Here is a 72089-nt window from a genome sequence, read left to right as displayed (position 1 = left end):
TGAAAAACTTGGATATGAAACCAACACCAACAACACGCTAGATCTAGGAACCCATATTTGAAACCAGGAACAACAACAACCCAAATTTGAAACCCATATCAGCAAAACTTAGCTTTAAAACCTAGATCACTTAAATCCACATCGTAGTCTCCATTGCGGTCTTTCTGTGTCGAAGTTATTGACAAGATGGAGGTCACTGGAGAAAATGAACTGGAGGGACTGTCGGAGTCCACACGGGGTCATTGTCCACAAACCAGATGAATATCAGGTAGAATGTTTTGTTGGGAGAAGGTGATAACTTCGGCAACATTTTCTACTATTCCTCTTGGTTCGAGTGTGATTTCGCAGGCGATCATTGTCGACAGCCAAAGCAACAACAAGTCCAACGTGCTCGAAGCCTTCATCGATTACGACTTCTCCCACATGGCAACGACATCTACATGTGTTAGCCCTTCATTCTGGAGACCATGGTGGTCAATGCGAGTTTGGTTAGAAATGAGTACGAGTTAAGGACATGCTGGAGGTTAATGGTGGTGGCTATGGATATGCAGAAGAAGAAGAGGAAGAACAAGAGAGACAAGGATAAATCTGAAAAGAAAGGTGAAAAAAGAAAAAAAAAATTAACCATTGATATAACACTAAGAAAATCTAACAATTCATAAAAATTAGTCTGCTTTTTTTTTTGTCTTGCTTTAATTGATTTTGGTGGTTAAAAATTTCTAGAAAACACAATTTAAATTTTGAAATAAATAGTTGTTGTTTTTGAATAGCCAAAAATTACATTTTAAAATTTTTAACTGTCACATCATCACGTAACTGATGATACGAACCCAAAAGAAAACTTTGAAAATATCTAGGACTCAATTAAATGGAAAAATTCATTAGAGACCCAAAACAAAATTTGGTAATATATATCAGGGACATAAACATATTTAAGCCTAAAATAAATCTCTAGAATTATGGGTTATGAATTTGAAATATCTATAATACACTAGAAGGGAGGTTGAATAGTTTGTATATATAAAACTTAAAACCTTTTTTCAAAGATGGTTGCTTTTATAAAACAATTTTCACATAGGGTTTAAGAAAACAAGATCTATAGTTGATCGTCCAACAAGTAAAGCAATTTTCACAAAACAAATTTTAAAAAAGACCTTGAGTGTCCAAGGTGTTTTAGAGTAAGTTGTCAAAAAAACTAGTTACAACTTCAAATAAGAATATAAACATTTGTTTTACACTATTTCAGTCAACCTGTTGAACTATGTCCAGTTCTTCAAAAAATTTGAAGGGTTCCACTGATCAAACTGATTACAACAAATATTTTACATTGTCACTTCTGGCTACAACTAGCATTTTCTAGGCCACTACAGGGACACACCCTTAATCTCTCCCTAAGATTAATAAACACCAAGTATTCTTTGATCACTAAGTCACTCTTGGCTTTCCAAAAAATTATTTGAATGAACACTATTGATTCAACTTTCATAGAGAGGATAAACAATAAATTCAGTTACAACGAACAACTTTACACAACAAAGAATAGCTCTCTCAGAGTATTTGTTTAGATCATCTAGTAATTTCAGTAGAGTTTCAACACTTAGAAGATTATTATAGCTTTTTTGTTAATTATAGTGCCTTGATCTTATATTTATAGGGTTCAAGGAGTTTATCTGTTGTGGGATCATTTCCTTCTAAAAAATATTCGTTGGCATACAACTATTAGTTTTTTCCGTGTGTCAGTGCTTGGTGGAGAGAGACTGGGAGGGGGGGGGGCAACAATCCTCTCCTTTTTGTGCTACACGGTTTTCTACTTCACTACTTGCACTATCAATGGTTTTGCAGAGAATATTCATTTTTGATGAGTTGTTCTTATATACACTTGAGTTCAAATGATTAGGAATTCAAATCATATGAGGGAAACAAAATATTTCACAATTTCTAAAACATGTATCAACCTTGTAAATTGTACAAGTGTACAAACTCATCATTGGATGTTAACTAACTTAGAGCTCTTATTGAATGTTTAAGGAGACACAACACTTTAGGTGCTAGTTTTCATAAAGGTTTGGATGCTTGTTTTAGTTACAACTCTTTGGATGTTGGATGGTCTATTTGTAAAACAAGTTCCATGTGTTTGGATGCTTAGAGAGACATATGTATATAAATATTAAGAAAAGATTTCATTACCAAATCCATATTGGATGATGTGCTTCTTGTAAAGCTCAATGAAATCCATTAGTCCATACAAAGTTTAATACATTTGTTATCATCAAACTCATAGATTTTTTAGGGGTCAAAGCCCATCACAAAATCTACTTTGATCGTTTACTATGCCTAATGTTAGGAAGAACATGTATTCATTACCTAATCTTGACATCCCTACCTTTACTCACTAAAATGACCATATCTCTAGCTACGTTCTTTATTTTAGGTGAAACTAAAACCAAATATCATACATGGCTACATTTATTATGAAGAGACATAAGTCTAATTCAGTCATTAAATTTTTAGCTTAGCATATTTGTGATAGAGTTCACCCTTGGTCTTTGTTGCAAATCCAACCAGTGAATAAAAAATTTTGCCCAAGGAATTTGTGACAAAGAGCTTCTCTTTTGCAAGTCCACCCAGTAAATACAAAATTTTACCTAATGAATATTTGACAAAGAGCACCCATGCTCTCTACTGAAAACTTGTCCAACAAATTTTGCAAAACTAGAATGCAAAAAACCTACTTTCTTCCCTAAGTTTGTGAAATCATTTCCCCAAGTTTATGGAATATTTTTAGGCAATTTCCCAACATCAATAACACACTAATAACATAAAAAATACCATCCAATTTCACACATTTTCATCAACACTCGTTAATTAATAGAAAACACTATTTTTAACTCAAGACCCCAATATGATCAAACTTTCACTCTCATACATCACAGTTCCTTCTTAAGCAATTTTAGACCAATCCGTAACAACAAAATGAAGAAAAGCTAAAGCTTCCCTTACCTATAAGGTTCTCAAGCTTAGGTTCTTAAGGAATGAAAGAAAGGAGAGCACTTGATCTAAAAAAAGAACTTTTTCTTCAACAACAACACCTTACCAAAACTCATGAAAAATAATAATGCAAAACTAACACTAATAAGATGTTGCACAAATACCCATTATGGGTAAACTCAAAGAAAGAAGAAAAAGGCTTACCATCCAATAGTGGGGTCACAAGCTCAAGGAAATAGATGAGTGCAACTTGTCCTAAAGGGAAATAAGCCCTATTCTTGAGAGTGAATGAAAAACCTCCTTATGGTTGGAGGAGAAAATGGGAAAGCTTTGAGAAATGAGTAAAGGTGCATAGTTTCAAAGTATGGAGAATGGTAGGAAAAGAAAATGGTTTTATCTTAACAAACCTCGAGGCCCATACTCCTCTAAAACTTTTACTCATCACTAAACTTAACCTTTTTCTTAAGGGACAAAGACTAGGGTACACAACTAAACTTGTTGTGCATCGAGGGAAACAAAAAATATGTAGGGAGTACTGAAGAAGTTTCCACACTAGATCAAATTAAAAAATATATATTATTATTATTTTTCTTTTTGTCCTCCTCACCACTCCTTTTGCTCACTGCCACCAACACCACAACCTTTTCCTTTTCTCCTTCTCCAATCCAAATGTCCATCCCTCTCTGCCAGCTCCCTCCCTAACCATACCTTCATCGTCGCTATCGCTAGTGCTCAAGGAAAAAAAATAATATCTTGAAGGTGCTCGAGGATGTTAAGAGAAGATTATGTGAACCTGACTAGGAGCGGAACGTTTGATACAGGCTACAGAGTTTTGGATGACACCACTTCCAGTGAAGGAAGATAAGTCAGGATAGACACCACAAGGATTACCTTGATAAGTCTAAGATTGGTTCAACAAGGAACCCAGAGAGAAGCTCTCACCAAATTTTATCAAATGCCAAAAGTTCTTTTATTGAAAACAAAAACCAATACTTATAGTGTATCTGAACAAAAAGATAAAAATAGACATAGGTCTTCTAAACAGTTTGGGCCAAAATTACAATAAATAAAAACTATAACTAAAAAACATATTTAACTTGGGCCTTCAAATTAGTTTGGGCCTTCAATAACAATTAATAGTCTTGATAGTGTATCTGCCTCTGGGCCTTCATCCTTCTCCACTTGGGCCTTCATCCTTCTCCACTCGGGGGCTTTTTCCTTCTCCACTTGGGCCTTCGTCCTTCTTCACTTGGGCCTTTAGCCTGTATTTGGCCAGTTTCATGATTCTCATCAGAAGAACCAAACAATTAAATCTGAGATCCAAAACCATGTCTAAGATAAAAAAATGAAATAAATTAACCATATATGGATCTCACATTGGTCGTCACATAGTGGTTTTTGACGATAAGGGGGCAAAATGAGAATGTTTTAGGTCGCACTCACAGTGGTGATGAAACCCTGACTCGGTGCTTTGGCATTTTGATAGGTGACTAAATCATGTTTGGCTCTGGTGGTTGGCAATGTGAACATGTGATCATGTAGGGTGCCTTGAATCTATTAAAGTTTAATGCTTTGGTGGTTTTGGATTAGGGTTTGGGGTGAATGGGTTTGCGTGGTTGGTGGCTATGCGTTGGTGAAAAACATATTAGCAACAACAATGGATTTTTCAAGTGAGTTTGTGGTGATTGTCTCCATCGAAGAGTGGTTATTACGGTGGAGGGTGTCATCACAAGAGTAGTCATAATAGCCATAGAAGATGAAATGAGGAGGCCACCAATGAGGAGGACTGATTCTTTGGTGGTGGTTGGTAGTTGGAGAAAGGGACGGTGGGTTACGGCTAGAAAGGGAAGGGAAAGTATGTATTTTTAATTTTATAAATAATCTAGTGCATGTATCCCATGGTAGTCCTTACCTATCTTAGCTAAGAATTGTAAAGTTTGGTATCTAACGTGTGACACCCTCTACCCCATACATATATGTACTAATAATATAAGGACTAATAAATTATAATTAATTAAAAGTTCTTAAAACACATTTAAATAAAAGCCTTTCAAAAGGGTAAAAGGCTCACATTTACTTTCCTCGCATCATAATAAAACTTGTTTGAATAAATAATAAGATCACTTCCACTCAAACAAGGTCGTCCAAGACTTCATATAATTAATATAGAAACCTATACCCCAATGTCACATCCTATCAGAGCATTGTGTTCTCGCGTCCTCTAGCATGAGATTCTCCATAGTCATTCACCTAACCATCTGCTCCCACAAACACAAAGTTCGAGATTATTACAGGATCCAAACACAAATAGCACACGGGGAGTGAGTTATCACATTCATAACTAACAGAGAAACGAGACAACTAAAGATACATATCATATAATTGAGATACAACTTACTTAAACATAGTTCGCGTAATTCCACCACTTTGTCATTTAAAATTCCTTTTTCAATCACCAATCACATTACACATGAATTACACACTCGGGTCAAGACATAATAACACTCATCAATTTTATAATAAACAATTAGCAAGCGTTATGCAACAATTATACTAAGACTCAAGCCTATATGCAATGTGATACCATGTCAGTGAAAAACCATCCTGGGGCGCTTAGGAGTACATAACAAGACACATTAACAATAAATAATTATGGTCCATCATAAACCACACAACTCCATTCCCAACCCTAGCCTTCACCAAAAATTAAATATCACTTATAATTCACATGTTTGAACACTAAAATTCAATTATACAAAATAATATTTATTAGCAACTACAATTAAAAACTAAATAAATATAATAGTTGTAACTATCAGACATTATAATATTTGGTTAAGATCATATTTAGTTTAAACAAATTATATTTGTTGGACAAGTGGCCTCAGAAATTTTAAGAAGGGGGGGGGGTTGAATTAAGATTTCGTTGACTATTCCTAATTGAAAATTTTCCTTTCTTAGATATTTCCTAGATTCAATTAATTCTTTAATTATAAGTTACTTGAATAACAAATAAGGAGAAGTAAACTTAAAGAAATATAAACACAATAGAAAGTAAAAGAGATTAAGGAAAGAGAGAATGCAAAACCAGATTTATATTGGTTTGGCCACAACCCGTGCCTACATCCAGTCCCCAAGTAACCCACTTGAGATTTCTACTATCCTTGTAAAATCCTTTACAAGCAATGAACCACAAAGGATTTCCCTCCTTTGTGTTGAGTGATTACATCCCACTTCTTGCAATGAACCCCAAGGAACGTTGGTCCCTTGTGTCCAGTGATAACAACCAAGAAGTTATACCCACTTCTTGCAATGAACCCAAAAGACGTTGGTCTTTTGTGTCCAGTGATCAACCAAGAAGCAAATCTTGCTTCTTGCAATGAACCCAAGGAACGTTGGTCCTTTTGTGTTCAGTGTTTGCAACCAAGAAGACCTTCTCTTGAAAACAGTCACCAATAATAGGTCTCTTGAAAAGCTTTTTGTAAGAATGGACGAGAGGAATAAAATAGAATAGCACAAGTTTTTGCCCAATGAACTTTTCTTGAAAAAACAAGTGTTGAACAAAAACTTTTTGAAAGATGTTGAGAAATCAACATTAATCAGTATTGTGAAATTCGTGCCATGGTCACATATTTATAGTCATTTGATGGCTCTTGAAGAACCATGTTAAAAGTTTTGAATCTTGGCAAAAACTAATCACTTTAAAAGTTGTGACTCTTTGGCAATTTATTTTTCAAAAACCAGTCACTTTAAAAGTTGTGACTCTTAACAATTTCTTTTAAATCAGTCACTTTAAAAGTTATGACTCTTGGCAATTTCTTCAAAACCAGTCACGGGTAATCAATTACCATAATGGTGTAATCGATTACACAGTTTATTTTATAAAAAATTGTGACTCTTCATGTTGAGGTTTGAAATTCAATGTTCAAAAACCACTGGTAATCGATTACAAATATTGTGTAATCGATTACACTATTTTAAAAATATTTTGTCACAAGTTGTGACTCTTGAGATTTGAAATTCAACGTTCAAAAATATTGGTAATCGATTGCATGCCCATGGTAATTGATTACTACTTTGTAAAATAGTTATAAAACTGTTTTGGGCTTTTGGTAATCGATTACTGCCTTATGGTAATCGATTACCAGAGAGTAAAAACTCTGGTAAAAGATTTTTCTTTGAAAAATTCTTTTGGACAAATTGTGCTATTCAATCTTTTCTTTGAAAGATTCTTTTTATACTTATCTTGATGTTTTTCTTGAGGTTCTTGCATATCTTGAGTCTTGTCTTGAATCTTCACTTGAATCTTCTTGATTTTTTAATCTTGTTTGAATGAATCTTTAATAATCTTTGGCATCATCAAAATATTCTTGGAAGCTTTGCTTCTACAATATTTAGTTATATCTATGTGTGAATTTAATTGGTCTTACATCAGTTTTTTGAAAGACTAATTTTTAGGATTAGATGAAATGGTGTAGTAACCAGTTACCAATTAAACTAGTTTGACTTGTCCAATCCAATTGACTAGTCTAGTCTTATGTTAATAATATAGAAGATATATATGCATTATTTGGAGGGATTATTCCAAAATGTTGTTTGGGTTTTTGCAAATTAAGCGATGTACAAAATTTATTCTTTTTGGCTTTTGTGACCACGAATATTGTTTGATGCATCATCTTCCTAATTATGGGAATGATTTGTGTAGCTTAAACTTCAACTATTTTCTTAAGGGTAAACAAAATATTAGGTAAGGGAATGATTTACCCAATTTGTAATCAAACTTATTCCTACTTAAATAATATCCTTAGAGGCTTTTACATATAATTCTCCCTATTACCCATATTAGAACCCAATCACTCCATATATGTATTTTGTGATGAATAATAATGATTACTTTAGTGACTAGATATATCAGTTTGTATGAGAGCATGCTTTATCAAATAATATAAGATTGTACATGGTTGGACTATTCCTATTTTAGTACATTTCCAAGTTTGCATCTTGAGCCTAATTTTATTTTATTGAAAAACACTTGTAGGAGAAATCATTGTATGGTTTTATGATATAAGAATTGTTTAAACTAGTCCATGATCACATGTTGTATATTTTGGTAAAGGTTTTGTAAGGGTGTTTTTGGATACAGGTAACTCACGAATCCAAATTGACGCAAACCTATTACACATGAGAAGAAATAGACAACCTAATAGAACAATTTAATGGTAGAAAGAGAAAAATAAGAGGAGAATAAGACAACCTAATAGAAAAATTTAATGGTAGAAAGAGAAAAATAGGAGGAGAAATAGGCAATAGAAGGGAACATGGTTTTAAACATTGTAGCCTCCTTCCAGAAACCAAGGCGCAACAAAAGAAGAAGAAGACTCTATTCGTGGGAGAGAGAAAAAGAATTTTATTTATATTTTAAAAAATTATAATTACATGATTATCCTTTATTCAATGCAAACAAAGAATGATATATATATATATATATATATATATATATATATATCAAAAATCAAATATTAGAGAATAAGAAAATGTCAAAAACACCCATCTTCCAATTTATTGTAGTATATCATTACAAAAATAATAACAAGTTATGATTGAAATGAAAAGATTTAGCCCATTTTTATTATTGTAATGCAATTTAGCCTATATGTTTCTCTTATTCAATGGTGTGCTATGCAAAACATGTTTTTAGTATCCTATAAAAAAAATTATATCAATTATTATCTGCATATAATCGAGGTCTTTGACAAAGATTAATATTGTTTCTGTCATGACAACTTCGTAATAATATTATGATGAACGGAAAAATTATATATGATTGTAATTTCTATGTTACATGTGATTTAATATTATTGTTCTCAAATCTATTAAAGAGTACTCTTTAATTCTTATTCAATGGTCTTGGGATATTATTATTCGTGGTGATTTTGAGTTGTCATGTAATCTTACTAATTGAGGCTTCGAATTGTGATTCTGTATTATTTAGTCAATCTTGTCTCTAGTTTATTTTAATTTGTTATGAATGCATTCAACCTTTTTTTTTTTTTTTGGTGAAAAATGAATTTAACTTACACTCTAAAACTTTTTTCTTTTACTTTTTATATACTATGACGTTGATATATTAAAATTCATTTTGGTTATGATAATAAATTATGATAAATGTTTCCAACATATTATTTGAATTAGTTAAAATATTACAATTTTAAAACTCAAGTTGGCAAAAAAAAAAAACTATATAATTTGATATAAGTTGTCCTGTTTGACAATCTTGGATCTGCCTTCTTCTAATTATACATGCTATGCTATGTATTCATAATATTTTTTTTTTGTTATTTTGTGTAGGTTTATCACTGTAAATTTGGAAGACATACCCAAGGATGTTCAATGCCCAATCTGCTTAGGTATGTGTGTGTTGTTTTTAAAGAAATAAGGTCAAAATTACATATATAGTATTTTTAAATTTTAAAATAATGTTAGAAGCATAGAATTCTTAAAATATATAGAATAATCTTTGCAGAAAATTATTGATATAATGAAAATAATATTTCATTGAAACAAAATTCTTTCAGTAAAGTTATGCCTACAGTGACAAATAATTCTTCTTGACTTATTGGCAATGTCAACTTCAATTTTTGGCTTAATTCTCCCGTTGTGGATCTGATTGGTGTTCCCTACCAATTGCGCCACATTCTCATGGCCAAAGTGAAGGACTTTTGGTCCAATGATAATTGGTATCTGCCTTATGCTTTTGTTTCCCGCTTCTCGGATGTGGCTTAGGTGATTACAGAGGTTGTCATCCCAACTCGTGGCGGAGAGGACAGGCTTGTTTGGCGCTCTATTCCCTCGGGCTCCCTTTCTTCGAAAGACTCTTATCTCTTCCTGTTTCCTAAAGCTAATCCCTTTAACTAGGCTAAGCTAATTTGGAACAATTCCATTCCTCCCTCTAAGACTATTGTGCTTTGGCGAGCAATCCTCAACAAGATACCCTCTTATGACAATTTGTCGAAAAGGGGAATGCACATTGTTTCTGTTCGTGCTAATTGTGGCAACAATTATGAAACGGTTGAGCATTTATTTCTCCACTAACCCTTTGCTCACCAGGTTTGGAATTGGCTCGCCTCTACGCTTAACTTCGTTTTTGACTTTAGGTTTATCACCAATCAATTAGCTATCTGATTCTCCAATAGGTCCCCTCCAAATTGTTGATATGATTCTTGTTGTTGTCACTTTCTCTTTCTTCTTCATTTGGAAAGGGATAACTCTTGCTATAGAGAAAGTTGTGGATAACTCTTGGAGTCACCTTTGGCTGGAAACTGATTCAATGCTCCTTCTTTAAGCTTTTAAGTCCCCGGGCATGATTCCCTAGTCTTTGGAAAACTGCTAGCTTAATTGCATTCATTGTATATCCTTTTTTCAATTTTAAAGTTACTCACATTTACCGCTAAGGGAATGCTTGCGTTGATAGAATATGCTTCTTTAGTTCTCATAATTTTGGTTCTTTATGGTGGGACTCTTCACTTGATTTCCTTTTGTCACAGCTCTTTAGGTACAGGCAAGGGCTTCCCTTCTACAGAGTTTCCTAGTTCTCCTTGGGTTTGGTGTTGCCCCCCCTCCCCCCAAGTGTTTTGTATCTTTCATGTTGTTTATATTTATATATTCTCAAGTTTGTTGGGTTTAGGATCAGAAGGGATGGGGGTGCAAACATAGCTGGGATGTCCACCCGTACTATGATGCCTTTCAAAGCCTATCCTTTTTACTAAAAAAAAATTAAGCCAATGAGTAATTCTTTAGTCCATGTCTAATCTCTGGAAAGAGGCCATAAATGAAATAGTTTATATGGACCTCAGGTGATAGGCCTACTGTGTGATTAGTTAACTTCTTGAGTCGCTGTTCATAGTTAAAAATCAAGAAAAATTGACGTAATTTGAAGAGCTCGACTTGGTGATTGTCAAAGGTAGATGGGTTGAAACGAAAGAATCCCAATCAGTTGATTGTTGGAAAACATCCACTTAAACCAGGACAAGACCTCACCTTTCATATAAAAAGCTATGAGGGATAATTTCTGGTCAGGCGGAATGTTGTAGAAGGCAAATTATTGTTTCTCCAGGAACAACCAATCTAAGGGTTCGGATCCATCGAAGGGGTTGAGCTGGATTTTGGACATCCGACGAGGTGAAAAAAGGTGGAAAGAATGGGGTATGTAGGTTGAATGGTGGGACGACAAAGGGATTGTTGAATAAATGGGAGACTATTGGGGTTAGGGAGGACAAAGGAGATGAAAAGGTGAGCATAAAGAAGGTGGAGTGAACAACACCATCAGGACCCATCTGGAAAATGGCAAACCCGTTGGGTGCATGGTTGTTCTATAATGGATGGGTGTGTGAGGAGGGGTAGTAGTCAAGGCCGAAACTTTCTCAATAAGGGTGGATAGAAGGGAAGAAATGGTTTCGTGATGAGAGTCCATAGTGGACTGTAGGATGTCCAAACGTTGGTCATATTGTGTTTGAAAAGCTCACAACTTTTCAGTGATGGCGAATGTGTTTTGTTGAGTTCTTTGATAGGTTTGGGAGGCATGGTCAGAGTAACTTTGGTAAGGAAACTCTATTAATTAACTATGTCCACTTCGAGAGGGACAATCTCCACAATAAAAATAAATAAAAACTAAATTAAGGATAACATTCTTCTCTAGTATTTCATAATGTCAAAAGAGTTCAAATATCAAAAGGAGGATATTTCCTTTAAGAAGCACCATACAACTGGCACAATCCCTTCTCCTGTAGGAAACTTCAAGAATGAGAATAAAAGTAAAGCAGAGAGAAGTTTTACAAAGGTCAAATTCAACGGATATAATCCTTGAGCTTGTTGGGTTCTTTGAGAGTTCTTTTGGGCCTGATGTCATTTGTAGGTGGTCTCATAACAATGAGATATTCATGTTACCTTTCAGTGAGCCGTAAAAGTTTAGTATCATTACTTAACTATAAGTCTTAACGTTGCATTTGATTAACATTGATAGACAATACATGCAGAACAGCACAATACAACTATTTGGTACAATCTTGGTCTTATATGGAAAGCTAAGTGAAAGACCAACAACATTTAATAAGATCGAATTCCATTTGATCTCCAACTTGGTGAAAATTGCATCAGATGAAAGGGTACTAGGGGTATTATCTTATGCTTTGGTAATGCTGAGTTTGATGCGCATATCTTGAGCTATACGTATCCAGTTTGAATGAAACCAAGGTAAACTAAATGCTAAGAGCAAAGGCCAAAGCTACAACTTTGATGATGACATCATAACCCAATTTAGACATTAGACATGTTAAAATAGCCATGTATGATGTCCTGTAACCATCAACCTCATAAGTCATAATTGTCGAAAAATATTATTAATTACCTTATCCGTAGTTCTTCCTAATAATGCAAAGTGATAAGTAACATCCAAACATATGAAAATAAATCATTTATAGACTTTCATAACCTTCAATATTATCCACACTAATACATCATTGTCTTAAGAACACTAATGTAAGAGTTTCTTGGATAGGGAAGCTAAGGACTCAAAAACCATTAATTTATAGAACCTCACATGCAAGACCAACTATGGGATTATAGCATCCAAACCTAGCCAACCAAGATCCCTTCGTCATCTTGATTTTCTTGAAGACTTGTGTGTGCGTGTATAGACCGTACTAGCCAAAGGTGGCCAAATAGCCTTAGCATTAAATAAGAGAAAGAAAAACAAAACTAGCTAAATATAGAAGAGAAAATAAAATAAAAGAAAAAGGCTTTATTGTCTTTTTATCCTTAAATTTTTTAGAATTTTTATTTTTCTCTTTGATTTTTTTTATCTATTTTTAGTTCTTTAATTTTTATTTTCAGTTGCTTTTAATCCCTCGATTTTTTTCATTCTTACTTTTAGTTCTTTGAAAAAATAGTTAAGAGATTAAAAATAAAATTCAAAAGTTCACAGATTAAAAATAAAAATTCAAAAGAGTTTAAAGATTAAAAAGATAATAAATCCTCAAAAAAAGAAATGATGTGCGTCTAAAGGAAAACTTAGGGATGATTTGGTTGCTAAGAAGATGAATTGAGAGAAAATTTTAACTATTTAATGTAGGTCTTACATTTTTTTCTATTTTAATTCAAATATTTATTCTTTTTCATTCCACCAAACTTAACCTTAATAAATGATAAAAGATGTGGTATATCTATACACAAGAAAGAGAGAAAGAAGAGGGAGGGTATTTTAAAAGTAACTCTTGATAACCCTATTCAATTACTCTAACTTAAAAGTTCTTGTTGGTCAGATTAAGCAAACAAAATTTTTAAAATTACTTAATACATCATCATTAACGACAACAAAAGCCTTAATACATAATATCACCTCGTAATTTGTGTGCAATTTTAAGTTCTTTTTGGGCAAATTTACGTAAGGGGGCTCATTTTACAAAGTATTTACGGGATGGGGTCTATTCCAAAAGAAATAACGGAGGGGGTTTGTTTTGTGGAGGAAACCGCCATTGCCACTGGCGGCATGGCTGAACCCGCCATTGCCAATGGCGGCAAAGCTGGAGAGAAGGGTGTATTGTCACTACCAATGGCGATATAGGCCATGTAGGATGGAGAGAGGAGGGTGTCGCCAATGGAAACGGCGACACACACCCAGCTGGAGCCGCCATCACGACTGGCGGTATAGTCCACGTGGGACTCGCCCACACGGCTGGCGAGACAGCCTGCAACTTGGGTCTCGTCCACAGGACTGGCGAGACACCTCCTTTACGTTTTGACGGGACAAAGCTGTATTTTATCAGCTAGGGCACAGCTAGGGCACTGTTAGGACACGTTATTTTATCAATTCTAGGCCATTGTTAGGGCAGATTTTTGCTTCAGAAGGATGCAGTAATAGCAGGTCTAGGCATGTGGAGGTAATATGTATTCAGAAGCATGCAATAGCAGCAGGTGTAGGAGGTGACATGCGCTTTAATGGCGTGTAACGTTCCATGTGTAGCTTCAGTTTGTGTAAATTTTCTTTAAATAGAGTAAACTTCCAACGACACTCAACACTCAAAAATTTAACATTGAAGAGAGTATCAGTGTGGAAGAGGAAGAAAAAGTTTCATTTGAAGAGAGTATTTTGAAGTTTGCTGCTTCTATATAGTAAGGATGCTTTATATTTATTTAAATAAAGTCTTCTTTTCTTTTATTTCCTTTTGTAACAAATATTATGATTAGAATCAAATTTGAAGCTTAAATTTAAGTGTATTAATTTTGTAAATTAGATGTTAAATTTAAAAATTATTAGTAGTAATTATTTGTAAGCCTTTTTGTTAATGGATTTTGGGTCTGAAATATTATTTGACATATAATTTAATTTAAGACAAAAACTAATTAGATGTTATTTCTTAAGTATTTTGTGGTTTGTTCTGAGTAGGAAGTTTCATTTTACTTGTAATAAAATTTAGTATAAGTTAACAAAAAGAAATTGTATTTTTAATTATAAAAACAATAAGAAAAATATTACCAATTTTAAAAGTCCCGTCATTTAAATTTATTAGCATAAAAACTAGCATGAGAATAACAATTTTTTGGTTACTATATTTATTAGTAATTTATTGATTTTTAATAATGTTAAAAGAACTTTACTTGGATTTATAGATTATTTTATACTTTATGGTAAATAAGAAAAATATTGAGACAACAAAGTAGCACTAGATGAGGTCTAATACTTCTTCACTTTTCGAAAAATAATAGGTGAATATTCTATGTGTCCAAGCGATCACTAGTGCCAAAAATTAAAAAAATATAGTTGAATTAATTCTTTAACACTCACTAATTTTCTATCTCTTTGTTTTTATGACATATATAATATTAGTTATTATACTTTAATTGTATATATTTGTTTTATCTGTTTGTCTCACTAAGTTTCAAATTAGTTGTTCACCGAGTATTTTTTTTTTGCCTTTCATAGGAAGTTCATACGTGGTGCATGTAGTTAATTAACCATTGAGACTATTGAATGGAGATGGAGAAAAATTAGGCCTTATTTGTCTCTCCTCCAGTCCTTTATATAGAGAGTATACTTTCCTACTAATTTTTTCATATATATATATATGATATATCCTTCATTACGGAACATATCTCATTTGAGTTAATTAGTACTGAAAAACGGCTTCGAAGATACAAATATTACCAGTCGTAGGCGTGGTGGCCATGTTCCGTCTGAAATAATTTTAAGTGTAATCCTTTCATTTATTAGTGATAAATACAAACTCCATGCATTCACCACTAAAATATCAAAGAAATATTTTCTAACTTTACTAATATTTCCATCATAAAAACCAGCCAACCATATCATTTGGTAATAGATCATTAATGAAATTAGACAATGCAATTCAAATTTTCATTTGTCAATCATGTTTTACATGGTCAAATATATACTACAAACTAATAAGAGCATACTACAAACTAATAACAGCATACTTATTTTTATACAAACTAACCTTCAAATATATACTACAAATCTAAAAATATATAATACAAACTAAATAATATTTTTTTACTAACTAACCTAACCTAACCTACTCTTCAACTATCCGTTACTACATAAAAATTAATAACAGCATACTTATTAATTTATTAATAATAATAACTAACCTAACCTTATAATACCTATTAATCTTAATTAACCTAAACTTACAATACCTATCTAGCTAACCTATTATTTTAAAAATATTAACAAACAGAATATATAAATCATAAAATATAAATATATAAATGTTATTTAAAAAAATCACTTACCAGACAATTAGGAATTATGAACTATGGAAGAAAAAAACTCAGCAAAAGCAAAGCACCAACAGCACGAAGAACACTCTAAGAAATTTAAGAACGGAGAAAAGCAAAGGTAAGGAAAGCAAAGATAAGGTAGAAGTGAATCCAAAGTTTACGTTCAGGTTATTTTATAGAAGAAAAGCGTATACAACAATGGTCAAATCCTACTCTGCATGCCTAAACAATGCTGCTGCATCCCTAAACAATGGAGAGTAGAAGCCTGCAAGCCTGAAAAGCTGAACTTCACGTGAATGGCTGTCTCGCCAGCACCGTGGGCGAGACCGTACCAGCTGGGTGTGTCGCCAGAGGGACTAGCGGTACCAGCTGGGTGTGTCGCCGTTCCCATTGGCGACACCCTCCTCTCTCCATCCTACGTGGCCTATATCGCCACTGGTAGTGACAATACACCCTTCTCTCCAGCTTTGCCGCCACTGGCAATGGCGGGTTCAGCCATGCCGCCAGTGGCAATGGCGGTTTCCTCCACAAAACAAACCCCCTCCGTTATTTCTTTTGGAACAGACCCCATCCCGTAAATACTTTGTAAAATGAACCCCCTTACGTAAATTTGCCTTCTTTTTGTCTCTTCTCATCCGTCCAATTTGGGCGAACTGGAATTTTAGGAAGCACCCATTGTCTTTTTCTTTCTTGGATCCTGCTTTCTTGCTAACCCAAGAGAACATGTTTTTTCGAAAACAGTGTAATCAGGTTTATCCTTTCCATTATGTCCTCTTTCTCCCGTAACAAACTGAGTATTAAGCTCTAAACTCAGTGTGTACGTGATCTATCTACATCATCAACTATTGTCAGTCATCTGTGCTAATGGACCTCTTCTCTTACAACAAATAAATCATTTCATAATATATTTTAGTTTATTCTGTTTTGCATTTTTCATTCTTTCTTGGTCTCAAACTCATCACATGCTTTGCCTTAGTTAAGCAAGAAAAGTCTTAAAATATGTCTCGGGAATAAGACTAAAAATATGCTGATCTAATTAATCTAGGATCCTTTACACTTGGTTACTTTGTGCTTAACTCACGGTTCTTTTATAATCTAATTCCTTAAAATTGTTTTTGACATTTTCTTGCTGTTAAGTTACATAATGGATGATGATGCAAAACTTACAAATGCACATGACATGAATGGTGATGCAAAACGGGCAACATAAGCAAAAAGGGATGAGTCATTGTATGTGCCAACTCAGCAGGTTCATAACAAACTTCCCATCCATTCCATTCCTCACCTCTCTCTTCTAACAACCTCAACGATGGGCAGGTTGGTTGCAAGCTGTCATTCACATCCAATGATCCAGTGCAGCATACCTTAGAATAGCTTGTTTGCATTTTCTTTCTTACTATATATATATAGGATCTCTTAGCTGATGTAATTTGAGAGATTGAGAAATAATACAATTCTCCACGTTGATCCATTACTATGCCTTTCTTCTTATTTCTATTTCAATCGTTCATAATCCTTAAGATGGTATCAGAGAGCTAGACGCTCTCTGCTTACACAAACCCTAATGGTGAGAGGTGGAGGTTCCAACAACAACAACAATGGTGGAGGTCCTATAGATACTTCGCAAGATCCCTCTAGTTTGTATTATGTCTATGCGGGAGATGGACCTTCGTCTGTCATGGTCACTCCTTTGCTTAATGGGACAAACTACCATGCGTGGGCTCGATCCATGAGGCGCGCCTTGGGAGCTAAGAACAAATTTGATTTTGTTGATGGGAGTATACCAATTCCCGATAGTCTTGATCCAAGTTATAAAGCTTGGAGTCGTTGCAACATGATTATTCATTCATGTATTGTTAACTTAGTAGCAGAACCCATTGGCCAGAGCATCGTGTTTTTGGAAAATGCTGTTGACGTATAGAATGATTTGAAGGAGAGATTCTCCCAAGGAGACCTTATCAGAATTTCTGAGCTTCAACAAGAAATTTATGGCATAAGGCAAGGTTTCTCTTTTGTCACTGAATTTTACTTTGAATTAAAGATACTTTGGGAAGAACTTGAAACATATATGCCTATCCCATGCTGCTCTTGTCGTGTTAAATGTAGCTATGCTGCAATGAGGAATGCAAGACATTTCTACACACTTAATCATGCCAAAAGGTTTTTAACAGGTTTGAATGAGAATTTTTCAGTAGTGAAATCCCAGATTTTACTAATGGATCCACTTCCTAGCATGAATCAAATCTTCTCTATGGTCATTCAACATGAAAGACAAGGAAATTTTGTTGTTGGTGATGACTCAAAGGTTTTCATAAATGTTGTTGACTATAAGAGGCCACAAGGTAGAGGTAAAGGCTTTATGCAAAACTTTGGATCAAAGAAAGTGTGTACATACTGCGGAAAGACAGGTCACACAATGGAGACTTGTTATAGAAAACATGGATTTCCTCCTCATTTTCAGAAAGGGAATTCCTCAATAGAAAACATTGCTTGCAATGATACTACAGATTTGAAGGAAGATCTCTTGGCTAATGGAGACATACACATTGCTCCTCCCAGCTTCACTCATGAGCAATATGAAAAGATACTCAATCTGATTCAAGGTTCTGGCATTAATTAGCAATTTACTGTTGCAGCTAACTAGGTTAATACAACAACTCAGTTTGGTCATTCACCATTTGAAAAACACAAATAAGGTAAAATTAATATCTCTTCTTCCTTTAATAACTTTTCTCTTGGCTCTTGGATCATAGATTCAGGTGCTAATAATCATATATGTGCTTCACTTAAAAATTTCCAGACCTTTAATGCAGTTAAACCAATTAGCATAAGGTTACCTAATGGTCAGTTCTCCATTGCAAAACATGCTGGTACTCTCAGATTTCCCCCTGATTTCTCTATAACAGATGTTTTGTATGTACCTAACTTTTCTTTAAATTTGATATCAGTGTCAAAGCTGTCTTCTGTCTTAAATTGAGTTATCTCATTTAATGATTCGATATGTCTTATTCTGGACCAGAAATCACAGAGGACGATTGGTTCTGCTGAAAAGTTTGAAGGGCTATATCATTTAGTACTTGATGACAAGCATGCCTCTTGTTCCAATATCCAAACAGCTGAGACACAAATTCTACCCGAAGATGCCTTATGGCACTTTAGACTAGGCCACTTGTCTATTTCTAGAATGATTTCCATGAATTCAGAATTTCCTTTTATTGTTGTTGATCCAAAGGTAGTCTGTGATGTATGCCATTATGCTAGACATAAGAAGTTGCCATATAATACTAGTTTAAACAAAGCTACTTCTCCTTATGAATTGCTTCACTTTGACATTTGGGGGCCTATATCTATACACTTTATTCATGATCATTCATATTTTTTAACTGTTGTAGATGACTTTAGCCATTTTACATGGATTACTTTACTAAAATCTAAAGCAGAAGTGAGGCAACATGTACAGAACTTTATTGAGTTGATTGAAAATCAACATAATGCAAGAATTAAGATTATAAGGACTGATAATGGTCCTGAATTCATTATGCCACAATATTATGCCTCAAAAGGCATAGTGCATCAAACAAGTTGTGTGGAATCCTCGCAACAAAATGGAAGAGTTGAAAGGAAACATCAACATGTTCTCAATGTAGGGAAATCACTCCTTTTTCGATCAAAACTGCCAAAACAATTCTGGTCCTATGCCATTCTTCATGCTACTTACGTAATAAATGGAGTACCTAGTACTCTCCTTAAAAATAAATCACCTTACCTTTTATTATACAATCATGCACCTAACTTACATGATTTAAAGGTTTTTGGTTCCTTATGCTATGCATCCACACTACAATCACACAGAACAAAACTTGCACCTAGAGCTAGGAAATGTATCTTTCTTGGTTATAAACATGGTGTAAAAGGGGTTGTCTTGTTGCATCTCAGCAATAGGGAAATCTTTATTTCTAGAAATGTCACTCATTATGAACATATTCTACCATATACGCCTTCCTCGCCCTTATCTACCTGGACCTATCATTCTACACCATCGATCCAACATCAAAATGATGTTCCACCACTCATAACTCCGTCCGCACCTATCATTCCTCCAACTCACACTAAACTTGCAGAGCTTGAATCTCTGACTCTATACCTTTCCTGACCCCTGCTGCTCTAAACATGATAGAAACAACTACTAGACATACAAGAAAATCACAGAGGCAAAGACTTTCACCAAAACATCTCAGTGACTATGTGTGTAGCCTTTCAAGCAGTTCAGCAGATGCAATTGCCTCAGGTATTTCCTATCCTATCTCATCTTTCCATTCTTTTTCAAACTTGTCACCCACAAATCATGCTTATTCACTGTCAATCACGCACACTTAAGAACCACACACATACTAGGAAGCCAACAAGCATGAATGCTGGAATAATGCCATGAAGTTTGAATTGGATGCTCTTGAAAAGAATGGGACATGGATAATAATGGATCTACCAGAGGATGTAAGGCCAATTGGCAACAAGTGGGTTTACAAAGTGAAATACAGAGTAGATGGATCTATAGAAAGATATAAAGCTAGGTTGGTGGCCAAGGGTTACAATCAAGTGGAAGGTCTAGACTTCTTTGATACATTTTCACCAGTGGCTAAACTCACCACAGTCAGGACCCTGCTGGCTCTAGCTTCTATTTACAGTTGGCATTTACATCAACTGGATGTAAACAATGCCTTCTTACATGGAGACTTACATGAGGATGTCTACATGGTTGTTCCACAAGGTGTCAAATGTTCCAAACCCAATCAAGTTTGCAAACTGCTCAAGTCTTTGTATGGCCTCAAACAATATCATGGTAGGTTGCGGCAATTGGCGACTCCACTGGTGACTTTTATTAGAGAGTTAGGCCTTTCACTCTTGTACAATATCATGGTTTTTCCTTTTTGTCGATTTCCTTTTTATATCTCTTATATTCTTGTGTATAACTCTTGGATGCTTTCAATGTGTTTTTAATGTATGCATGAGGTAGATATTCATTCATTTGATGCACACAAACACCAACACTTTTTGCACAGACGATAAGTTGAAAAAGGGCCATATACCCGGGTCCGTGGGAACATAGGAAGTGGAGGTGAATCTGTGATCATGCTAAGTCTCTGACTTGCTTGATGATAGTGAAACCCCATCTAGAGTTTTTCTCTTTGATGATATGTTGTCGCTGGTAGTCCCTACCGCCACAACGTTGATATCAAAGGGAATGATATCTCTAGAAACCATTGTGAGAGATATAACCGCCTTGGGAAGTTATCACTAAAAGTCTTTTAGTTCCTCCCGTTTAGGTTTCTAAAATAGGGACACGAAGCAAACACGCTACGTGTTTTGTTTTCTTTAACACTACCATGCATATCCTCTAAATGTCATGTACGTCTCTGTTGTATGATTATTTGATGATATTACCATGCTTGTACGTCCCCCTATTGCACTTTAAACCACACTCTTTTTGCGCATTCACATTGTGTCATCACACACGCATTGTATGTTGGTCTCATCATTATGCCATGGGAAGCCGGAAGGTTCGTGTCACCTTCTTAAGTGCATCATGGGGCACTGTGCTGCCAAATGTTGCAAGTAAGAAGAGACGATTTTTCGGGCTCTCGTGACCATAAAATACATTCATATCATGCACCGCATAAGCATCTCTTCATGCATTCATCCATTTCTCCCATGATAGATGTCGGAGTATTGATTCAAAAGGGACTTTTCATTCTAGTAAACATGGGATCAAATCAAACACCTCGGCTCAAGAAAAGGTTCTATCAAGTCAAAATCAAGAGCTTAGAGGATGCTAGTTTACTAAAGTTAGGGCAATTGATGGGTCAACTTCAACGACAAGCCTTCCGCAAAGCCTATGGTAAGATTTGGGACCTAGCTACAATAGAAGTCCCCGTGGAAGTGATTGCATCCCTTACCCAATATTATGACCAGCCCCTGAGCACATTTGAGGATTTCCAGCTAGTGACGACTGTGGAAGAGTTTGAAGAAATCATGAGGTGCCCTCTGGGAGGAAGGAAGCCATATCTCTTCTCGGGGTTCTACCCCCTCCATGGCTAGAGTTGCCAAGGTAGTGAAAATCTCGGCACAAGAGTTGGACCGGGTAAAGCAAAACCGGAATGGGGTAGTCGGAGTACCAATGAGGTGTTTGGAGGAGAAGGCAAAGGCCTTGGCAAATCAAGGCGAATGGGCTTCTTTTATTGATATCTTGGTGCTTTTGATCTTCGGAGTTGTCCTCTTTCCAAATGTGAAAGGGTTAGTGGACCTAGCAGCGATTGACATTTTCCTCGCCTTTCATCATGGCAAAGAAAGCCCAGTCGTCGCCATTTTGGCAAACATGTATGACACGTTCGACTAGAGATGTGAAAAGAGTGGTGCAAGAATTGTTTGTTGTACACTGGCTCTCTATGTGTGGATGGTTTCACACCATTTTTGCCAAGAAGGTAGGCCCATATGTCTGCTACAAGGTCACTACTTGTGCATCGAGAAAGGAAAGGCAAATTGGGACCAACTCTTGGCTAGCATGGAGGGGGCATCCATTAATTGGTTCCCTCGTTGGAAGGAAGGAAAAACCGGGATTCTATGCTCGTGTGAAGGATTTCCAAATGTTCCCTTGATGGGAACAAGGGGTTGTATTAATTATAATCTCGTCCTTGCCATCAGACAGCTTGGCTACCCCATGAGAGGAGCGCCATCGGAGGAAAGCATCGCGCCTTTCATCGCACGGGGTTTCAGTGACCCTAATGCAGGGGTACTTCAAGGAGTTCACAAGGCATGGGATGTGGTGCAAAGGAAGGACAAAGAGCTTAGGGGAAGTAGTAATGGGATCATCAGCGACTATCTTAAGTGGCTGAGAGTCCACACACAAGGCTTGGATTAGCTCCCAAAGCTAAAGGCTGCGAGAAAGGAAGAGGCCGAAGCTCCGGAAGAGAGTGAGGAGGTACCTAAAGGCAGAGCTTGAAAGAGCCCGGGCAGTCAAAGAGAAGTTCAAGTCAACGGCCATCAAAGTCCAAAGAGAGTACGATGAACTAAGGGACGTCAATATGGCCACCATCGAAGCCTTGGAACGAGAAACCAAGAGGATGAGTACACCAAGATATCAGCGGAAAGGGAAGCATGGGAAAGCGTAATCAACTCATTGCACAGAGAGGCAATGATGTGAATGGACATATTCACCTTTACTTTGAATGGAAGTCAAGAGCTTTCCCAACTTCTAGCTAAGGCCAAAGCAATGGCGGACGTGTACAGACCCCTGAAGAAATTCACAGGCTCCTCAACTATTGCCAACACATGATTGATCTAATGGCTCACATAATTAGGAGTTGTTAAGGCAATTGTATTGTCACTTTGATTTTGGCTAGTTAAAACCTTTTTGTTCTCTAATAAGATGAGGTTGGTTTAATTCCATGAGCTTACTTAAAAAACCTGTGTGAATCCAATACTTCGACAATTTGTCTCTAGCATGCATTCATGTTTGAATTCCTTGTCGCATACTCACCGTATTTTGTTCCTTTAGGGAGTAACACCGTAACTAAGTGCACTCCAAGGCACCTCTATCAAACCCATTCTAAATCTAGGGCTATGAGTGACGTAGAGGAAGTGCAAGAACAGATGAAAGCCGACATGTCATCTCTGAAAGATCAAATGGCTTCCATGATGGAAGCCATGCTAGATATGAAAAGATTGATAGAGAGTAATGCGGCCACAGCTGCCGCCACCAGCACTGTCATTGAAGCAGACCCGATCCTTCCGTCTACAGCAAATCTAGCACATCAACTCGCCCCGAATATGGTGGGACAAGGAAGAGACACATTGGGGAATACCAACAGCTCGTGTTTGGGGTACAACCGAAGTGCTTACCCCTATGGTCTACCCCCCAAGGAAGAGACACATTGGGATCCTTGCTTGATGCATCCAGGTGCATCGCATGATATGGAAACATGTTCAGCGGTGGAGCAGTTGTTGCAGCGGATGATAGACCAAGGCCGACTCGAGATCGGTGACGAGGACGAGAAAGAACAACATGTCTGCATGTAGTTAGTAGACAAGGAAAGTCCCAAGAAGCCCAAGCCTTTGGTGATACATTTCACCAGAGATGTGGCTCCCCAAAAGCACCGAGGCCCTTTGACGTTGTCAGGTAGTAAACTTGTCCCCTTCCCTTATAAAAACAGCAAGGCGGTCCCGTGGAGGTACACTCCTTAGAAGCCGAACGAGAGGAAGGAGAAGGCCACCGACACTGATTCCACTTCCGCCAAAGTGACCAATATCACCGGACTAGGCGGCATGACCCGCAGCGGCCGCATCTTTGTGGTGCTTGACTTGTCGGTACGACCTGTGAACGCTAACAGAAAAGAAAAAGTGGTCGCAGAAGAGGCCAACGAAGCAAACCCCACCCCGGATGAGGATGTTCCAGCGGGGAGGTTCACTGAAAAAGGGGAAGGACTCGGCAGAAAAGAGGTATCCTTGGAGGAGGCCAACGAGTTCCTCCGTATAATCCAATAGAGTGAGTTCAAGATAATCGAGCAACTCAACAAAACTCCAGCTAGGGTTTCTCTGTTAGAACTGCTCATGAATTCTGAGCCTCACCGAACATTGCTAGTTAAAGTTTTGAACAAGGCCCATGTGGCCCAAGACATGTCCATAGAAGGCTTCGAGGGGATTGTCAACAATATCACAGCAAATAACTACCTTACCTTCGCTGAGGAGGAGATTCCCGTCGAGGGACGAGGACATAATAGGGCTCTGCATGTATCTGTCAAATGCATGGATCACATCATGGCCAAAGTGCTCATTGAAAATGGCTCCAGTCTAAACGTAATGCCCAAAAGCACCTTGGAGAAACCGTCATTCAATGCTTCCCACCTGAAACCAAGCTCCAGGGTGGTCCGGGCTTTTGACGGAAGTCGCCGGGAAGTAATAGGGGAGATCGATCTCCCAGTTTATATAGGAGCACACCTGTCAAGTTACTTTTCAAGTAAAGGATATTAACCCAGGTGGGAGGGGCACTTAGTCATTGTTTCGGGGGAGGAAGATGTTCTGGTAAGCTGCCCCTCTTTTATGCCATATGTGGAGGCCACGGAAGAGTCCTTGGAAATGGCTTTTCAAACCTTCAAGGTGGTAAGCAACACTTCCGTAGAATCCCTCCTGATGCGGCCCCGCATGTCTGGCCCGTCAATGATGGTGGCACGTGTGATGTTAGGGCACGACTATGAGCCCAGAATGGGCTTGGGAAAGAATAATGATGGCATGGCCAACCTAGTGAACATCAAGGAAAACCGTGGAAATTTTGGGCTAGGCTATAAGCCCACGCGGACTGATGTGAGAATAAGCGTCGTAGAAAGGAGGGTGTGGGCCTGCAACTAAAGCTACAAGTGAGGGAGGACCTTCCTTGTCATATTAGTAAAATCTTCGTGAGTGCGGGCTTGAGACATGAAGAGCAAGTCACCATGATACACGACGAGGCCCCTCAAGAATTTTCAGACTGGGTACAGTCATGCCTTCCTAATTTTCAATTGGGAAATTGACAAGTCGTGGAACGACTCGAAGTTTCCATGATGGGCATGATGTAATGCTTTAGCTTCAACCCTACAGCTGGGCCTAGGCTTTAAGGTTCTCTCTTTGTTAAGGCGTTATGTCTTTTGCTATTAAAGAATATAATATAAAGATCTTTCCTTCATTTGTTCTTGCGCCTTCACCCATTCTCATTCATATGCATGTTTATTTCTGTTGCGTTTAAACGATATAGATCCGACGACGAGTCCTGTGAAGGTACTAATACCGAGGACCCTGCTGTCGATTTTGAACGAGAAGTGAATCGTCTTGAGGTTGAAGAAGAAGAAGGTATGCAATTTCCCCCCAAGCTAGAAAGGATGGTCGCTCAGGAAGACCGAGAGGTGAAGTTGTACCAAGAAGAAACGACAGTCGTAAACTTAGGTGTTGGCTATGAAAAGAAAGAGGTAAAGGTGGGTACGAGCATGACCACACCAATCCGAGATGAATTGGTAGTCTTGCTACGGAACTACAAGGACGTCTTCGCTTGGTCATACCAAGATATGCTTGGTTTGAACCCCAACATTGTGCAACATCGTTTCCCTCTGAAACCTAAGTGTTCCCCGGTCAAGCAAAAGCTGTGGAGGATGAAGCCAAAGATGTCCCTAAAATTAAAGAGGAACTGAAAAAGCAGTTCGATGCTGGCTTCTTGGCAGTGGCTCGATACCTGGAATGGGTGGCTAACATTGTGTCAGTCCCTAAGAAAGATGGGAAGGTACGAATGTGCGTGGAGTATCGGGACCTAAATCGAGCCAATCCCAAGGATAACTTCCCTTTGCCAAACATCGATGTCCATATAGATAACACGACCAACTTCGCTTTGTTTTCCTTTATGGATGGGTTCTCGGGTTACAATCAAATAAAGATGGTGCTGGAGGACATGGAGAAGACTATATTTGTCACCTTGTGGGGGACGTTCTGCTATAAGGTGATGTCCTTCGGGCTCAAGAATGTCGGGGCAACCTATCAGTGGGCTATGGTAGCATTGTTCCACGACATGATGCACAAAGAGATTGAAGTCTACGTGGATGACATGATTGCCAAGTCTAAGACCGAGGAAGAACATCTCGTCAACTTGCGAAAGTTGTTCGAGAGACTGCAGAAGTACCAGTTAGGATTGAACCCCACCAAGTGCACATTCGGGGTCAAGTCGAGAAAATTGTTGGGCTTCGTTTTAAGTCAGAAAAGGATAGAGGTGGATCCTAAATAGGTAAAGGCCATCCTTGAGACGCCTGAGCTGCGCACCGAGAAACAAGTCTGGGGTTTCTTGGGGCATTTGAACTACATCGCAAGGTTCATAGCACAGCTCACTGCTACCTGCGAGCCGCTTTTTAAACTCTTGCACAAGAACCAGTCTGTTCGCTGGAACAATGACTGTCAAGAGGCATTTGGAAGGATCAAACAATGCCTTATGAACTCTTTGGTACATATGCCACTGATGCCTGGGAGGCCTCTCATCCTGTACATGATGATGTTGGATTAGTCAATGGGATGCATGCTGGGGCAGCACGATGATTCCAGAAAAAGAGAACAGATTGTCTATTACTTGAGCAAAAAGTTCACAGCCTTTGAGATGAACTACTTTCTTCTAGAAAGAACGTGTTGCGCTTTGGTATAGGCATCCCATCTCCTAAGGAAGTATATGTTGATTCATACTACTTGGTTGGTATCCAGGATGGACCCAGTCAAGTATATTTGTGATAAACCCGCTCTTACGGGGCGGATCACTCGGTGGCAGGTTCTGCTTTACCTTCTCTTACGGGGCGGATGGCTCAGCATCCCCACAATGATTACCAGCCCATGCATCTGGAGTTTCCAAATGAAGAACTTATGGCCTTGTTCAAAGAGAAGTTAGAGGATAAGGATAGGGATAAGTGGATCGTGTGGTCCGACGGCACGTCCAACACCCTAGGCCATGGGGTTGGGGCGGCTTTGGTATCTCCTGAAAATCAATGCATTCCCTTCATCGCCAGATTGGGTTTCAATTGCATGAACAACATGGCCGAATATGAGGCATACGCCCTCGGGATCCAAGCGGTGATTGACTTCAACGTCAAGTTGCTCAAAGTGTACGAAGACTCAGCCTTGGTGATTCACTAGCTGAAGAGGGAATGAGAGACTAGGGATCATAAGCTGATACCCTATCAAACTTACATCAAGAAGTTGGATGAGTTCTTCAATGATGTCTCTTTCCACCACGTTCCCAGAGAGGAGAATCAAATGACCGATGCGCTCGCCACTCTAGCAGCATCCTTGTTTCAGCTGACTCCGCATGAAGACTTGCTATACATCGAGTTTAGATGTCGTGGCAAGCCCGTGCATTTCTTTTTTATATAAGAGGAAGAAGATGGTAAACCTTGGTACTTTGACATCAAGCAATACATCAAAAACAAGGAGTACCCACAAGAGGCTTCTGACAACGAAAAAAGAACATTAAGAAGGTTAGCAGCCGATTTTTTCTTGAGTGGAAGCATTCTATACAAAACAAACCATGACATGGTTTTACTCCGATGTGTGGATGGAAGGAAGGCTGAACAGATGCTAGTAGAAGTCCACAAAGGTTCCTTTGGAACACATGCCAACGGGCATGCTGTGGCATGAAAGATTCTAAGGGCGTGGTATTATTAGCTCACCATAGAGAGTGACTACTGCATCCATGTTAGGAAATGCCACAAATGCCAGACATTCGCGGACAATGTCAACGCTCTGCCCATGCCTTTAAACATTTTGGTAGCACCATGGCCCTTCTCCATGTGGGGAATAGATGTGATCGAGGCCATTGAGCCCAAGGCTTCGAACGAGCATCGCTTCATCCTGGTTGCGATCAATTACTTCACCAAATGGGTTGAAGTCGCCTCATACTCTAGCGTCATAAGAAGCATGGTGGTCAGGTTCATTAAAAAGGAAATAATCTGCCGGTATGGACTACCCAGGAAGATTATCACAGACAATGCCACCAATCTGAATAACAAGATGATGAAGGAATTATGCGAGGACTTCAAGATCCAACACCACAATTCCACACCTTACAGGCCCAAGATGAATGGGGCAGTTGAAGCAGCCAACAAGAACATCAAGAAGATTATTGAGAAGATAACCGTGTCATATAAGGATTGGCACGAGATGCTCCCTTTCGCGCTACATCGTTATCAAACCTCGGTATGCACATCAACCAGGGTAACACCATTTTCATTGGTGTACAGAATGGAAGCCGTATTACCGTTTGAGGTAGAGGTTCCTTCTTTGAGGATCCTGGCAGAGTCCGGGTTGAAAGAGTCAGAGTGGGATCAAGCACACTTTGATCAGCTCAATCTTATAGAAGGCAAGTGTCTAGCAGCTATGAGCCACGAGCGTCTGTACCAGAGACGGGTAAAGAACGCTTTCGACAAGAAGGTACGTCCGCACAAATTCAACGAGGGGGACCTTGTTCTAAAGAAGTTATCCCAAGCCCTAAAGGACAATAGGGGAAAGTGGGCTCCAAACTATAAAGGGCCTTTCATCGTAAAGAAGGCATTCTCCGAAGGAGCACTGGTGCTCGCCAACATGGATGATAAGGAGTTGCCTTCACCTGTGAACACCGATATCGTCAAGCGATATTATGCTTAGCACTTAGGGTAGCTACGAGAGTCACTACATGATTATACTCAGAGGCACCCCAAAGATTTTTTGTCCTTTGTAAACTCTGATCGCAACATCTAATGAACATTCGATTGGTGATTAACATTTCAACCCTTGTGTTGTGCCTGTTATTGCTTTAAAATGTGCATTCTCTTTTTTGGGGGGTTCGAGCCATCTCGCTTGATCTATAGGGGTGTGATCAAGGCCGTACCCGAATCAAACAAATATTAAAATGTAGTAACTAAGAAGTGATCCTAGGTCGTTTCCCAATGAGCAATGATACACCAAATGTTCATAACAGATAGCAGGAAATAGTAACAAATTGGGGGGGGGGGGGGGTTGTTTGCTTTTGTAAATTAAACAACGAGTAAAATTGAATTAGAAATTATCAGAATTAAAATACGTTGCTTCCCCTTGATTCACAAGCAAGTCTCTTATCCTAGGTTGCGAGAATTTATCCTTTATCAGTTCAACTACTTAATCCAACCCTAAATTAAATTACTAAGCGAAATTTAACATAGAGCATTCATTATGTGATTAAGCATCACACACACTAATTACTCATAAACGATCATTAAACATGAACGTAAATTAAGCGTAGAGACAATTAATCAAGCACTAAGCATGCATGAATTAATAGCAACAAATTCAAAGTAATTAGTGAAGAGGAAAAACTGAACAAAATTTAACAGTAATAATAGAACCTCAAAGAGAACTGTGCTTGATCCTCAAGAGAAAACAACGCTGCAGACTTAGCCTTCCATTAATCAAATAGAGAACAAAATTTTATTGATAAAACTAAAAGTCTGAACTGGAATTGTAAAGAAACGAAAATAAAAGAGAAAGAGAAGAGAGACTAAAACTAAAAACGAAAAATAGAAGAGAGAGAGGAGAGAGAGAACTAAATTAGAACCTTGGTGTTGTTATATAGTTTTTCAGTCCCAAAGCTTACAAATCTGTTTTAAATCCAAGCCCATAAGTAAAATCAAATCAAATCTAGATAAGATAAGATCTAGATGAAATAATATCTAGATGAGATCAAATCTAAATAATATCTAGATAAGATAAGATAACATAAGATCTAATTTTGTAGATTAAATTAGTCTGCCCTCTTCAAGTCCAAGCCCAATTCTGGATTCAAGCCCAAGCCCAATTCTAGATTCAAACTCAATGCTTCATTAATTCCTGAAATTAGATTAAAAACATCAAATTAGCTGAATGGGCCCAAATAATAAAACTGGCTAATTAATTTGACAATTAAGACTAATTAGTACTTAAAATGGTGCAAAAAGGGTTAAGAAATAGGAGAAAATAATGGCATATCAAAACCCCCCATACTTAGCCTTTTGCACTCTTGGGCAAAATGAAATAAAGAACAAAATCCAAGGATATCAAAGAGAGACAAACAAAAAATTTACATATTTCTCAATGAACATCAAGGAATGAAAGGAATGGGTAACATCTAACATGAAGAGATCCAAAGAGTCAAGACATTCGTGAAAATCATCCAAGCAACCCAATCATGGAAAAATAGTTAATCAGCTCAATAATGAAAAATGATTAAGCCTCACAAGATATACACTCTATCTCTCAAGTGTCTAGGTTACTGTTTACTCTCGAAGCATCCATGAAAACAAACACCACATAGACTTGGCAAAATTCTAAAATTGACAAACAACTTGACAACACATGCATATGAGGATCAAAAGGTCTTTAAAGGTTGTAATGGGGCCAAGGACAAGGTAGGGAAAAAAATATGGAATAAGTAGCTAAATCCCAAAGGAATAGAGGAGCAATGGGGAATAAGTAGAAATTAAGCACAAGTAGTAAACCCAAACCCTCTAATATCAACAAAATCAATCAAGGCTCCCAAATCAACTCCTCATAACAAGACCTCATTTATTCAACTTCACTTCTTTTCTTTTCTTTTTTGAACAGTACGAATTTGCAGCAATTGAAATTGTTTTTTTTTAATTTTCTTTTTTGAAGAACGAATTTGAAGATTAAAGCAAGAACTAGGCAATATACAGATACATCAAGCATGGCCAAAAATCATATCTTCCAATGAAACATACCCCCCACACTTATTCCTAGCTTATTCCCAAAACAATTCCAAAGCTCCAAAATTTCTTAAGGGTAAGGTGATATCATGGTTTTTCACTTAAGGCTTGTAATGAGCTTCAAAACAAAGAAAGGGGAACATAGGCTCAAAGGGGCTATCAAAGGAATTAATTCAAGGTAAGTCCATTTGGCTAGAAGCTTATAAGAACAAAATTGCCTTAATCATTTCCAAATATGCATGTGAATTAGGAAGCATCAACAAGAATTAAGCCAAGGCTATTGTGCAAGCAATCAATGGGGCAAAACACACCAAATGATTATGATGATGGATGGCTCAAATTCTCACAAAGGTAAACTTATCACTTTCAATTTGAGCTTTCAAAACTATCATGACATGTAGAGGAAAAACAAGGATTTCAAATCACAAAATGTCAAGAAACTTTTATTTTTAGAACAATTACCCATTACTTGAACATATCCTATAATTCAAAGACAAGCATGCAAATTTAACACAACAAAACTAACAAAATTAAACTAGAACCCAACAAAACTAACAAAATTAAATTAATTTAGCACAACTAACAAAACTAGCAAAACCAAAGAACACACTCCCCCCATACTTAAACAACACATTGTCCTCAATGTGGCACAATTAAAAGATTAAAAGCAATTAAACCATCAAATAGAATCGAACAAATGTAATAAAAGTAAAGAAGAAGATAGGAAAAGAAAAACTCCCTAAGTCATGGTGGAAAGGAAGTAAGCTGAAGTAAGGAGATCTTGTGAGCAAGGACAACCCCCAATGTGTAATTGGATGGATCGAACATTAGCTCAAATGGGGTTGTCCAATCAGGTGCCTCCTTTTACAACAAGTGGGATAGTGGAAGGGCTATTTTGCTAAAATCTCTTATAAAGCGCCTGTAGAATCCTGCCAGGCGTTCAAGCATTTGGTCAATGAATGGTAGTGGAAAATGGTCCTTTTTGGTAACCTGGTTCAGCCTCCTATAGTCGATGCGTACTCTCCAACTGTTCTGCACCCGAGTAGGAATTGGTTCCTCCTTCTCATTTTTCATCACCGTGAGGCCGGTTTTCTTTGGAACTACCTAGATGGGACTCACCCATTGGCTATCAGAGATAGGATAAATGATTCCAACTTGCAAAAGCTTGGTTACCTCCTTCTTCACTACATCAAGAATCACCGGGTTGAGTCTTCTCTGTGGTTGTCTTACTGGTTTAGCCCCATCTTCTAAATTTATTCGATGCATACATGTGGATGGGCTAACACCAGGAATGTCCGCCAGGGTCCAGCCTATAGCTTTCATATGCTTCTTGAGAACTGATAACAGCTTCTCCTCTTGCTCATCAACAAAGGAGGCAGATATAATTACTGGAAAACTTTTGCTATCATCCAAGTAAGCATATTTTAAATTTGATGGCAGAGGCTTCAATTCTGGTGTGGATGGCTGGATAGTGGTAGAAAGAGATGGTTTCTCAGCCTGTACCTCATAAAGAAAGTCAGAGGTATATGTACTTCCTGAAACATGGTTAGTTCTATCTGACTCTATAAAATCAATCTCAAGAGGTAAAACATCAGCAAACATGTAATCAATATCAAATTCAGATTCACTCTCAGCATCAAATTCAGACATATGATCAAGTACAAATTCAGATTCAATGCATGAAGAGTGACAGGCATGTAGATTAGAATGAAGATCAATCATGTATTCATCAACAATATGGTCAATTATTTCAACACGAAATATAGAAAGATCTTCAAATGGGTGTTTCATAGCATCAAGAATATTAAAACGAACAGTTATATCACCAAACTCCATAGATAGTGTGCCTGCATATACATCTATCTTAGTTCTAGCAGTTTTCATAAAAGGTCTGCCTAGAATGATGGGAACTGATCCTTTAGAAAATTCCTCCTCCATATTTAAAATATAAAAATCAACAGGGAAAATCAACTCACCAACTATAACTAAGACATCCTCTATGAAACCAGCAGGATAGGCAACACTTCTATTAGCTAAATGAATTACCACATTAGTTGACTACAAAGGACCTAGAGATAGAGAATTAAAAATAGACAGAGGCATAACACTAACAGAAGCTCCTAAATCTAGCATGGCATTGTCAAACTTATTGTTCCCTATAATACAAGGTATGCTGAATGTACCTGGATCTTTACATTTTTCAAGGATTTGGGGAACAGATTTACCAATCAATGCGGAGACATTTCTGCCCATACTAATTCTTTCACTTCCTTTAAGCTTCCGCTTATTAGTGCACAGAGCTCCTTCAAGAATTTAGCATATCTTGGAATTTGCTTTATTGCATCCAGCAGAGGTATGTTTACCTCTACTTTCCTAAATGTTTCCAAGATCTCCTTCTCTGCCTCTTCCATTTTTTTGTTGGAAATTGCTCTTGGAGGGAATGGAAGAGGGATATGCTGCTTCTCTTTAGATTCACCTGCATAGAAATTGTTAGGTAACTTACTCTTTAAATTTTTGTCATCATCTTTTTCTAGAGTAGAGTGAGGTTGGGCAGGTTCATTGGCGGATGAGGAAGATGCTACTGGTTGAGGTCCTTGACACTGCTTTCCTGACCTTAATGTAATGGCACTCACATTTTTGGAATTCTGGACAGATTGAGAAGGTAATCTATCAGAATTCTAGGACTGTTGTTGATTTAACTGTGTAGCCAACTGTCCCATCTAATTAAGCTCTGAATGGAGGCCTTGGTCTCTTGCTGAAACTGCATGTTTTGCATAGTCATTTTCCTCACAAGTTCTTCAAGGGAAGGTTGCGGAGGGGCCTCAACTGTTTGCTGTTTTTGGGGTTGTTGTTGTTGTTGCTGCTGGATTGGTGGAGGAACGTATGGTCTGCTTGGGTCAGCAGCATTTTGAAAATAAGTCTGTTGTTGTTGCTGTTGTTGTTGTGAAGGATTCGACCATCTAAGGTTGGGATGATTCCTCTATCCGGGATTGTACCTGTTGCTGGAGAGGTCATAATTATTCTGTTGTGACTGATTTTGCTGTTGAGGTTGAGGAGGTCTGTTGTAGATGTTTGCAGCATAAGCTTCAGGCTGTTCAATTGCTTCAGATTGTTGCACAGAAGGGCAAAGGTCTGTGTAGTGGTCGGCAGAGGGGCATAAACCACAAAGTCTGGCGACAGGTGCAGATTTTTGATTCATGGCCAGTTGGGTTACCAGGTCAACCAAGGCATCTAGTTTACCTCCAAGCTTCTTAGTCTCACCTGATGAATTTGTGGCTACTTCATGCACTCCTCTAATGACAATAGCATCACTTCTGGCACTAAATTGCTGGGAGTTTGAAGTCATCATCTCAATTAAATTTCTGGCTTCAAAAGGGGTCATGTCTCCAAGGGCTCCACCACTGGAAGCATTTATCATACTTCTCTCCATGTTGCTGAGTCCTTCATAAAAATATTGGAGAAGAAGCTGCTCTGAAATCTGGTGGTGAGGGCAACTGGCACATAATTTTTTAAATCTCTCTCAGTATTCATATAGGCTCTCTCCACTGAGTTGTCTAATACCTGAAATATCCTTCCTGACGGTCGTGGTCCTGGAAGCAGGGAAAATGTTTTCTAAGAATACTCTCTTGAGGTCATCCCAGCTTGTGATGGACCTTGGAGCAAGGTAATATAGCCAGTCCTTTGTCACTCCCTCTATAGAATGAGGAAAGGCCTTCAGAAATATGTGATCCTCCTGGACATCTGGTGGTTTCATGGAGGAGCAGACAATATGGAATTCTTTCAGATGCTTGTGTGGGTCTTCACCTGCAAGGCCATGAAACTTTGGAAGCAAATGGATTAGTCCAGTTTTAAGAACATATGGGACATCCTCATCAGGGTATTGGATGCACAAGCTTTCGTAGGTGAAATCCGGTGCAGCCATTTCCCTTAGAGTCCTCTCACGGTGTGGAGGTTGTGCCATATTCTCAGAATGTACAAAATTAGAATGTTCAAAATTATAATGCTCAAAATCACCAATATCAAAATGCTCAGGATGCTCAAAAGGTACTAAATGATGTCTAACTAATCTATGAAATGTCCTATCTATCTCAGGATCAAAGGGTTGTAAGTCAGATGGATTTCCTCTAGCCATACACTAAATTCAGCATGCACAACTAGTTGCCTTCTTATGCAAGTAACAGTGTAGGTTTGAACTACAGCTACCATCAAATGATGTCCAAATGACTTGAAATTTTGTGAGCAACCTTATAAAATGATGAGAAGATAGTACAAAAAATTTCAAATGACAATTTGAAGTCTAACTATATAAGCTAAAAATGATAAGTTAAGAAAAATAAGAGAATAATACCTAAAAAATAAAAAACTTTTGACAGAATCACTTTTTTTGGATGATAGAGACCTCAGTCGGCCTATGGCGGCTTGCCACAAGCAAAAGTGGTCGCTAAATCCGTCGCAAGCAAAAGTGGTCGCTAAATCCGTCGCAAAACACTATTCATAGCAAAACACCCAAAACTGAAACATAGGAAGCGCTTAACAGAAAAACTAAAACAGAACACACACTAAAAAAAATACCAAGCACTAAACAACACTAACACACACACTAACACAACACTAACAATTAAACATAAAACACGAAAGAATTAAACACTATCACGACACTAGCTATTATGAACCTTTGGACACTGCTCCCTGGCAACGGCACCAAATTTGATCGAGGTCGTATCCAAATCAAATAAATATTAAAATGTAGTAACTAGGAAGTGATCCTAGGTCATTTCCCAACGAGCAATGATACACCAAATGTTCATAACAGATAGTAGGAAATAGTAACAAATTGGGGGGGGGGGGGTTGTTTGCTTTTGTAAATTAAATAGCAAGTAAAATTGAATTAGAAATTATCAGAATTAAAATACGTTGCTTCCCCTTGATTCACAAGCAAGTCTCTTATCCTAGGTTGCGAGAATTTATCCTTTATCAGTTCAACCACTTAATCCAACCCTAAATTAAATTACTAAGAGAAATTTAACATAGAGCATTCATTATGTGATTAAGCATCACACACACCAATTACTCATAAACGATCATAAAGCATGAACATAAATTAAGAGCAGAGACAATTAATCAAGCACTAAGCATGCATGAATTAATAGCAACAAATTCAGAGTAATTAGTGAAGAGGAAAAACTGAACAGAATTTAACCGTAATAATAGAACCTCAAAGAGAACTGTGCTTGATCCTTAAGAGAAAACAACGTTGCGGACTTAGCCTTCCATTAATCAAATAGAGAACGAAATTTTATTGATAAAACTAAAAGTCTGAACTGGAATTGTAAAAAAACGAAAATAAAACAGAAAGAGAAGAGAGACTAAAACTAAAAACGAAAAATAGAAGAGAGAGAGGAGAGAGAGAACTAAACTAGAACCTTGGTGCTGTTATATAGTTTTTCAGTCCCAAAGCTTACAAATCTATTTTAAATCCAAGCCCATAAGTAAAATCAAATCAAATCTAGATAAGATAAGATCTAGATGAAATAATATCTAGATGAGATCAAATCTAAATAATATCTAGATAAGATAAGATAAGATCTAATTTTGTAGAATAAATTAGTCTGCCCTCTTCAAGTCCAAGCCCAATTCTGGATTCAAGCCCAAGCCCAATTCTAGATTCAAGCTCAATGCTTCATTAATTCCTGAAATTAGATTAAAAACATCAAATTAGCTGAATGGGCCCAAATAATATAACTGCCTAATTAATTTGACAATTAAGACTAATCAGTACTTAAAATGGTGCAAAAAGGGTTAAGAAATAGGAGAAAATAATGGCACATCAGGGTGTCGCAAGCACTTAAATAATATTGAACATAATGGACATTTGTTTGAGTTGTTGCACTTGAACTGCCCATGCATACGCATGCATATGCATAATTTTATCCTGTGAATCAAAGGATAGGAAAAGATTTGTTTCGAGTGATGGTCAATACCGCGCCGAATTCAAGGCAAAGATAAACCAAGGTAAGTGGTAGCGTAGTCATGTTTTACTGCATAGTGCCATCTCCTGTTTTCAAAGACTTAGGGACGAGTGTGAGCAACTGCCAGGCCCATGATCAACAGATCATCACCTCGCATCTGGCTCAAGACGTTAAAGAGGCGTTACTGGGAGGTGGCCTAGTATCCTTTAAGTTTCTGCTTGTGGTGTATTCATCTATTTTTCTAAAGTCATTGTTGAATATGCCTAGTTTATTCTTAATCCTAGGAATTAAAATAAACAAGCGCCAACCCAAAGGACAAAATTTTGCGAATAATTCTTGCAAAAAAAATGCACATGGTTAGCTCGCCTGCAGGAGCACCCCCTGCATAAGATGGTTTAAAAAGTGAGGGAGGGTGAGTTTTCCTCACTCAAAACTCACCCCCCTCACTAAAAAACACAACACCTATGGGATTTTCCATTTTTTCGGTCGTAAGTCACCATTGTTCACGTTTTTTGGTTCCATTTGGCATCATTACTCACCCCCAACAAGTAAGTACCTCATTCTTTGGCTCTCTAGCTTTCCATTGGTGTATTTTGATGCTCCACTTGTTCATTCTTGCTCAAATCCATGAGGCCTTTTATCCTTGAATTGATGCTTGTTTTTGTTGAGTTGGAAGGTTGTAAGCAATGGCCTTAGGCCTAAGTTGTGTTCTGAAAAGGTTGGGCATGCCGCATTGCCCCCATTCCCTTGCTATTCATGCCTAAACATGCCCTACCAAGGGCTCGGTGAAATGCCTTAATGGCATTTGCGCATGATTTTGTGAGGAATAACCTATGAAACAATTTGGTATGCATACGTTTGCCATTTTTGAACATGTAGGCAGTTGCATAAGGGCTAGAATGTTTACCCCAAATATACCCTAGGCCTAGGAACCAAAGCTTGTTTTTGGGTGCAAGAGAACACAAAAGTGGGTGCATATTAGGTGAAGCTACCATTTTAGGCCAGCAATCGGCTTTGGGCTACACCATGATATTTTCCTTACACCTAGATGTTTAGAAATGTTATTCATCATGAACATAAAGGTGTAGAGTAGGTAGCAAAAATGCCTTTGTTAGTTTCCTTATTAATTTAGGTAGCAAAAATACCTTTGATAATTTATATATGTAATTTAGGTAGCAATAATACTTGAATATGTATATATGTAATTTAGGTAGCAAAAATACCTTTGTTAATTTATATATGTAATTTAGGTAGCAAAAATACTTGAATATGTATATATGTAATTTAGGTAGCAAAATACTTGGATGTGTGTACATGTAATTTTTGGTAGCCAAAATGCCTCATAAATGTATATGTGTTGCATGTTAGGTAGCAAAAATGCCTCATAAAATGTATATGTGTTGCATGTTAGGTAGCAAAAATGCCTCATAAAATGTATGTATGTTGCATTAGGTGGCAAAAATACCTTATCAATTTAGGTAGCCAGATGCCTTATTAATTTAGGTAGCAAAAATACCTTATTAATTTAGGTAGCAAAAATACTTGAATGCATAGTATGCAATTTTTGGTAGCAGAAATACTTGAATGTGTATGAGTGTAATTTTTAGGTAGCAGAATGTCTTGCGCGCATGTATATTCATAAATGTACTTCATAAGGAAATGTGTGTATGAGTTTGCTCTAAGTTTACATTGATATTGTGTTTGTTGGAGGAAGTTGTATGCTATTTTTGCTTGACTTTGCTATTTCTGGTGCATTGACTTTACAAATGTGTTTTGCAGGAGATGGCCCCGAGAAAGCTTCCATCAAAGACGTCCAAGAAGGACACCTCCAGAGAAGGCTCCAGCGTTGCCCCACAGAGACAACTAATGGTCATCCGCACCTTTGTCATCTAGAGACGACAAGTCCGATGACACGCAGAGACAAATATGGTCATATATTCTTTTCGTCGAAGACTCAATGTCTATCGACCGAGACTACTTTAGTCTCACCTTGTCATCCAAAGACAATCGAGTCCGATGACACGTGGAGACAACTCATATGATGGAAGGCTGCTATTATCTTGTGTCAGTTAGAGATGTATTTTCTTCCTTCATTTATTCACATCATGGTTCACTTAATTGTTCATCTGGTAAGGAAAATTAAATTGTGCGGTCCGGTTTATTTATCGTGGATGTACCCGGTTGAGCAATACATGAAGATCTTAAAAGGGTATACAAAGAATCTACACCATCCTAAAGCATCCATTTTTGAAAGGTACATTGTAGAAGAAACTATTGAATTTTGTACAAATTACATTGAAAAGGCAAAAGCTTTTGGGCTTCCTGAGTCTTGGCATGACGAGAGAGCAAAAAGTAAGGGTTTAACAAGGGTTGCATGTTATAACTTCCATTCTAGAGGAATTGCAACAAGCTCATTTGTATATGTTGAATAACAATAATGAAGTTCTGCCATACATAGTTTGTCATGAAGCCTTAGTCAAGCAAAGTAACCCAAAAATGACCAAGAATAGGATGTTGAAAGAGCATAACAAGACTTTCCTAAATTGGTTTAAAGATACAATCTTTGGTGACGATAATGCTTTTGAAATGTTAAGGAAGTTAGTAGATGGGACTAAAAGAAATGTTAGAAGTTGGCAGGGATACAATATCAACAAGTATTCATTCTACACATAATCACAAGACCACAAGAGTACATTGCAAAATAATGAGGTTAGTCTTAGGACTGAATCCCAACAATTTGCTATTGTACATGATGAAAACCCTTGTTTGGTGTTCATGCCTTACTTTGGAGTAATTGAAGAAATCTGAGAGCTTAATTATGTTAAATTCGTTGTGTGTTGTTAAGTGTAACTAGGTTGATAGTAATATTGGTGGTGTGCAAACCGATGATTTTGGATTTACTTTGGTAGATCTAAAGAAGCTAGCTTATCAAAATGAGTTTTTCATCATGGAAGAACAAGCTAAACAAGTGTTTTATGTTCAAGATCCTTGTGATGAAAGGTGGTCAGTGGTTCTACACAGAAAAACCATTGGTCTTAATCTTGAAGATGATGATTTAACCCTTGATAGTTGTCTCACTCTTTTCTCCACACAAATGCTTAACGTGAATGGAGAAGAAGAAGTTGACGACGTCCATGCAAATCGTAATGATCATGATGAAGGAGAATTAATTAACATTGTATAATGTAATCTTTTTTATATTTACTTGCTTACATATTTTCAATTACTATACTTTTAAGTTTTTTTTAATAAATGTTGTTTTTTAATAGGCACATGACTACACCACTAAGCTCTACTCCTCCTCTTGAGTTAACACCTTTGCGTTCTACGTCGAAGAAGACTAGAAAAGCAACACGGCTCAAATCATTGGCTATCAGACCCATCGAGATGGAGAGACCAGTGGTTCATCCAAATCCTACCATTGGGAAAGCTGATGGTCCCCACAGAAAGAAATTAAGGACGCATTTTGGGATCGTTGCTCGAGACAAGGTGGATGTTACATTTGTTAAGTGGAAACAAGTTTCTGCTACTAAGAATGATTTGATTTGGGAAGACATTTAAGTATTTGAATTACATGTTGAATGTTATTATAATTGGTTGTACTAAAAGTCTTAAATTGTTGTTATTGACTAACTATTAAATGTATTTTTGTATCATGGGCTGAATTTGATATTCCAAAAGCGTCCTATCAAAGGACGAAGAAAAAAAAATTTCAATTGGTAGGAGAGCAATGAAGGCAGTTTAAGTCAGATTTGATCTCCAAATGGGCTTAAGCACAAGGCAAGGAGGAGAACGATGAGACTGTCTGTGAGAAGTACAGTATCAGCAAAGAAAAGTGGAACCAATTTTGTTAGAGTCCTAGAGACCCTTCATGGGAGGTTAATTGACTTGCATTGTTTATGAATTTGACAATTATGCATTATTTTCAAGCGTATTTTGTTGACTAGTATTTGTATAATTGTCACAAGATGTTAGAAAGAAAGCTCAAGCCATCAAGAAACTAAACATTGCCCTTCACGTGTTGTCTTGTGGGGGTTATGATTTTCTAGAAGAAAAGTTGATGGAGGAAAAACAAAAGAAACGATTGGGCAAGAAACCCAATTTGAGAGCACAGAAACAATCGTTGATCCTTCATCTCCCATTAAATGACACATGAAGTAGAAGATGGCTTGCACCAAAAAATCTGGTCAGATGACATCTGAGGCAACATGCAAAATTACAAATAGGATTGTAAGTTATTTTTTTATTTCAATGGTCAATTTTTATAATAACAACATTAGTCCGTAAACTCATCTATATTTTTTTTATTGCAAGATTCCTTTGGAGAGCAGTCAACACAAGACACCTTTGTTGCCCATGGATATCAAGATGTATTGAATGTTGCCATTGGGTAACCAGAGCACCCTGGTCGTGTCTGTGCTGCTGGAGCTGGTGTGACAATCAGGCAATACTTTGGAATAGCTTCAGCATGTTCCCGCACATCTACGTTGATCAGTCCAAAGAAGCTGCATCAAATAACAAAAAATATTAAGGAGCAGTTGACACAAAATATCAGGGACGAGCTGGAGCAATCGATCACTGAAAAAGTGACTTGACAACTAATGTTTTCCTCCAGCTAGATGTAGTCCCAAATGCAACCCCAGGGAGTCGTACCGCCTCTTGAGCTTGAGGTTGGTCCTTCTGCTGCACGTGTCAACACAAAGGGAAGTCATGTCGACCCCTCAAGGTAGGACCTAGACACAGGTGCATCATTAAGACATGGGTTGTATGATGATGACAATCCTCTCCGCCTAGTTTCCTTTGGAAGAGTTTATGAGGGGGTCGACAACTATCCACAACGTCCCTTTGGGCATATGCCTATTGAGAAAGTTCATAAACTCTTCCAAGGGAAACCAGGTGGGGGAGGCCTCTATGTTTGAGTTAACAATAATTTACTTTATTTTAACAACAATAGGCATGTGAATGAGTTAAGTCTACGATCAGGGAACGCCTCTATGTATGGACTCCTTGAGCCACAGTCCATACAGAGATTTGGGCAATCGTAGTTTGAATTAGAGGATTATATTAAGAAATGGATAGAGAATTCACAAAGAGATGTCTACCAAGGAGCCTACTTGAATAGGTAAGTAAAACTAAACAACTCAATTTAAATAATGTATCCACTATAATAACTTAATGTTTTCCAATGCAATGGACATTAGCAGCTGGGCGTTATATGTCCTAAGGACAATGTTGTCATACGATTATGTTCCTTGCACAATAAATCTGACGGTTATGTTCCTTGTACAATATTCATGTATGTTTCTCTTAACCAGTGTTTTGAAGGGATTCGACGATAGTCAAGGAAGTAAATCCAAGACTACTGCTAAATGGATTTTAGTTAAAGTAAGTCATTTAAACAATGATTGATGTCTTAAAAATTACAATTTATTTTAAAAATACAAGGTTTAAACTTAACAAATCAATTTAAATAATGCATGCACTATAATAACTTAATGTTCTCCAATGTAGTGCATATTGGCAAATGGTCGTTTTATGTCCTAAGGACAATGTTGTCATCTAGTTTTGTTCCTTGCACAATAGGCCCGATAGTTACTTGAAAGGAATTATTAATAGGTTAGTTGTATTTTGTAATACATTTACTTTATGATTAGCATGCATGTTTCTCTTAATTAGTGCTTTGAAGGGATTCAACAATAGTCAAGGAAGTAAATGCAAGACGGCTGTTAGATGGATTGTAGTTAAAATAAGTCATTTAAACAATGTTTGTTGCCTTAAAAATAAAATTTTATTACCTTGTACACTAATTTTTGGTTAACTTTGAATATCTAAATATCCTACTCAATTTAGTGTAATAAGCAAAAAGGAAGCACTAAGTGCGGGTACTATATAATGCATTGGATGTCAATGATAGTCCTAAGAGGTTTCAAGGATAATTGGGAAACGATAATTGTTTACTTCAAAACTAATTCAATTTGTTATAATTGTTATTATTTATACTTATGTTTTATTATATCATGCAATATTTTACTAATCCAAGACCATTGGAACTAGAAACCATGAAACACTAGGTGTTTAAGTAATTTTAGAAATGTAGAGTTATGTTAATTTAGATTATGTTACAATTGATTTTATGTATTGACTTTCATCACTTCAAATATTTCCTTTAATTGATAGTAAATATTTAATTATTATGGACAAAATTTAAACTATCTGAAAACTGTCTTGATTGGTTCTATTTTTCAATTTGTAGGTTGATTTGGGATAATTGAAAAAATAGATAGGATATTAAAAAAAATTCCAAAAAACAACATTGGTTTTCAAAAAAAAACTAATGTTATTTTCTGCTCACTAACATCAGTTTTTTAAAAACCGATGTTAGTTTATAAATATTTTACATTTTTTTGTTATTTCTTACTATACAACATCGGTATTTTAGAAAATCGATGTTGTGTAGTTTAGTTTAACATCAGTTTTCTAAAACCGATGTTAACGTTCATACTTTTAATGTCGGTAGTTTCAATATTGATTAATAACTGACGTTGAAAGTTTTTAATAACCGATGTTAAAAGCATATTTTCTAGTAGTGATTGCTAGTAGTTGAATTATATTTATTAAAACATGTCAGTAAGTTTGTATAATTGTATTAAGACATTTTACTATGACATTATATCATTTATTTATAAATATGACAACAACTTGAAAATATGAATATATTAGTAATTATGGAGACTTTATTTGGTAAATTTATATTATAAAATGTTCGGCAATTATATAGCAACAAAAATCACAAAAATCAAATTGAACTAAACCACTAAAGATTGGTTTGGTTCGGTTCAGTTTGGATTTTATTTTAAATAAAAACCAAATCTAACTAAACTGCATGTGTTTTTAAAGTTTGGTTCAAGTGACTTTTTAATCAAAAATGGAACCAAATCGAGCCGCAAACACCCATAATCTAGATATGGTGTGAGAGGTTGATGAGGAAGGGTCCAACACTTCTAAATTGCTTTTATGGTTTAACCGGATTCGGTTAAGGTTGATTAGTTTTTAATAAGGGTCTGATTAATGGCAAAATTGGGTACAAATTGCAAAATTAACATTCATATATATGTGTTTAAAACATTTTTAAAACATCCTTTATGCCCTTAAACAATTTGGAGTTAAACATTGTTTCTATATGTGTTGCAGGCATGAGTTTCAAATTAAAATTGCATCACGATGGTTTCTTTCAAAGAAACCTTGTGCTGCAATATGTTGAGACTAGCAATTCCATAAGTGTCATTGATATAGATGCTGACAAGTGGTCATTCTTTGAAGTAATTAGGATTTTAAAGGAAGACTTTGGATATGGTGATCAACCAATGAGGCTATGGTGGAAAGGTGGTGATGGTGACTATAAGGAGATGACCATGGACAATCATGCATTGGAGCTGTTTGACTATGTGATTGCTAACAGTTGTGAGGTGGAGTTGTTTGTGGAATATGTTGTTGGTAATGAAGGGGTTGTGGATAACAATTTTTGTGAAGACAGTAGTAATGAATCACTGAAGAATGTAGAGTTAGATGAGTCTGAGGAAGAAAAGGCAATTGGACTGGATGATGGCTTTGATTTACCCGTTCCAGAAATTGGTAGAATGAAAAATAAATGAATAAAGAGGATGACTTTAAAAAAGGTGTGTAATCTGAGGGAGGAAGGTGATTCAAGTGATTATACTTGTGCTAGTGTTTATGTTCATAAAAAGTGATGACATACCTAACAACCAACGTGTACATGTTGAATTGATTGAAGTATCTAATGATTACTTCAGTCTAGATGAAAACTTAAACCTACCAACTAAAATGCGGAGTGATGCACATTTCAGGCAGGTGAACAATGATGTTTATGGCAAGAAGGTTGTTGGTGGAGGTAAAAAGCCTGGTGGTAAGGGTAAGCAGGGTGCTGGTAGGGGTAAAAAGGCTAGTGATATGGGTAACAAGGGTACTGGTGGAGGAAACAAGCCTACTGGTAGGGGCAAGAAAGCTGAACATAATTTATTAAATGTCAGTGGAAGTTTTTTTGTGTCACCCAGTTTGCCTGAAGATGATATTGAAGATGGTTATGTTAGTGAGTAGTTGTACAGTGATGATTCAGATGAAGATGTTTTGAAGAAAAAGTATGAAAGATTCAACCCCGAGTTGCTTTGTAAGGAATTTAAATGGAGGTTGGGATTGGAGTTTTGCTTCTTTGAAAGAGTTCAAAGAAGCCATACTGGAATACAATGTTTTAATTGGGAGAGAAATCAAGTTCGATTTCAATTATAAGAGACGAGCAAGAGCAAGATGTAAGCATTGCACTGACTATCTAGTATATGTCAGTAAGGTAGGTCAAACTGACACATATAGGCTTAATGCCTTACAACCTAAACACACTTGTGGTAGGGTATTCAATAATAAAAGTTCTAAGTCTATCTGGATAGCCAAAGTGTTAATAAAAAAGATGAAGGTCACATATGCTGACATGTCTATGAAGGACATTATTGACATAAGGGCTAACTACTCAACTGGAATTACATGCTCCAGGGCATGGAGGGCCAAACAACTAGCAAAACATGTTGTTGATGGTGATTTTGTCCAACAGTATTCCCAGCTTTGGTCATATGCTACTGAACTAAAGGATAGATGCCTAAAAAATTCATGCTTGATTCGAGTGGAGAGACCATCCATTGAAGTGCTACCAAGATTTGGTAATTTCTATATGTGCTTAAAAGGTCCAAAAACTGCTTTCAAAAAAGCCTACAGACCCTTGAGTGGTGTTGATGGATGTCATATGAAATCAAAGTTTGGAGGACAATTGTTGATTATTGTTGGTAGAGATCCCAATGACTAGTACATGCCTATTATTTTTGTTGTTGTAGAAATAGAGACTAAGGAAACAAGGAGATGGTTTCTGAATTTTTGTTTGAGGATATTGGTAGTGTTGAAACCAACAAATGGGTGTTCATTAGTGATCCACAGAAGGTAAGAAAACTATACTCTTGGATTGTACTTTATTATTTTGTAAAAAAAAATTGGATTATTTTCATGAGTTAATTTATTCGTAGGGATTACAACAAGTTTTTATGGAATTTCCAACCCCGATAAAGCACAAGTTCTGCCTGCGACATCTATACAACAATTTTAAGAAAAAATTTAGTGGTGGGTTAATGCTGAAAGATCTGATGATGGGAGCTGCTAAAGCTACTTATGAACATCTGTGGAAACAAAAAATTCAACAGATTAAGGACATCAATGAAGCTGCATATCATTGGTTGTATAAACTGGAGAGGAAATCATGGTGTAAGTATGCATTTTTCACATTACCTAAAGTGTGATATTTTGATTAACAACCTTAGTGAGTCATTTAACAGTACAATACTAGTAGCTAGGGATAAGCCTATTATAACAATGTGTGAATGGATTAGAATGTATCTCATGAATAGATTTGCAACCCTTAGAGACAAGTTGAAAAATTACAAAGGTGAGGTGATGCCTAAGCCCCTGAAAAGGTTGGATTGAGAGGTTGAAAAGTTTGGGAATTAGGTAGCTGCTTGGGGAGGAGATGGAGAATTTGAAGTTACTCATCTTCGTTCTAGTAAGAAATTTATAATTGATATAAACAAATAGAGTTGTTCATGTAACTTCTGGGGATCGGTTGGAATGCCTTGCAGACATGTAGTGGCTTCCATACAATTCAGAAATTTGAAGGTTGTGGATTATGAGAATAATTATTATTCAAGGGAAACATATGGTGTTTGTTATGGCCATAAGGTGGCATCAATCAATGGTATGGATATGTGGCCACCTACAGAGTTTGAAGACATTCAACCACCAAAATACAAAAAGGGTCCTGGTAGACCAAAGAAATTGAGAAGGAAAGAGCCTGATGAGGACCCTAATAGGATTAGACTAAGAAGGGACCTAGTTCCATATAAATGCACCAGATGTCGGGCAACAGGTCATAATTCGAGGAGGTGTCCATTGCCACCTCCAATAGTACTTGAAGAACAAAATCTAGAACCTAGTGGAGCTCAAGGTGCAAATCAAGGTGCAAGTGAGGGTGCAACTGAAGGTGTAGCTTAGGGTGCAAATGAAGGTGCAACTGAAGGTGTAGCTCAGGGTGCAAATGAAGGTGCGGGTCAGGGTGAGGGTGCAACTCAACAACTAGCCCAGGATGTAAATCAAGGTGCAGGTGAGGGTGCAACTCAAGGTGTAGCTTAGTGTGCAAATCAAGGTGTGGGTGAGGGTGAGGGTGAGGGTCCACCAAATAGAGGTCAAGGAGCAGATGATGGTGGAAATGAGGGTACACTTGCTAGAGTTCAACTTGAGCAGTTAAATGTTGTTTTGGGTGCACCTGCTAGAGGTCAGCCTAAGCAACTAAATGTTGTTTTGGGTGCACCTGCTGGAGTTCAGACTCAGAATCAAAAAAGGACATCACACAAATCAATAAGGTAAACTTTTCACAAATGCATGACATACCACATCATGGTTCATATAGATTAATTTGGTAATTTGTTTTTGTAGGGAAAAGGTGTACAACAATCTGTAAGAAAAGTTGTTGGTCCTCAACAACATCAGCAGCCCAAACCTACAAATAGGCACACAGCAGTACTCACTATTTTATTTTTGTACTAACTGCATTAATTATTTATTGACTGCATTAATTTGACAAATTTAATTTTTATAGAGGCACTATGGGTAGAACAATACTTTAAATGAAAAAGTACATAAACTTGTTTCTAAATGCAAAGCACCAACAACAACCAAGGCACCAATAGTCAAAAAACTCAAAGGTTGTCAACCAACAACTGTTGATAGGAACATTAAGCTGGGAAGTGGACTTGCTCACACTCAGACCAAGCCCGCATCAGTTAAAGATAGAAATTGACAAAAATAAGACTATGTGAAATACTTTTTGTTGTGGGGTGTGGGAATGTTGTTTGCTTCGTTTTTTACTTTTTGTAGTGGGATGTGGAATCATGTGCATAGTTTACTGCACCTTTTGTGTATTTGTTCTAAACAATGGGCACATTAACTACTACTTTAGGTATTTTGGGACCATGTCGCTTATATTAAACAATTCTCACTTATGAATATATTGATATCTCTTTTGTTATACTTATATTGCCACATTAACTCCATGAATGAAATCTTCATGTTACTGCAAATTAACAAATATTCATTTCACTACCCCAAATTTATTTTTTTTAATATTGTAGTACATGTAAAATGAAACATTTTTATTTTGATACCTAAAATTTTTTATTTATTCCATTAAATTACCTGCAAAACAAACCATTTTCATATAATTGGTTTATATTCATTTCATATTACTACAAATTGTTTTTGGTTCCAATAAACTACCTGAAACCTGACCTTGTTTGCCTTGTTAAGCCGGTATAAAAGATGACATTAACACATCATAAACTAATTTCATTACAAACATCCAACTACATCAAATACAACATAATCACTTTCAAAGTTTTACATCATACCAACCTACCAAATTTAACAATACAACTACCCAAGCAAATAACCAAATTCAGCTACAACTCAGTTTCTTCTATAACCACCAACATTCATTGCAATTACAATGTTTAGTAAATAAATGAACACCCAAAGAACTACAACTACAAAACCTAACAACTTCACCATATTCCTTTCAACAACATTTTTCTTTTTCCTTCCAATTTTACTCTTCAAGTGCATACAACTTCAGCTGACACAACATTCTTCTTCATGTGCAACAATTTTTTTCCTCAATTTTGCTATTTCTTCTGCATTTGCTTTAGCTTCCTCCATTAATGAAGCAAGTTTCAACTTCAACTCTTCATTTTCGTGAACATGCCAGGTCAACTCACTCCCTTCTACGAAAACATTATTGTCAGCCTCAGTATCATCAACCCATTGAAAAAATCTGCAAGAACTGAATTTCTACAATACAATACCAATTAAGCAAAGTAAAATCCAAAACAAAACACAAAATTGACATTTCCTTACATTCCAGTGTGGGCATCTCCAAAACCTTCTCCCCAGATGGTTCACACTACACAACGTGAACATAATAGCGGGTACCTCACATTTGTACTTAACCATCATAGGAGATGACGACGACGGAGATGATGACCCACCCTTTCCCTTCATCCTTTCTCCCATCAACCAAACAGCCTCCGTTAGGATTCCAAAATCCCAAATGCCTCCCTTAGACGGAGAGGACAGAGATGACGTCGAAGGGGTAGCCAACGATGTACATGATAACTTCAGAGCGGCCAACGCACCGTGGGGGTTGAGAAGTGGCCTCCGAGGTCGAGGGGTGCCGCTTGATTTAAATTTTGTTTTTTAAATTTTTAAAAATTAAAATTAATGATGTGGAAAAAAGGCACTTACGTGGTGAGTGACTATGCCACGTTGTCAATTAACGGATAAAACCTAACGGCAGGTACTAAAATGAAATGCAAAAAATTTTTAGGCATCTAGGAAAAAAATGAATGTTAGGTAGTGTTTTTAAAACAAATTATATTTCAAGTACGAAAAACTTAATTAAGTATACAATTAACATAGATAAAAAATTTAAATTTTTAACCACAAAATATCAAGAGTGATAAAAAAATTGTACTGTTTTTCTTCTTACTTTCGTGGTATAAAAGGGTGGAAGAAAGGTGGTGTGGAGCTAGAGGAGAAGAGGAGATGGTGAAACAAAGAGTGAGGCAATATCTAAAATTGATACTTCTAAGTGCACCGGGGGAAGACTTTTCATGTCCTCTAAGACTGAAACATAATTTAGCTTTTAAGTGATGCAGAAGAGGAGATGGGGAAGGTGGATAAGCATGCACCACGGTTTTAGGTGAGCATATTTTGATGGAGAAAAAAGTGAACCACACATCAGATTTTGTTTTCACTCAACTGTGTTTCCAAACAATAATATTTGAAACTAAAGTTGGCTGACCAATGCTATGCACTTTTGGTAACATTTTTTCTGCCCATGATATTTGAAGTATCTAATGCTCTGACTCTCATTTTTTAACTTATCTAATATCCTTTTCAGACGATGGTTATTCTTTTTTTTAAAAGGCCATAATATTTCTTATCCACTAAATTTTCATCTAATTAAGATTTAAGAGTTGTTAACGCTTGCACCCCTTATAACAATAGGACAGTTGTATTCTCATCCACTTACTGGTGAAGGCCCCAATCCAGAAGAACATAAAAACCAATTAGAAGGAAAATAACTCAACAATGCAGCCAAGCCCCCTACACCTAGCCACTGCATACAGCAGCCTGGATAACTTAGTATTTCGACTTTGTAGCTCATGTGGTACAAAATAGCTCAACAAGCAGCTCAATTTTAGCAGCATACAGAAGCCAAATGCTCCAAAAGATAATAGAAGATGCAAAACAAAGGAGTTTACAGAATTACAACCAAGGAAACTTTGCACGCATTGTTTAGTACAAAAAAGTAATAAAGCTCAACTCAAAGAAGGTTTCTTGAGAAATGATCTCTCCATTTTCAAGGAGGAAAAATACATAGCATAAATAAATCTGCTAAGATGAGACATATGAAACATAAAATCCAATGTCTAAACTGAATACCATAATCCATATACTGTAAATGTAAAATGTGTAAAATGTAATATATTCTAATTCTAGTTTCTAAACTAGTCTAATTGTCTAAACACTAGACATATTTTGAGACCAAGGCGGCAAGGCTATATAATGTTAAATAACTGTGTGGGAAGCTAATTTCTCACTGTGAGAGAATTCACTAGCTTTCTCACACTATAATTTGTCATTGACAAAAGGACCATGAACGGCCATAGAAAACAAAATTATTAGCAGTAGAAAAACAACAGCTGAATTATCAACCAACAAGAAGAGAAAATGAGGGGAAAATTCGCATATCTTGAAACCCAAATTTAAAGAGAGCCCATGCCCGGGTAAGCATCAACGGGGAAATTGACCTGTCCTTAAAAATATATAACATATTATATAGAGTTAATTACACTAATCCCCTTGATGTTTTAGCTTATTACACTTGATATCCCTCTCTTTTTAATCCCTACAAAACCCCCCTTATTTTTTCACTAGTTGTTACACTTGCTCCCCTTACACTTAAACGCCGTTTAGATCCTTGCACATTACTTTTAATGAAATTTTTTTGCCCAAAAAGACCTCATCTTCCTCGTAAAAATCTGGGCAACTTCAATGAAGGAAAAAAAACACTACCAAACGCGAAATGAGCAGCTTCCTCGTTAATTTAATTGAACCCAGATGCTGTTATGTTACCCAAAACATCCTGAACGTTGCCAAAGTTAACCACCCATGCCATGAAATGGAATAGGCCTACCAAAAACAGGAAAGTCCGCCCCCTGCAATCATTTTTAATTCCTAAATTTTCTTCCCATTTCTAAGCTACCACCACACCTAAAAAATTCAAACAATTTCAATTCTTAACTTTTCTACACATTAATCAAATTGATCCCTCATTTTACTATAGAAACCAAATCCGTACTATTAATTCGATTCAGAAGAGAAAATAACTGATTGGCAGTGTTGGGACAAAAGTTTCTAGTGGTGCCAATGTTAGAAACAAAATTAATTGACAATTAATAGAGCAGGAAACTAAATTGGCTTTCACAATATCACCAAATTCACCAGCAGTGCCAAATTAAAGAAGACTTACTAGTGCATTGCGATTCCGAGAATGCAATGCATCCCCATTCAAATCTGAACGCAAAAATCCAAAATGAACCAATCTAATGTTCACGACATGCTAATTTGCGGGAACACAAAGACCAATGACTGGGTAATCAAGGCGGAGCTCAAGCTCCTCGAAGAAGCCGACACCCTGAAGGAGCTTATTTGCGCCTTCGAAATCGCACTCGCCAGAGACAGACTCTGCATAGAAATTAGTCCACTCTGACTCTCGAAATGGCGCACTCTCCTCTTCACATCTGAGTCTCCGATGATGCCGCATCTAAGTCTTTCGCAGTTCGAGACTCGGCGGCCGCACCGAGTGCACCACTGCGAACATGGGGAGGTGGAAGATGCCAGCGCCGCCTCCCTTCACGACGACCTCCAGTGGGGAAGATCAGACGCTGTCATGGAAAGGAGGAGGATGCGATGAGAGAAATGAACACCGGCAATCCTAATCTGTCAATGCTATTCAGAGGGGTAAATTCGGAATACCATAAAATCATATTTTATTTGTTTCATTTTTTTTTTTATTAACTTAACGGAACCTATATTTGACACAGGGGTTTAAAAGTAATATTTTAAAGCAGAGGGATAGAGGGATACTGAGTGTAATAAGGAGAAATCTCAAGACTATCAATCAAATTAAGCACATATGTTGGGCCTGGTTTATGGGAAAGGTAGGAGGGGTAGGTGGATCGAATATTTCAGATTGGTGGAATTCACTTTTTCTATGTAGTAAAATTTAAAATTATCTCATGTGAGACTTTCTTGTAATGGGTTGGAGTACTCCTAGTGCTCCCTTCATTATAATATAAATTCATATTTCTTATCAAAAAAAAAGGAGAAATCTCAAGAAGGATTAGTGTAATTAATTTTATTATATATTCTTAACATCTAACAACTAACATATATATTATATATTGTACAAATGTTAAATATAATAATATTATGATGCTAGCTATAATATAGTTTCACACACTTACTTTGGCATGATGGGAATAATATATTTTTTTAAGAAAATCAATAAAATTAATTAATATAAATTTCTCATTTATTTGTGGGCTAATTACGCTAATAATAAACTTGTTAACCCCGGCTTACCAAGCACAATGAGATTACTTCCGCAAAAATGGGAGAGATGTGTTTCCCCATAAAATTCGTTTCTCTGTCCAAAACCCAACATTCTCTTCCACACAACCCCATACTCTCTTTCTCTTTCTCTCTTTATATCTCTCCCGTACATCTAGTTACCATGGACCACCCATCGCAATTTGCAATTTCACTGACGAAGAGGGGATAGAACGTGAAAATTCCAGAATACTCAAATAACAACAACAACACTGCATCTTTTCTCATCTAACAACAATGACAGTGAGCCCCTCACCCCCACCTTGATCACGACCCTTCCTTCTAATAAATCCATCGTTTATTCTTTTTCTAATTAATGTTTTCTTCCTTCACAATTCTATCTTTTTCATATTATTGATCCAGTAATTAATTATTATCTTTTTATTTGCAGGAGTAAATTAAGCCATACGTTCAAAGCATAGTGCTCGTAGGCATAGAGCTCTGACCTCTCAATTTTGCTCGGGGACCAAATTAAAGGTATCCAAGCCTTCCTCTCTCTTGTTTACTGTTGTCGTGCTTTGTGTTTTTTTATTTACAATGGGCCCCACCCAGAAAATGAACGAACTCACAAAAATCGTTTTCCCGCTGTCTTGTTTGTCTTCTCCTTTCATTTTCTAAGAAAAAGACAATTTTTGAGAGAGAGAAAATGTTGTACCATTGCCTATCTAAGCACGTTAACAGAAAGAACCTTCCATAAGTTCCATTTCTTTTGCTGGCAAAGACTGCAACTTTTCGTCATTCTGGGTAACCCTGGCTTTAGTTTTACGTGATTTTTTTTTTTATACATTAGTTTTACGTGATTAATGTTTCATTAAAAATATTTTTGTTATTATTTAAAACTAATATATTCCCCCAAGAGTAGATCTAGCTTTAATAATTCCAAATAAATTAAATACATGCAGCATTAAGGTAGGAAAAGCTTCTCTAGTCCACAACTTTCCTTCATTCATTATTTTTCCGGGGAATCAATCCTTTAGGCATTAGTTTTATGCAATGGTGTTGTTATTAGAACGAGTTAGTAACAAATAATAAAATTGTGTGTTGTGGGGGGAATATATATATATGTGATGGAAGGTCGCCGGAGGATAACGCTACATGAACAAATGTCAGCTTCCGATAACAGCCGAGCCCGAGAGCTAGCCGGCTTGACCCTTGACGACGTGTTAGGGAACCAGAAGAAGTTTTCATCAACGCCACCCAGCCAACAACTTCCCAAGAGCCGAACCCTACTTGACATCATCAAAGAAGACGAGAGCAACAAGAAGGACCGCAGGTAAGAAAAGCTAGCTCCACAAAGTGCATTTTCTACGTTTAATGGTGCTTAATTTCTCTTTTCTATAACTCTATTTATGATAGAATTATGATCATTTTTGTGTTTAGGATTGTGTATAGTAGTTGTTTTATAACCGCAAACAGATCAAATGATCCAATTGCAAGGTGTAACCCAAATATTATTGTTCATAAAATTGGGCTTATTTTTTGTTAAAATTCATTGGTCGATCTTTTAAGTGTCCGTGTAAATCAGTTATTCCTTTTGATCTTCATTTCATTATTTTCGTATTCTTGGTGGAAAATACTTTTTTCACAAAACTTTATAAGAAAAATATAATTTAATCCTTCGAAATACAAGTAACTACGTCAATATAATTCTTTAAAGTATTTGCAATTAACAATCTAATATTTTGGACAATATCAACATGTTAATATTTCTTAAGAATTGAATTATACGTTTTGTTAACAACAATTATTCTTTGCCTAAAAAAAACAACTATTCTTTGTTTAGAAGAAAAAATTTCCTTTAAAGGGATATGTTTAGTGAGAAGTGAAAAAATATAATTTGTCATATAATACTACATCATTCACTAAAACAAACAAAATAAAACAAAAAGAAGTCATATGATAACACATGAATCATTAAAACTAATGATGGTCTTAACTATAAAATTCACTCTTTTAATGTTCTTATACTTCAATTACTGAAAAGTTTTAATTTAAATTTATAAATGAAGATTTAATTCTTTTAGTGAAATAATAAAAAATATGTTGATGATATATCTATTATAAGCCTTTTAGTATTATGTATGCTATACAGTTTATTCATGTTAAAATATTTTTTTTTAAAGTTAGACTCACATAAACATAATTAATTTGTCAAAAAAAGTGAATATTGTAGAATAAATGAATAATACTCAGTGAATTAATTTCGTTTGGCAGATCTTGGAAAGCCTTCAAGGACAAGCTTCGGCTGAAGCGCGCAGGCTCAGCTTGGACATCGTCAATTCATATCCCGACCTCGGATGTCCCTATCCCTAACCCGAATAGCCGAACCTTCACCCAGTTTGGTCGCCGCAACTCGGTCCGATCCCCGACTCAGACTCAGACTCACTCCGACTCGGACATGTCAACTCCCTACAATGCTCACCAAGTCGAAGACCTCGACCCCGCCGACGACGACTCCGGTTCTCCGACCACCGGGCCTCCCGCCGTCCGCCCCCAATTCAGCCGCCACGGCTCCACCCGCTTTGCCGGCGACGCCTCCGGCGACAACACCGCCGGCACGCTCCGGCCGCAGCTCTCGCGGCGGAACTCCACCAACATTTCGTCGGAGCCCTACAAGCGGGGCCGCGTGGTGACGTTCCGGGACAGCTTTGACGACGAAGAGGCCGACGGCGAGGACGGCAAGAAGCCCGGGGAGGGGAGGGCGCTGTCGGCGAGGGAGGCGGTGGCAGCGCAGGAGGCGGCGGAGGCGGCGGCGCAGGAAGCGGAGGCGGCGGAGCAGGCGCCGGTGACGATGTCCCTGATGGACTTGCTGGAGGAAACTGACAGGGAGATGGGGCTCGAAGGATCGAGGTATATATTGAGTGATGATGAGGACTTTGATGAGGATGAAGACGAAGATGATGATGGCGGAGAGGGTTCTATGGAGCACACTTGCTGTGTTTGCATGGTGAAGCATAAGGCTGCTGCTTTTATACCTTGTGGCCACACTTTCTGCAGGATGTGCTCAAGGGAGCTTATGGTTAGTAGGGGAAATTGCCCTCTCTGCAACAATTTCATTTTGGAGATTCTTGACATTTTCTGAGTTTTTTTTCTATTTTAAAAACATTCTGGGAATTTGTTGTTGTTTTTATTATTTTTTTTTTAACTTTTTTAAAAATAAAATTTCTGATTTATTGTTACTGTTGTTGTTGATTATTATTATTATTATTATTATTATTATTATTATTTTGGGTTTGTTTCTCTCCTGTGAGGTGCTGTTCTGAGCTGTGAATAGGAGTGCGGATTATGATCTTAATGTTTCTTTCTTGCCATGCATAGAGAAGAAGTTTTCTCAGAGTTTATTTGTGTTTCTTCTGCACATGATTGAGATTGAGATTATGTCTCACCTAGGGAAAAGGTTTTGTTTTTTATATGATTTAGGCTATGTAATTTGTGTCGTGAAATGGAGATAACGAGAATGGGAAAGGCATACAATTTTTCTCAAGTGAGTCCTTACCAAGGAATTTTTTCTTCCATAAGTTACCAAGGCATATATTTCCACATTTCAAGTTTTAAGGCTTGTGATAAAGAATATCTATGTTCTATAATCTTGCTTTTTCTTTTTTCATGAATGGAGCTTAAAATTTTCTGGTTATTTAAATTCGTGACTGGCTTATATTGCTTATTTTTATTCTAGTTGGGGTTGTACATTTTGAATTCCATAAGTGACGGTACCTATGCGTAAGGGAAAAGACATCAAAATTTTTCCAAGTATCAAATTAGTCCCTCACGTTTGGAGGCGCTGTCAATTTGATCCCTGAGATTTAAAAAATGTCAAAATGATTCTCGACTTTACATCTCATTTGTCACGTTAGTCCCTGCCTTAACATCGTTAGTAAATGTGTGATGTGGCACGTTAAGTGTCACCTGGACGCACACGTAGAACTTTCACATCAGTTTCTTCTAGTTATCACGTAAGGAGAGACTAAATTGACATTAAAGGGACTAAAATGACATAATTTAGGTGATCATTTTTTCCCCCAAAATGTTAAAACTCTAATGGCTACTTTAACATTCACGCTTTCATTCCATTTTTCCTCCTACTCATACTCTTATTCAATTCTTATTCTTCTCCTATTCATCTTTCTCCATCTTTGTAGTTATTCTTCTATTATTTTGTGGTCTACCATGTCTGCTAATTCAAGCACAAGGGGAAATGTCACGTCAAACCGTCTTTGCTATTGTAGTAGAAAAGCTATCATTCGAACAACAAGGACGACAAGGAATAATGAGAGATTGTTTTATGTTTGTCCATTACCACAAGTAAGTAATGTGTAATACTCCAATTTTCCATCAGCTTTATTCCTGGTAAAGGTACCTCCATGTTGTAGTACTAAGGTTATTTCTCACATCCTATATAACCAAGGCACAACAAATAGAGAACACAACGCAACATGCGAATAAACCAAAAATTAGCTAAACAAATCAACTCATTCATTCCTAAAGCCCCTCTCATTCATTATTGGAACACACGCATCTCAAACTGAGAACGCTTCCTTCTCTCAAAAGCTTCACATCTCACACTACATCACTACGATATTTTCAATAACCTCTTAAATCAAAATCCCAAACCCTTCACTCTCAAAAACTACTCCAACAGTTTAAACGCAAACAACAATGCGTTTGAATGATATAGTGCCGGTTCAACTACGCTGGTTCAACACGAGAAGACCAAATGCAGTGAAAAACAAAACCCTTACCTCTACTGGAAAGCATCGATTGCGTCAATCAACACTGGCTATCCTTCAACCACAGGAGGGAAAAAATGGTGAGAGAGAATTCATCACGTTTTCAATTAGACTGAAAACTATTAGGGATTAATTTGACACTATATACAAAAATTGAATCTTCATTTTCCAATATAACATTTAAAATTATGTCATATTAGTCCCTATGACGTGGCATTGTTTATTTTCCAATTACGCTTGCCACGTGTGCGTCCAGGTGGATCAATTAAAAATATTTTTATATAATATAACATTTAAAGTAAAAAAAAGTACAAAATTTTAAATTTAAAATATTTTTAATAATTTAAGCTAAAACAGAAGTTTAAAATTAAAAATAAAATTTAAATTAAAGAAAAACACAAACAAAAGCACCTATTAGAAGTTGGATTGGCAAATCCCGACTTCTCAATGTCTCATACAAATGGTGCACTTTGAGAAATAAGAGTCAAACTAGTGTATATTTGGATTTTTTTAGAGAGAGAGTGTGTATATTGGTAAAAATTCCACCCGACTTCGCTAGGGGTTAGTTTTTTCTTCTTCTTTTTATTAAAATTAAAATAAAAATTTAATTTTTATTTTATTTTAAAAATTTTAGTTAAAGTTATAATTTTTTTAAAAAATTATTGACTTATTTTTTTAATATTATTTTTGCATTAATAAAATAATTAAAATTTTTAATATTATTATTTTATTAAATTTTTTTTGTTTATGTCATTTAATTTTTTAAAAAATTGATAATGTTTTATGTTTAGCAAGTTATTTATGGAAAAATACATTACATCATAAATAAAATACATAAACAATAACATTTTTCTAAGGGAAAGCTGAAGATGAAGGTATATTGGGACAATTTTTTCTGTTATGGCCTTATTGTCCATAGATTCCACATTTTTTTCTAATTTCTCGTTCATTGTCTTCTCCGTCCATCTTAGTAGGAATGCAAGTTGAAACTAGATGATCCTTTGCACTCCTCTTTCTCCTTAGATCGGGATTCCACCGATCTCCTTCATATTCTTGTCACATTAATTTGTGTGGCAGTAAACCAAAGGAGTTCGTAGACGTGCAAAATGTTGTGTAAAGTGAATAGCGGCGGCAAATAGTTCATGGGATCAACATTGACAGATTTACAAGTGGTTTGTGTATTTGATTATGGCTTACCACTATTCATTGCCTCAACTTCGGAATACTATGAGCTGGAGTTGATCATTTCCTGGGTTTGTCAGCCTCTAATAGCACAAAAGTTTTACGGTTTTGAAATATGTCTCTTCAACCAACAATAACACCGACAAAATATAATATTTTAAATAAATAAAGTAGGGAAGTCAGGTAGTGAATTCTCGACTTCTTAACTTATATTATAATGTTAAATAAAATTTAAATTTTTTTTAAAAAAATAAATAAATAAAAAACAATCCCTACATAAGTCGGGTTCCCCAATCCTCACTTCTCATAACCAGTACAAAGAGGTGTATCTCAGGAATTAATTTTCAAAGTAGTGTATATTGAATAAATAGAGGAGAAAAAAAGTACATTCACCAGAAAATTCCAAGTCGGGTTCCCCAATCCCGACTTCTCAGGAATTTTTACCAATATACACACCCTCTCTCCAAAAAAATCCCAATATGCACTAGTTTGACTCCTAAATCGGATGATCCTTTGCACTCCTCCTTCTCCTTGGATCAGGACCTCACTAATCTCCTTCATATTCCTGCCACATTAATTCGTGTGGCAGTAAATCAAAGGAGTTCGTAGACATGTAAAATGTTGTGTAAAGTGAATAACGGCGGCACATAGTTCATGGGATCAACATTGACGGATTTACAAGTGTTTTGTGTATTTTATTATGGCTGACCACTATTCATTGCCTCGACTTCGAAATACTATGAGTTGGAGTTAATCATTTCCTGGGTTTGTCAGCCTCTAATAACAAAACAGTTTTGCGGTTTTGAAATATGTCTCTTCAACCAACGATGACTCTGACAAAATATAATATTTTAAATAAATAAAGTAGGGAAGTTGGGTAGTGAATTCTCGACTTCTTAACTTATATTACAATGTAACTAAAAGAAATTAAAAAATAAATTAAAAAAAAAACAATCCCTACATAAGTCGGGTTCCCCAATCCTCACTTCTCATAACCAATACAAAGAAGTGTATTTCCGGAATTAATTTTCAAAGTAGGGTATATTGAATAAATAGAGGAGAAAAAACGTACATTCATCGGAAAATTCCCAACTTCTCACCATCATCACAAACAGGTGCATTTCAGGATTTAATTTTTAAAGTGGTGTATATTGGGAAAATAAAGGAGAGAGAAGGTGCATCCATAGAAAAATTCCACCTATTGGATATTGATAGGCACCAAACCGCGACCTGATCTGAATCCGACAAAACTGAATTTGAAAAGTTGTTTCTAGACGGATTTGGGTCAGTTTGTCAGTAAAGTGGGTTGAAAATTTGGGTTTGTATGGGTGGGAGCAGGCGGGTTCGATTTTGGATTTCTAAATCCATCGAAGACAGAACCTAACCAAAATACAATAGGAAAAATGAGGCTCCTTGGATTACACAACATCATGTGTGTGTGTGTGTGTGTGTGTGTTATTAGAAGTATCGGGCTAAGCTCAACAGCCCAAACCCATACGGTGTGTTTCTGCTGTTACTAAAGAAATTCTTCATTTGTGAAATCCTAAAACGTTTTATCTGTGTCTCTAACCCTAATGTGTCGTCACTCACTTGCCTTATGCTCTCATGACTCTAAAACGGCCATAGGCAAAGGCCACACAAGCATGCACTTCGCTGTGTCATTTGTGTGACCATTTTTTCTTTACCTTTCTTTTTAGTCAACCGTATTTCACAAGACCTCTCTTTAACATGTCGCCATTTTTGTTATTCACGTACTCGTGGCTTCAAGATCGATGGTGAGGAACAAGGCTAACATACTAAAGCTTAGTTTAAATATTTTTAGGGTTTTCATTTGTTTTTAGAGATATTTTTAAAAAATTATAGTTACTATGATCAATTAAATAACTAAATTTTTGTTTAAACCATGCCAGTGTTGCCCAAGAGTTAGAAGAGGTGTAGGTGGAGGTCATTATAGGAGCGCTAGAGCAGTACGCACTCTGGACTCTAGTATAGTATTTATGTTTTTGAAATTTGTTGTTTTGTTTTAAACAAAAATTGTGTTTTCTTCTTATTTTTATGCTATATATTTTTAGGGATAAATTTATATTTAACTATGTGATGTAATTTTCAATCTATCGTATGTGGCATAAGCAAGATAGTTCTACCAACCGTTTATGTGGATGGCTAGAAATTATTTTCTTTGGGTAAGGTAGCTAAGCGGGCGGGTATTTACAGATGGTGTTGAATGCCTTTGAGCAGTGGGACACATGGGTCTATGATAAGTGTTGTTTTGCTTTGTGGGGGGATTGGTGTCAATAGTATATGTGGGCACATAAAGGCGTAAATGGGCTGAATGACAGTTGTGAGGTAATGTGTCTATGCCTCTTGTAGTAACTGGTAGCAAGGAAGGTTGATTGGGAGGTGAATCCATGACTTCATTTTCTTTGTATTCCGATCACCCAATAGCATGGTACAACTTGTACTATCTTTGGGCTTATCTATATTATGTATATCTATTTTGTTTGGCTGATCAAAAGAAGTTATGTTGTTAAAATGGTGAAGAGGGATTGGCTTGGCTTTGGGTTTAAGGCACAAATTTTTTAGAATGTCAATGGGATGTCAAATAGAAAATCTACAAATGTGTTGTTGCTTTGTATTATCGCGGATTTTTTATTGTCTTATAAATAGTTCTTTTCCAATAGCAATTATTTATTAGCCATAGTACCAATTCTTTTTGGAAACTTTCTCTTTATTTATTAGCCTTAAATTTAGAAGTTAAATAACTTATTTGTTTTATTACTTTTGCTCTCTTGAAATTGGAATTTTTTTAAAACATGAACATCATTATATCTTACATTACCGTTTCATCTTCATTCCTTTTGTTTGTAAATTAAAATGAATTGTTTTTTTTTAACTTACATTATTGATAATATCAATTTTTATCTTGCATGCTTTAATATTTTTTGTAGTTATTTTGTTATGAAGGATTTTCTATTAACACACTTTGTTAATTTGTTTATGTAGATATTAAGAAGTAAAAAGAGGAATTGGTAGGGACTTGGAAGAATCATGGACAATCAAATGGATGTTGACACTAGAAGACATGGTAATCCTTTCTATTTGGTTGTCTTCTTTATTTTCTTTCTTTGGGAGTCATATCACTAGATGTTTTCTACTAGTTCATAATTATAGATTATATTATTTATTAATAAATAACTAATTGACATGGATAAATATTCTAATTTTTTGTCATTTTAGTTTATTGTGCCATAAGATATGTAATTTTAGTTTAAAATTAAAGAAAAATACAATGTTAGTAATTATGGAGTCAAAACTAAAATATTAAAAATATGATTAAAGCGTATGCAATAATATAATTTGATTTTTCTGTTATATTTAAATAACTCTACATGAATATAAGGCAACTATATTATAGAATAAAAAAGGCTTTTTATTTTTTAGTGTTTTATGTATTTATCTATTTCATCAAGCATTAAAAATAATAATAGTAACCCAATATACATCAATAATGTAATAATCAGGGGCTGAAAATCCCACCAATTCTGCACCAATAGCAAGAGGTGGTGGTGGAGCACAACATAATGAACGGCCAACAGCTACAACACCTCACCCTAACAATCATCCTAAAAACAATGTAAAGAAGAGGATGACTAATGCAAATGGTCCTCGTAAAATTTCCATTTTATAGGGGTACTTTGTAAAATTACCAAAAGATGAAGCCCCAAAACCAACTGCTAAATGTAAATTTTGTGGTATGAAATGTTTATGTGATCCAAAGACTCATGACACTTCTAATTTGCTTTCCCACTTACCCAAATGTTCGAAACCGCCATCTACCTTAAATGACCCCAAACAAACAATCCTTAATTTGTGGCCTAGGGATGTTAGTGGCCTTATCTGTACATGTACAAGATTTAATTTTGAAGCTTGTAGAAGGGCGATAGCTATGTTTGTAAACAACCCTATAGGATGGTTAAGGGTGAAGGCTTTAAGTTTCTTTATAGACAATTACAACCTCAATTTAATGTCCCATCAAGATATACAGTGGCTAAAGATTGTTTTAAGATATAAGTTGATGAGAAAATTAGAGTAAGTCTTTATTCAGATCTGAGTCTAGTAGGGTTGCATTGACTACAAATTGTTGGAACATCTATTCAAAACCTGAATTATTTGGCCCTAACATCACATTTTATAGATAATGATTGGAAATACCGAAAAAGGATTATTAGTTTTTCAATAATCCCCAATCACAAAGGAGAGACCATAGCTAAAAAATTGATGAGGTTTTAAGGGAATGGGGGCTTAGGAACTTGTCCCCTATCACAATTGATAATTGATCATCTAATGATGTGGTTGTGGATTTTCTCAAAAAGAAATTGAAAAATATGAATTGCTTCATCATGGGTGGGAAATACTTACATATGTGGTGTTGTGCCCATATCTTAAATCTGATTTTGAATGATGGTATAAGAGAAAATAATAGTTCAATTGTGGTTGTTCATAATGTTGTTAGATTTGTGAGGTCCACCCCTGAAAGGCTATCAAAATTTAAAGATCTTGTAGAATGTTCAAATGTTCAATGCAAAAAATTGTTATGCCTTGATGTTTCCACTAGATGGAATTCAACATACATGATGTTAGAGGTTGTTGAGAAATTTGAAGTTGTTTTTGAAAAGCTAGAGTATGAGAACTCAAGCTATATGCCTTTCTTTGGGGATGTTGGTCCTTCTATTGCAAAAGGTTGGGATAATGTTCGGTCATTTGTTAATTTTTTGAAAATTTTCTATGATGCCACTAAGGTTTTTTCCTCATCATTGAATATGGGTTTACACATTGCATTTGATGAATTGCCTCAATTCATAAGGAAATTCATAAGTCAGCAATAGATTTGAACATTGTTTTAGGTTCTATGGCTTTTGAAATGAAGAGGAAATACAACAAGTATTGGGGTTATTCACCTAACATCAATGAATTTTTGTATTATGGGGTCAGTTTTTACCTTCATTGTAAGTTGAAATACTTGGAGTGGTCATTTAAAAAAATGTATAGAAGTGCATCTTTGATTATTGATGTAAAAATTCATTTGTTTGAACTGTATTATTGGTATAAATCTGTAAATGATGAACAAAATAGAATTGCACAATAATCTCATGGCCCATCTTAGGGCATTTCAATTGTTGAAAAATTTGTTCTTGCTAACATTCAATCACATTTAGCAAGAAAAAAAATGCTTTTAAGCAGTACTTGAGAGAACAAGATCCAATTGATAAGCAAAATGAACTTGAAACTTACTTGACTGAAAAGATTGTAGATGCTGATGATAAATTTAATATTTTGATTTGGTGGAACAAAATTCTTCTCGATTTTCTATTTTGCCCACCATGGTCAAAGATACGTTGGGCACTCAGTTTCTACTGTTACTTTTGAAAGCACATTCAGGACTGGGGTAGGGTGCTAGATACCTTTAGAAGCTCCCTAAACACTAAAATGGCAAAGACACTAATTTGTGCACATAATTGGTTAAGGCCATCTCTTAACCAATCAAAAGATCTTAATGTGATCGAAGAATTAAAGATCTATGAAATTTTTTTATCAGGTATCAATTTACTATATTTTTTTACCTTAGAATTTCTCTACTATTTGTGTCATTCAAGGTTATCAAACTCAAGAGTTTACGCAGACTCGTGAGAGTTCCATAGACTTGACTAGTGACTCAACTCGTAGACTCGTAAGAGTCTACTTCATATAAAAATAATAACAAAATATGTATAAATAACATACTAATTAAATATTTTAACAATATAATAAAGCAAAATAGTAAATCCTAATGTCAAGAATATTTAAATAACCAAGTCTAGTAATAATGCATCACTACCAGATAATAACTTGCAGAGGTTATAGTAGTGGTAGATCATTTTCATCAAGAGTTTAATGTTATTAGAGAACAAAGGTTTGATATTATTAAAGGTGAGAATTTTGTATTTGAGAATAATATACTAAATGAAGGTATGATGAATGCTATAAAGACAAAAAAAACTAAAAAAAATGACTTACATTTTGGTCTAATTTTTTTAACTTGCTAACTCGTTAACTCGATGGCAAACTCGAGAGTCTACTGAGTTTACTTAGAGTTTATAGAGTTTACCCAGAGTCTACTAAAAAAAGAGTTTACTCAAGAGTCAACTCGCAGAGGACAAGTAGACTCGTAAACTCGTAAGAGTTAGCGCGTTAATTCAAGAGTTTGATAACCATGGTGCCATTTTTAAGTTTTTTTTTCCTTTAAATGTCTCATAGAATAGAAAATTGGAACAAGTTTTGGAGGTGCTACTAGATCTACAATTGGACTTGGAAGTGGTGCTTCATCTCAATCCCAACCATCATTTGTTGGTGATGATTGAGAATATGTTTAGTGTTTGTTATTTTTGATGTTTTTGTCCATTATTTTATTCTTTATAATAATTGATTTTTATTGTCATCTTCACAATCATAAGACTTTTTTACTTTTTTGGAGTTATTTGTTAGATATGACTCAATTTGAATTGATATGTATTGTTAAATGATGTATCAGTTTGATATGACAATTACAGTATTTTTTTGGTTAGTTGTCTACATCATATACTTTAATTTCTTTACTTTTCACTAATGACATACAGATTTAAATGACATACAGATTTAAGTTGTATTTTCTTACTTGTATTTGCAAGTTTGTGTTTTTTTGAAAAACACATGATCTTAAGATTTTGTTTTGTGCTTATTACTGAAACTTTCAAGTAGAAAAAAGATCTAAAATATATGGTATCTCTTTTTGTTTCTTATTTATGTTTATATTTTTACTTCTATGACATTGGTACTTTACTAATTAATGGTGTATGAAGATTGTGCAAGAACAAGGAAGTTTACCTTTGTTGGGATGTATTTCCTTGATTATTGATTAGATCAAACAATGAACTCTCTAAGTAGCTACTTAAAAAGGATTGTATTCTTCATTTTAAAATTTGGTTGTTGAATTATTTCTCTACATATAGCTGATGCTAAAGACCCATATACTTCATTTTAAGGTGACCTCTTTTGGACCTTGCTTTATGTTTTGTTTATCTTGTGTGTTTTCAACAAATAGTAGAAGCATGTAATGAATTGATGGCGTTTTTATTAATTATCTTGCTGCATAAGGAGGAAGCTTTGGAAGATGTTTAACATCAAGGTAATGCTTCCTTCCTTTTACATGTGATAACATCATGGTAATTCAAAGGATAAACTTAGCTATTTTGTAAACACATGATAGAAGTTAACCGACTTCTCTTAGCTAAATATATTTATGCATTCTATATTACTATTTTGTTTCTTTTCTTTTGAAAATTTATACCAACTCTGATTCGTTTTAGGGGAACTTGATTGTCTATTAATTAAAAGGGAACTTAAAAATATAAATATATTTGTTAAAGGGCTGACTATTCTTTGGAAATTAATATTATGTGACTTGTTTTTGCATTTTTTGGTATCTTTTGTATATGCATATAGAATATTAATTATTATTTTTGTTCTATCCGAGGAAGCTTGGTTATGTTTTGGACTCCAAGTTGAGTTGGGAGTTGTCACCATTAGCGTTTCACACAAATCCATTTATTTATCATTTTGTTCGCCAAAGTGACAAACTCTTGAACCCTTGAATGTGTTCTTATTGCACAATGATTATGTAATTTAGTTTTATAATGATGCACATATTAATTAATGATTTAGTCAACTTCGTTTTATGATGGACGTATAAAAAAATTAATAATTTCAAATTTAGTTTTTTAATAGACATATTAATCAATTAAATAATCATACACCACTAAATTAACAACCAATCTAAGTTTAAATTTATAATTAATTAAAACATGAATTTAATATAGTCTTTGGGTCCAAACCATTAAAAATAATGTGCTTTCGGGCCTCCACAGTCCACACATTATAAATGTAAAAAAAATTAATAATTTATGTACTTAAAAAAATTGGCCAAAAAATATTTACTAGGCCATTTTTGGGTCCAACCCGTTTCAACCATATCTGACCCGTCCAAAATCTGATCTACATGAAACCTGCACAACCCAAATCTGTTCTCGATCGAAAATGGACCTATAAATCTCAAGTTCAGATTTGTTTAATTGGGCTAATTGGATCCGAAGCCGATCGAAGCCCAACCTTACTATTGGACAACCATTCCAATTGTACTCTTATGTGCCTTAAAACGAGTTTCATGAATCATGGACTTGTGAGCTCATGCTCTAACATTGTGAATAAAAAAATATGATTGAAAAAAGTTATTAAAAGTGAATTTTTTATGAAAATTAATCATCAACAAAACTAATAAATATATCATGTAGCAAGGTTTTGAAAATCAGACCGGTCATTGAACCATTGATAGTACTAGTTAAAGCACTGATTCAATATGTAATAAATAATACAATATGTTGAGAAATATTTAAAAAAAAAAAAACCTAACACTCATTTCATAATAACATTAAAAAAATAATGCATGTAAAATATGTGTTGAACCAATATGAAATTCTTTATCTTAAAAATTATACATATATTAGCATTCAAAATTTATATATTAAAACTAACTACTATAAAATTATCTTTTTAATTTTGTTACAATATTCTTTTCATTTCTTTAAGATATAAAAAATCATATATTTTTATTATTGTTCAAAGACTTTATTGAAAAATAGAATAATAAAAATGCAAATGATTAGTTTTATTTCTATTTTGTCTCAATCAATATGCTTATAGTTCTCTCCTCCTCTACATGAAAGCAAATAGTTTGTTTACTCCAGTTGACTAGCACTGTGTTGCTGTGCAATACAAGTCCACATCGAAGTGCACCATAGAGAGAACACAATGCTCATCCTAATCAGGTTGTGTGATGCGTGAGGTGTGTATAGAATATCGAGTCCCACAGGCTGGTGCCTAAAAATGAAGAGCCTTTCTCTTCTTATAAAATAGACAAGGCTACTGCACTTGAAAAACAACACTGATGTGACTTGTTCAAAGTAACGTGTGTGATTAATCAACATAGAATTTGCGAACCGTGAAAACCTGGCGAACCATCGGTTTTTACTGGTTTGGGCAGGGTTTAGGTTTGGTTCAAATGCAGAGCAATTTTAAGCTTATATTAAACCAGATGATATGCTGGTTTATGATCGAACTGGTTCAATTGGTTGATTTGGTTCGGTTTTCATAACCTTGCTATGTATCAATAACAGGGTAAATATTTAAAAAAGGTTAAATTACTCATTTAGTCCAGTTTTATGGTTATTATATTTTTAGTTTCTATAGTTTAAAAGTGATCTTTTTAGTTCATATAATTTACATTTTAATTCTCTTTTAGTCTCTATAATTTGAAAACTACAGGTACTAAAAAAGTAAGAATTATCAAACTATAGGGACTAAAAAGATCACTTTCAAATTATAGGAACTAAAAAAGTAAAAATTATGAAACTATAGAAACTAAATAAGTAATTTAACCTTAAAAAAAAAAAAACTCTGTCCATCATCATATATATGGGTGTATATATTGTTCTTTTAGTTCAAATTAAGTTTCTTATTTGAGTTTTAGATTTCTTGTAATTTGTCCTTTTAGTTAATGTCTTTTTCCCTTTTTCATTGTGTGAAATCAATTTTGAATAATATACCATATTTGCATACATATATCCTTTACTCGTGTTAGCTTCACAATTACTCTTAGTTTGCTATATCTTCTAAGGACTCTAAATCAAGATTTTTAGTAGTTACAACTAATAATGAAAAAAATTTATAAGTGAACAAACATAAAATTTATTAATTTATCATTAACTAAAAAAAAGTATCAAGAAATAAAAATAAAATTATTATTTTATAAGAGACTCGATGTAAAAAAAAATATCAAAAAAACAAACACAAAATTCATATATTTTTTAGCCTTATTTGTAAAACTAATGACATGAATAATAATGTTATTAACATCATATACTTCTACTCTTTAAATAAGTGCCTACAAGAAAGAGTACCTGGGGAATACCCTTTAGGGGAAAATTGTGAAGATCAGTAGATCATTTCTTAAAAGCATGTTTTTACCATTTTAATACAATTTTTAGGACCACTTATCAAATTTGAATTGCAAGCTAAAAAGAGTCCATATATTACCATCTCTGTCTTAATTCCTCTGTTGCTGTAACCAATTGAACACAGGTTTTCTAATGAATATATTCATAAATTACAAACATTTTAGTCCTTAAAAATTTAATTTTGATCAATCATACATCCTAGTTATCCATGTCAAAGTCATCATTTGGTTTGCATTCAGTCTAAAGATCATTTATTTTTAAATCAATATCATTAATGTTTAAACTAAAACGTTAATTCTCAAATATCATAGATTCAAATTCTAAAGCAAGTTACATTAGTTTTTATGAGCCAAAGCATCGGGACTGATCAAAATTCTCATTGCCGAATTAGCTCAAACAAGAACATCTACCAAGAGAAAAGCCACAGTCATCTAGATCCTCACCTAGAATACAAACACTAAGGTAGTGTTATTTATAGATGCCAATAAGAACAAAAATTGCAATACCTACTATAAATTACCAGGTGCTTTACATACAGAAAATGAGGCCAGACCCAAGACAGAAGTTAGTACTAAAGACTTAAGGCTTAGCCTTTGGTTCTCATAATGGTGATGCTACCTTTTCCCCCTTCAATGTGAATTTTTGTTTTTCCAACTACAGGCTTCCCAGAAAATGCTGATTTTGGGTAAGCTGATGGATCTTCCATACTTTGTTGGGACTTCAAAGGAGGTGGTGGAGACAGAATGCGCTGATTTATTTCCTTCAGAGTGACATCTCCATGGGCACCACAGGGTTTAATGAAGGTAAATGGATAGGCCACAGAAGCAGCTAGCTTTGTCGGTGTTTCTATAAATGATTTTCCTCCTGTCCATATAAAATAGAGTCAGAATTTGTTTTCATGTAAAAACATTTCTTGAAATTAACTATTATGTACTATAGATCCTAGCTATTTTGCATTTAACAACAGTTAAAGGCCCATCTTGTGAGTTCATCGCTATACAGCCCTATCATACTCGAGAACCAGTACCATAGAAACTTGGAGGATATTTGTAGATTAGAAAGATCAAGGAAAAACAAAACATACCTTTGAAGACAATATTTTTGGGAGTTTGGGTGACATGATGCTGAAGCACATTTTGTTCACACGCAGGTGGGAAGTTGCACAGATCTACAGTAGCATATAATTTTTTCCAAATAAGAGCCAATGTGTACAGGAAAGAGAAAAGGAGTGAGAAATGGGAAGACAAAAGTGAATGGCAGACAATGTAATATACCTGCAACATCAATTTGAACAGCATCTGCCCCAGAAAAATTCCTGAGTATAACATAATCATATTCATAAGATTGTTTTGTATAAATAGATATATATGCCATATATTAGTGGTGGTCTTTAGAAGCATACAAATCATCGGGACATAATTGCATTTCAGCATCCTTAAAGCAATCTGCTAGCCACCCTTCAGCTGACTCAAGGTCCTCATAATTGGAAGCAGATGCACTTCCTAATGCATATTTCATTATGATCGGTTAAAGACCAAAAGCCATATCTAAAAAGAAAAGGAAAAAAAAATCATAGCAGAATATGGCAAAAGGTAAACCTGATGCCCCAGAAACCCAATGTGATAATTCAGGGAAAACATCCTCATTTGACTCCTCCTTCCCCTATATACATAATGTAACAGTCATACAATCTGGCAAAACAAAAAGTCTAGTACAATTATTAACTCAAACAATATATCATCGAGACCAATAAAGTACTACTGGATAGTGGATACACGTGAGCAATATCCTTAAGTGGTAGTGTCTATGCTGACTATGCGCATTGCAAATCATTAAGTCTTGAAGGCATAACAAAAGAAACAAGATTGTTGATCAACCCAAAACACCGGAGACCCACAACAAAAGAGAGGACATATCACTAGATAATAACTAGAAGATACCCAAATATATGAAGTTATGAACCAAATACCTCATTATCAAACTTAAACAATCATCAGAAAAGTTTAAGTTAAAACAGGGTTCTATTATAGTAAGCCATCATCAAATGGCTACTGTAAACTTGCAGGGAGAAACTTGAATAAGTTCTACTTCACAGATGGACCAATACAATGTGGTAACACAAACCAATATGGCTGAACTAATCATCTCACAAAGCATAACTATGAAATCTAATATCAGAAAAGAGAAATCTTGAATCAAGAACAAGGAAAAGTAGCACAAAATTTAGTTACCTCAACACGTCATATATTCCTTCTTTAGACAACAATATCATGTCAATATAACATGGAATATACTTTTAAAAAAATAACATATTTGCACAAATTAAAGTATTTGTGCTTTGATTTTTTTTCATGTGGCTTGACCCATTATGCTAATATGGGTGTGAAAAATAACTCAAGGTAAAAGCTACATACAAGGACTGACCCTTACTTTCAAATATGCTGAAGACATATGTTCATTGGAGAGGAAATGACCCCCATCTTGAGTATTGAATTGTAGCATCCGCCTTCTCTTAATTTGGTCAGAACTCTTCAAACATTTGTCTGATTCCTTTTGTAACTCTGAAATCCACCTTATTTGAATTAAGGATAGCATTGCATATAAAAGAAGGATGCAGGAATAACAATAATAATAGAAATTAACGGTGACCCAATGCATGAGGCTCCAACCTAGTGGAACCTGGGGAGGGTAGATAGATGTACACAGATATATCCCTACAAGCAGAGAGATTGTTTCAATGATTTGAAATTGTGAGCTCCAAATCACAAGGCAATAACCTTACCATTGTTATGTCAAGCTCATCCATCCTCAATTATAAAAATTTAAAAGAACAATATATTCCAGTTGTACATAGTGATTGTTAGACAATGTCAAACTGCCTGTCAGATACAAGTGTCTTACCACTATTATTGACATTGTATGCAAAGTCCCCACAAGCTTTCACTGGGGTTGTTTCATCATTGAACACATTGGAAAGATCTTCATTTTGAGGAACTCCATTCCATAGCCCTTGTGAATTTTCTGCTCAATCAAGAAAAACCTTCTCAGGCATCAACTATTTAGACAAATTAAACTGAAAACCACAAGTCAGACTTACCATAATCGAAACTCCTTTGGAGACAATAATCCTCCCTATGCCAATCCCATGGCTCCCTAGCAACATTCAACATGAAAAAAAAAAGAAAATGCTTGTCATGCAACATTGAAAAAAAGTGCAAGAAAACACAAAAGGAGACAATC

At 35.8% G+C, this 72089-nt stretch overlaps 3 protein-coding genes, 1 long non-coding RNA gene and 1 other non-coding gene across 8 annotated transcripts in view; 3 read left to right on the top strand and 2 right to left on the bottom strand.

Annotated features, from left to right (window-relative positions):
• The first annotated feature begins 24912 nt into the window (after positions 1-24912).
• Positions 24913-26851, top strand: LOC114397213. The gene is made up of 4 exons (XM_028359312.1): positions 24913-25166; positions 25565-25659; positions 25926-26296; positions 26579-26851. The coding sequence occupies exons 1-4, from the start codon at positions 24913-24915 to the stop codon at positions 26849-26851; spliced, it is 993 nt and encodes a 330-aa protein (XP_028215113.1).
• Positions 26852-34522: 7671 nt separating this feature from the next.
• Positions 34523-34629, top strand: LOC114397766. Its single transcript, XR_003663392.1, has one exon. It is a non-coding gene; the product is annotated as a small nucleolar RNA R71 (small nucleolar RNA).
• A 13816-nt stretch (positions 34630-48445) lies between these two features.
• Positions 48446-52388, bottom strand: LOC114395538. The gene is made up of 2 exons (XR_003663058.1): positions 49034-52388; positions 48446-48900 (listed from the first exon to the last, which is right to left on the bottom strand). It is a non-coding gene; the product is annotated as an uncharacterized LOC114395538 (long non-coding RNA).
• A 539-nt stretch (positions 52389-52927) lies between these two features.
• LOC114395607 lies at positions 52928-56034 on the top strand. 3 transcript variants are annotated; one of them, XM_028357435.1, is made up of 4 exons: positions 52928-53098; positions 53247-53332; positions 53930-54128; positions 55070-56034. In XM_028357435.1, exons 3-4 carry the CDS (start codon positions 53959-53961, stop codon positions 55935-55937), a joined length of 1038 nt encoding a protein of 345 aa, XP_028213236.1. In that variant the 5' UTR covers positions 52928-53098; positions 53247-53332; positions 53930-53958; the 3' UTR covers positions 55938-56034. The 3 variants fall into 3 exon arrangements, with proteins under 3 accessions (XP_028213236.1, XP_028213237.1, XP_028213235.1); XM_028357436.1 differs by lacking the exons at positions 52928-53098; positions 53247-53332 and adding an exon at positions 53531-53599; XM_028357434.1 differs by lacking the exons at positions 52928-53098; positions 53247-53332 and having other exon boundaries at positions 53611-54128.
• A 13110-nt stretch (positions 56035-69144) lies between these two features.
• Positions 69145-72089, bottom strand: part of LOC114395060 (protein XRI1-like) — a 3828-nt gene continuing 883 nt past the window's right edge. Inside the window, exons 2-10 of one of the 2 annotated variants that reach the window (XM_028356749.1) lie at positions 71947-72002; positions 71751-71870; positions 71519-71563; positions 71280-71410; positions 70448-70511; positions 70252-70351; positions 70124-70164; positions 69934-70017; positions 69145-69713 (exon numbers count right to left, since the gene is read on the bottom strand). In XM_028356749.1, coding sequence (XP_028212550.1) covers positions 69436-69713; positions 69934-70017; positions 70124-70164; positions 70252-70351; positions 70448-70511; positions 71280-71410; positions 71519-71563; positions 71751-71870; positions 71947-72002 — 919 coding nt within the window. In that variant the 3' untranslated portion in view covers positions 69145-69435. The remainder of the gene's footprint in view (positions 69714-69933; positions 70018-70123; positions 70165-70251; positions 70352-70447; positions 70512-71279; positions 71411-71518; positions 71564-71750; positions 71871-71946; positions 72003-72089) is intronic. The other variant, XM_028356750.1, reaches the window with a different exon arrangement.

Source organism: Glycine soja, chromosome 18, assembly GCF_004193775.1.
Source record: "Glycine soja cultivar W05 chromosome 18, ASM419377v2, whole genome shotgun sequence".
Taxonomy (NCBI): Eukaryota; Viridiplantae; Streptophyta; class Magnoliopsida; order Fabales; family Fabaceae; genus Glycine; species Glycine soja.
This window is presented reverse-complemented; position numbering and strand designations above follow the sequence as displayed.

Coding starts and splice junctions, on each gene's coding strand:
- LOC114397213 (XM_028359312.1), top strand. CDS start 24,913: ATGGCTTTTCAAACCTTCAAGGTGGTAAGCAACACTTCCGTAGAATCC. Junction 25,167..25,564: donor AGCGTCGTAGAAAGGAGGGT/GTGGGCCTGCAA, acceptor TAAACGATATAG/ATCCGACGACGAGTCCTGTG. Junction 26,297..26,578: donor GGGGGACGTTCTGCTATAAG/GTGATGTCCTTC, acceptor GATCCTAAATAG/GTAAAGGCCATCCTTGAGAC.
- LOC114395607 (XM_028357434.1), top strand. CDS start 53,923: ATGGAAGGTCGCCGGAGGATAACGCTACATGAACAAATGTCAGCTTCC. Junction 54,129..55,069: donor AGCAACAAGAAGGACCGCAG/GTAAGAAAAGCT, acceptor TTCGTTTGGCAG/ATCTTGGAAAGCCTTCAAGG.